This window comes from Prinia subflava, chromosome 1 (assembly GCF_021018805.1).
Source record: "Prinia subflava isolate CZ2003 ecotype Zambia chromosome 1, Cam_Psub_1.2, whole genome shotgun sequence".
In the NCBI taxonomy this organism is placed as follows: domain Eukaryota; kingdom Metazoa; phylum Chordata; class Aves; order Passeriformes; family Cisticolidae; genus Prinia; species Prinia subflava.
Genome location: NC_086247.1, coordinates 72833469 through 72890147, shown reverse-complemented (window position 1 = coordinate 72890147; position 56679 = coordinate 72833469). Strand labels below are relative to the sequence as shown.

General features: G+C 42.0%; 1 protein-coding gene across 1 annotated transcript; it reads right to left on the bottom strand.

The window, feature by feature from the left end:
• Nucleotides 1-12990: 12990 nt before the first annotated feature.
• Nucleotides 12991-55911, bottom strand: ANKRD33B (ankyrin repeat domain 33B). The gene is made up of 4 exons (XM_063420004.1): nt 55480-55911; nt 25696-25825; nt 19970-20110; nt 12991-13841 (listed from the first exon to the last, which is right to left on the bottom strand). Exons 1-4 carry the CDS (start codon nt 55909-55911, stop codon nt 12991-12993), a joined length of 1554 nt encoding a protein of 517 aa, XP_063276074.1.
• Nucleotides 55912-56679: the final 768 nt, after the last annotated feature.

Sequence of the window (56679 nt, the reverse complement as noted above, 5' to 3'; positions counted from 1 at the left end):
ACCTTGTCATGTTTCAGATGTGACTGAAACCACACCTTCAATGCCTTTCTGAGTAAAAATGCACCAAGTGTGCCACTGTTTGTGTCTCAAGGAAGAGAAGCATCACTTTTTTCTTTGTTTTATGCTTGCTTGTGAACCTAACTGAAAACTTCACTTGGTATTAAAAAAAATAAAAAGAGGAAGCCTTATTTCTAAGCCCTGTTTCTAAGATGAGATGTGCACCTCATCTTGAGCTATATTTAATTTTTCAAGTGATATCTCTAAGGAAGAGAAAGATCTTCTGCCTTTGTCTCTTGAAGACCAGCTGAGTAGAGCACATGCCAGTGGAATGTTGCACATTTGATTTTACCTTCTGGTGTATTTAAATCAGCAGTGAACAGGAGCTGTGATTAGAGAAGTAAAGCCTTAAATATTAAAAGTAGAACAGTAAATGGATCAGTACAGAAGTAGATCCAGTTGTGCTCTGTAAAGCTGTTGTTAAAAGACAATAAGAGAAAAAAAGCAGAGCTGTCATATTGTGTCAGAGCTGTATACTGGCCATTTCTTATGCTCCTCAGTGACCTCAGTTTCCCCTGCCTAATTACATACTGAGAGGACAATCCTTTGATTCATAAATCTACGTGTCCTTGAATCTTTTTGCATGGAAGAGGCCTTTGGATGAGGGAAATCTGCAAATGGAAATACATTTTAATAAATTCTGGTTCTTCTAACATACAAGGTTAAGCATAAAGAAATATATCTGTTCACTGTAAAATATGCAGCCCATATGTGGATATAGGATGTAGAACTAAGACATGCTCTAGTTGAACTGAAACCTAATTAATATTCATGTGTGTGTGTGTGTGTGTGTGTCCCTACAATGAGGGAACAGTCACTTTTAAAAACTAGGATGCAGGATTTTATTCATCCCAGAGGTGTTAAGCAATGGGAGATCAGATTCTTTGGAACATGCAGTTTGGGTGAACACCTTTAATACTGTTTTTGCAGGTAGCTAGTGTTAGATCTGAGTTGCTAATAAAGGAGACCCACATCAGAAGCTAATTCCTTACCTAATTCCTTCCCTCTGGACAAGACATAATGACTAGCAAATGCAAGAATTCTCCTTTTAGGGCCTGATTTATTACCCAGAACATAATAAACATTAGCCTGCTGCTGATGTGACAGTTGTGACAGCTGGAAGGGTTTGGAATGAAAGGCTGAAGCCTTAAATAAGCCTGTCAACTGAGCTTGTTATGAGGATCTTGGTTAAACACTCAGACTTTGCTTTTTGTGGCCCCAAAGAGGTCCTACAACATCCACACTGAAAACTTCACAGTATTAGAACTGTGCTTTGCATACTGATGGCTGGCTCACCACCAGCCAGCAGTGGCTAAGGTAAATACTTAGAGAAAGTACAGAGCTTGACCCGACTCTTTATCATGACCCATGATAGTCCACTCCCCTAGATTCATATGTTCCGTTTGTTTGTGCACCTGGTTTGGTTCCTGGCTGTCACAGTGTGCTGGGTATGTCACTCTGATGGCTGGTCCTTCACAACAGGAGTGACTTTGTTAGTGGGTGCAGGATAAAAGACAGAATCTTGAAAGGCAGAATATATGCTTTAAAAGGTATGGAAACTGTTACCAATGTCATTTAAACAGATCTCCACTGGGAGATTTAGGATTTCTACATGCGTAGGTTCCTTCATGGCAGGTTATTTTCCCATCCCATGCAGGCCAGCAGTCTTTTAGAGGATTTCTATTTTGTGTTTATAGTCCTATTAACTTCAGTGATACTCTCCAAGGAATTAAAGTAAATTCAGATTTATTTTGCAGGACTGGAGTCAAACCAGGTAGTTTACATGAGGTAGAGACCTCCAAATGTCCCTCTTTTCAAACACTGTAAGTAAGGTCTATCAACCTGAAAAGTGGTGGAGAAGACTTGTGGGCAGATCCTTTCCTTTGTGTGAGTTGTATTTGTGGAGTTCTGCAAAGGAATGCCAGTGTTACAGGGCTGTAACATCTTCAGTTCTGCAGCTTTGTCACTGCTAAGCCACTTTTTAAACATTAATTCACATGGGCTTTTACCTGACTCACAAATGTGTTATAAAGCTCTAGCCTCAGGGCATGAAATGTAATTTGTCATGCAAAATATGACCCTAGACTGTTGTTGTGTAGACCCCATTACTTCAAAAATAGGGGACTGGAATTCAACAGAGCTCCTTGGAAGAAGGAGAACCTGTCTGTGCAGTGCTCCTCGCTGGAACAGCAAGTTTAGAAGAAAACATTGTATGAGTGAGATTATGAGTTATTTTGAAAAATAGTCGAACAAAATGCTTCAGAGTAAATTAGCTTATGAGAAAAAAGGAGGGGAATCACTGTTGTAATACACAGGTGTACATGTACATCTGAACATACACGTGTACAATTCAGTATACATATATATTTCAGAAAATATTCTGATTTTAATAACTAAGGGGGAAAGATCTTAAATTTTCAGTTACTGGTATACAAGTGTGCCATCTGTTTCAGCAAAAGAAGCATAAGCCCAACCACAGCTCCTTTTTGAGGAATGATATAAACATGATATATAATGTGTATTTTACAAATTATATCCTTTGTTTATTTACAAAAGCAGTCCCAGGGTTACTGCTCTGCAGTTTCTCTTTTACCTATCTGTTGCTTTGCCTATAATCAAGCAGGATTGCAAAACAATTGGCAAGATGTCAGCTCAGCCTGCAGGTGTATTGAAATACTTTCAATAGTCAGAAACAAACAGAAACTTTACTCTTGATTTATTGTGCTTTATGTTCTGAAAACACAAATATTTCTGTGGCTGATATTATAGAGTGAAAAGATTAAAGCACAGCACTTGAGGAAGAAGAGCTTTACTAATTACCCTGAGAAACATTTCTAAATAGAGTTAGTGCCCAGTGCTAGTACTCTGAAAGGCGGCTGAGTAAAGATGGCACCTTCATATTCATTTTGAGCACTGCATTTTGATTGCTTAGCATTTGTACTTGAGATAAAATTTTAGGGCCAGTGTAAATGGAGAACATCATTTCCATAGCATTATAGTTCTAATAGGTAATACAAGCTACAAGGAATGAAGATGAGCCCTATTTATTTTTTCAGCCATATTGGCTGTCATTAATAACCATAGAGCTGAAGACTTTTTGCCTTTCATCAGCTGTGCAGCAAAAGCTCTTCTAGTGTAAAAGGAGAGGTGGACTTGTTTTTATTCTGCAAACTTAGCAGAAATGGTTCTTAAATGGAAACCTTCCATCCCTGTGTGCCTGAGTGCCCGAGAGGCAGCAGTGTGACACTCAGGCCTGTGTCCTCTGCTGCCATCTCACTGCCCAGGGCCGCCGCTCTCCAGGACAGGCTCTCACAGCCCGGCTCCTGCTGTGCCCTGCACAGCCACAGAGGAACCTGGATGTAGCCACTGGTGCTGGTTTGGAGAGGGCTAGACTGCTTGGAGGTGGGGACTTATTCAGGTGTGGGGAGGTGACCAAAAGCGGTGGCTGGAAGAGCATTCAGGGAGAGAACTCAGGCTGAACTCGTATCCTTTCCCTCCCTAAAAGGGCCAGTGGATGCCGAGCACCAGGTGAGCCTTTTCTGCAGATCCACTGAGGGATGGTTTAGCTGATGAACAGAATTTGGGGAAATTCATATTAATGAAAAACTGTGGTGTGAGGCTGCAGCAACTTTGCTGTTCTAACCTTGATATTTTGAGAGGGAAATGCTACAGCCTTTTTAGAAATGCACCTTGGAAATGTTGATGCCTTGGAGCATCAACAAAGCCTAAAAGGTGTTACTAAGTATTAGAAGGTGGTTTTAAGTGTTCTCAAGATACTTTTTTATTAGAGCTGAGTCTCCTGGTGTTGTTCTGTCCCAGTCAGTTCTCTGGATGATGCAGTAGTCTTAGGCAGAGGCCGGCATGGAAGACCAGACTGTGGTCTCTGTCCCTTCCTTGGTGAGGGTCTTTATACCCAAGTAGATGGGGATTGATGTACTCCTACGTTATTATGGAGGAGTTTGGAGGGCCACTGCCAGGGCCACTTCTCAGGACACTGCCTTGCACCATCCTGGGGGCCAGGCACCTCAGAGAGTACCAGCACATGAGGCATTCTGGTGACCAGAGGCATCCAGCCACCCTGAGAGTCTGCTAGTGAGCACCTGATGGAAGAGAGGGCAAAAAAGGGTGTTTTTTTCTGGACCACTGGGTATGTTTGAAGTTTGCAGCAGGCACAAAGTGTGTGGGGTTACCACACCACATGTGACTGCGTCTGCTGGTGATGCTTAACCTAAGAAAAGCACACCCTGAGCACCCAATACGCAGTGGTTACTGCGGTGCCCAGAGCATGGTGTTTATAATACGGGCTCAGATTCTGAGAGATTTGGATTTCTAGCCCATTTCAGTGGACGCTTTTGTTATCTTTCCTGGAAATTGATTGCTTACCAGTAAAATCCATGCACTTTGTTGTTACAATTTAATAGGGTTTGCCTGTGAAAACAGATGTGAAAAAGCCCTTAAATAGCTGCATGTCCTGCCAGCATCCCAGCATTCACTGCCTGGCTCAGGAGATATTTTCTCAAAGGGAAGATATGGCTAAAATTGAAATTAACAGGAACACTTTGCACGGAATCCTAGGAAAGTTATGAGTGGCTCCCAAAATATTTCACAAGTGTAGACCTTTCTGCAGGTGCAGACCTTGCTGCAGAGGTCTGTGTATAGCATGGTACTCTGAGAATTCCCACTTCCCTCCTGCCACTATGGCTTTCTTGACACTACTCTGAAAATTGAGCAGTGTAGCCTTCTCTGGCTTGAGGGAGAGACCTTCAACCCACGAGGATTTCTTCACTCTTCCATGTGTCTAGGAGTCCAAAGGCTGTTTTGGGTGAGTGTAAACCCACAATTCTATAGGAAGATTCATGTACATACATTAATGTGATTTTTAAATAACTGGGTAGGGGATGATCACTGTTAAGTTAGGTCATGGCTTTGTTTGACTTAGTGCTGCTGCTGCATTGCTGCTGCTGCCTCTCCCTCCTCTTTTTTCCTGCCCTGGGTTCTTCATTTAAATTCCTTCTAAGTGTCATTCTCATATGTGTCTTCTCAGCTGGAACAAGGTTTTCAGAAGAACCCAACTAATGGGAAATGGCAACACAGGTATTTAATGGCATTTAAACTGCATGAACCTGACTTTTGCTTTCATAACTTCATAAATCTCTTCAATAGCCCCCTGGAATCTTCAAAAGCTGGAACTCTTCAGAAAAGTAGGGCATGATGGTGGTATATGATGCAAAACTTTCTTAAGGCTTGCATTTCAGGCTAAGCCTTCCACACACTTTTTGCTATACAGTAAATACTCATTTACGTGGGGAAACCACCTGGTGAGAAAAACAGGTCAAGGTCACTGTAAGCTTCTTGTTACTCAGAGGGAAGTCTACTTTTTTAATGTGTTTTGAGGGAGGAGGCCTTTAATGCTGTATATCTGTACTGTAGGGAGTGCATGAGCACTCTTGCCTTTCTCTGTCTTCAGAAGCTGTGTGGGCTCAGCCACTCTGCAGCCATGAGCAGCAGATGATCTGTGCCCTGGATGTGTCCAGCCTCACCATCACCTGGCATCTGAAGACTGCCACTGGGATTGCCACAGGCTCCACTCTGGCCCCTGCTGTCCCAGGGGCTGCCTCTGCCATCTCTCAAGAACTTTGTGTGGTTTTCCAAGGCCAAGATATGACATGTTCCCTGTTTGCTTGACTGACATGATTTTCATTATGTGTTTTTTTCCCATCCATCCTTTTCTCTCATTACCTGATATCGAGGAGCTGACCTTATGAATTAGCTTGGGATTGAGGAAAATATTTCTCTTCAATTGAGGGGTAAACTGAGGCATGAAGGAGATAAGCAAGTCTGACTGGAACCAGCCCTGCACTTGATGCAATGTTTGCCAGCTCAGGAACAGCTGCATCTTTGATGCTTCTAGAAATGATGAGCTTGGCTTAACTTGTTTTCTTCCCGTGGTGTTTTCTTCAGCTATATCACTCTCTGCTGGTGGATTTCTTTCTCTCATTCCACCTCACATGCTTTTACTTTGGTCAGATCTGAGCTAACTGGTGTGCAATACTCAGCTCTTCACAGTGGCCTCGATTTATTGCCTTTCCAATTTAAGTAATTCTTGCCCTGAGGAAATGCCATTCAGTGCCCTGAAAGGAGTGACCCTATAACATATGTCCTGTGTCCTGGGACGATGGGCTTAGGAGAGAAAGAGCAAGAACCATAGTCTATCATATTTGTAGAATCTTTCTACCGTGTTCATAGCTTTTATGCTTTTTGTTTAATTTGACACATTCTGGAGCTGGGATTTTTTCTAGCGACTAAAAATACCTACAGTTCTGAATGTGATCTGCACCTGGCAATTGAAGAGCGTACCTGAAGATAAAGAAGGAGCAGAGGTCTCCAGACTAGCCCCAAGTTTGGAGTCTGGGAGGTGGGCTGTTTGTCTGCAGTGGTTAAATCCCACAGCTGCCTTCTGTGCAAACTGTGTTTGTAGGAGGCGGCCTTGGGAGACCTGCAGACAGGGAATTACTGTAATCCAGCCTGGATGTCACGAAAGCATGGATTAATATTTCATCTTCTGCCTCTGACTGTTGTCAGGCTCACTTTGTTCCTGAGCAGGGGCTGTGATCCTCAAAAGACAGTGTTGAATTAAAGATTAAGCCAGTGTTTTACTTGATGGAAAGAGCAGTTCTCTGTGGAGGATGGTGACAATGCAGCTCTTACCCAGCGCTGCTGCATGTGGGGGTTTAGATTTTCCCAAATCCAAAAGACAGAGCAAAGCTGCAGCGTGCTGCTGGGGATGGTGTGAAGGGTTAAGTCAAGTGAATATCAGCCTGATTAAAACCAACCCAAGAGAGTCTGTGCACATTAGTTCAGCTTAGCTTTTCAGTTAAAACAGCTCAATTGGGGTTTTTTTGGTGTTGTTTTTAAATACAGACCAGACCTTGCCATGGCATCTGGCTGCCTCTTCTTTGGCCAGCTGACACACAGCACTTTTTCCCTGGCTTTCTCTGAGCACAGTATCCTAGTCAGTCATGCAAATTCTGAGACAACTGAGAGTATTTGAGGCTCATAAGTGGGAAAATTGCTGGGCAAGGGATTACCCTGGAATGTGAAGGATGCAGTTTGAGTGTACAACCAGAAGCAGTGTCCATCGGTCAGGGACAGCCACTGTCACACAGCAGCACCTTGTGTGGCTCAGCCAGTGGTACCTGACAGCTTCTCTAGCAAAGAGCAGGTGCAGATTCTCATGAGGGCTGGAAACCCTTCAGAAGCCTGAAAAGGCTCTTGCAGAAGAGCTGGGAAACCACAGGCAGACACTGCTCATTGTGGCCGTGAACATAAAAGGAAGAATAATGCAGTCAATCATGTGAAGAATAAACCCCACATTTTTCAAAAGCCACGGGTGAGAAACTGATCATGTAACACACCCACAGAGTACATTTTTATGGTATTTCTGTTCACTAAAAATCTTTTTGAGACCAAAACAAGGAAAAATGAGTTTAATAAGGTGGTCTGTTCGGTTCTATTGCTCACCAAACAAAAGTTTTATTTCACTCATATGAATACACTTCAGGAGGTTGCAACTGCAGCTTTTTGAAAAAGATACCAGGTGATCAAAGACCACATTTCCCTTGCACAGAAGTTGGGTAAATGCTGCAGGATGACTATTCCCCTACACTTCCCTGGGAAACCAGCCAAGCTGATAATACAGCACATCTGCTTTCAGTACAACTATGTTTGTATCTTTTGAAGCCCTATTTCACCTTGGTTCGGAACAGAACTTTTGGTAGGGCTCTTATTTAAGTCCCCCATTTACTTGTTGATTTGTGTCCCATTAACACTCTGACACAAAAATGCAGAACACCCCCACAGCACTGGCTTCTGCAAAAAGCTGGCTTCAGTACAGTGGCAGCAAACACAAGGAAACCTTAACTCCCTGCTGCTGCATGTGGTGTGAAAGTAAATATTTTATCACCTTTGTCAGCAGAAAGCTGTGCACAGAGACTCAGGGAGCACCTTTGGTGGGTAACAGCGCTCTGAGCTGGCTTCAGTTACTATGGCACCAAGAGCAGAAATCCCACTGGCACACGCACACGGAGCAGGGATGTTCCAGCAGCTCCCGTGCCCCTTTCCTGACCCACATTTACAGGAGCTCACTGCTCCACCCGTGCCTTGTGAGAAACCACTGGATGCATCCAGAGCAGCACCTGCCAGCACAGATTTTGCACACCTGCCTCTGGAGTGTCTCTGTTCCTTTCCTATCTGTTTGGGAGGAAGGGCTTGGGCAAAGTAGCAAACTGTCCTTCACGTGGGAAGCTGCTACAATGGGTAGGGGGAAATGAGCCACCTGAACCCATTTTCCCAACCTCTTCTGTTTCCCTGAGAGACAACTGAAGCAGCAGCATTTGACCCACTAATTATCCACAAACCTATGTGCAGTTTTATAGATACAAAAGCATGCTGCAACCATTGTAAATTCAAATGTGCCAAGAGAAGTGCCAAATTTAAACCTGACTAGGCAAAATTAATGTGCATAATAACTTTAATTATCCAATGAAGTACAGTTTTCACACAATCCCCTGCCTCTTCCCGTGCAAGTGCTCCATAGTGTTCAGTGGAAAGGCAGCTGGTCTGTTTTCCCTTTGTAGCCTCCATAATATACCCCAAATGATTTGTTCCTCTTATAGAACAGTTATTTAATACTGGCTTTTTAAGAGACAGTCATCATTAACATGTATAAGTACTCCACATTATCACTAGGAGGTAAGAGGCTTTTTATATGTATATGTGTTAATAATATACGTTAAAATTTTAAAATTATCTATGCATATATATATATGTTTTATATATGTATCTCAATATTTCTTTGTATATGAATGATGTTTATGTGTGCCTGTGTTACCTGTAGGTAGGTTTTATAGGTTTGGTGAAGTGTAATACCATGTATAATTAAAATAACTTAATGATATAGGTATTTATATAGGTAGGGAACTGATTTGGAGCATGCAGTTTGCCAAGTCTGGGATATCCTTATTTAGCATATTTAGCATTATAAAGCACATCTTAGTCTCAGCATGGATTTGGCTGATATAATTTATACTTCCCAGTGGTCAGCAGCTCTACAGCCAAAGCAAAAAGAGTCCAGAGTTCACAAAGCTTATCCATAAATACTGTATTTAGTTGTACATAGGAATTCACCAAGCAAAAGACAATTCCTGTTCTCCAGAATGAGATGAGTTGGCCCTTCTCATTTTCCAGACTTCTTTTCTAATACTGGGACAGCCTGTGATACCTTTGGAGGTATCTATGAATACTTTTGGGGTGTTTTTTCCTTACTTGGATGATGCCCAGCACAGTGGCTGGTATTGGGTGATGGGGAAGATGGTGTCTTCTGGGGGAAAGGTTACTGGGAACCTCCCATGCTGAAGCTCTTCTTCACCAGAGATGAGAGCACAATATAATTTTAGAGAATGCTGGGAAGCAGTTGGACTTTTACCTTCCACTGTCACTGTTGTTAAACCCCTGTTGGTACAGCTTCTGCAGATCTAAGTCAGCCCGTGGGGCTGGGAGCTTCCTGGGAGCACCGTGGTGAGATGTTCCCAGGGTACGGAGACAAGGGATGGCTGTGATGGCAGGCACAGCCCCTGCTCCAGTTACAACTCTCCAGGACATTCTTCCCTGATGTGCCACGCTACAGCCTGGCACTGAAGGCAGGTAGACAACCTCCCTCTGCCCTAGGAATTAATTAATGTCCCTTTTCCCTCTGAGGAGCATCTTTCTGCAGCAACACCTTTGCCTTCCCTGTCTCCAGCTGCCAGGACATGCTGCCAAGGGTTTGCTTGCTCTTTTTTAGGAGGCAAACTGTGCTGCTTGAGTGACCAGGAGCAACCTGAAGTGCTGCCAGTATTGCCTGGGATTTCATAGTTATGGATCTCCTGGGAAAAAAAAATATCCACAACAAACCACAGATCAAACCACTCCATTTGTGCTGAAATCCAACAGAAATCAAATCCTCCTTGGCAGCAGCAGCTCAAGGGGGCAGTTGGCTGAAAGCAAGCCAGACATGCCTCCTCCTCCACAGGGGTGCATTTGCCACAGGTTTCAGGAAGGTTTTGTGGCAGCTTTGCCCACTGCAACCTTCAGATGTGAAAGATAAACAGCAAGTGAGGGGTGCAGCCTTTAGGGTGAGGACAGTGATGAGGAGGGGAAGATAGCTGGGGAACAGTGAGGCAGCAGGGGAGGAAGGCAACGAGGACACAGAGACCTGTGGCCTGCACTGCCAGAACTGGCAAGTGCAAAGCTTTATGCAGATGCCCCAAATGGAGTCACACTCTCTGCAAGTATGGGAGACCACCTGCTTGCAGCAGAGCAACATGGTCACAGGCCAGCAAAGCAATGACTTCTCTCTCCAGCAAGGTGACCAACTAAAACCTGATGGGAAACAAAAGTAAGAGTTTTCCTTAACTCCTAGGGAAAATTCGAAGGAGTGGAAGTTAACCCACAATCATTGCTTCCAGGGAAACCAAACTGCTTTCGGTGATGCTGATGAGTCCTTTGGTGAAAGGGAATGGGCTTTTAGATCCACTGGAAAGTGAAAGGCAGCATTCCCAAACCCCTATGAAGAATGAGGGTGCCAAATAAGTTTAACAGCTTATGCCTCTTTTAATGGAAATATCACATGTATGCACATCAACACAGTAAAGTACAAAGGATTAGAAAATAGGCTTAATTTCCAGCCCCTAATTCTAATATACCTTACGTTAATCCCTGAGAGCACCTGTCAATTGTCAGTCTCTTGCAGGTGGTCCTGAAAGTGCAAATTCAAGTGCTCAGCTGCAGCACAGGTTGCTTTTCAGAACCAAATCCGAGTGCTAAATCTTCAAAACCCTGGGTTGGCAGTAAACAAAAATTAACAGCTAAACCATTCAATCCAGTGTACCAATTCCAATTCTATCCTGATACCTTTGCCACAGACAGCCAAAAGGTTGTCTTCCTGCTTTCCAAAGAAATGAGTTCAGCTTGTATTGTGGTCACCCCAAAGCCATTACAAAACTGGTGCCTATGAATTGCACAGCACTGATGCACGTGCAGATTAAAATGCTCTTCACACTCCCAGGACTGGGCAGGTGTTTTGGCAGGTGCAAATTCTTCCAGCTCGGACCTAGGAGGCTGCCTAGCAATGCAGTCTGGCCAGATGTACAAAGAACAGGGTGCATGGAAAAATCCTTATTTCCCACATCTGTCCTAACCTCTGTCAGACCCCGCAGACAGGAAATGGCAGTGCTGATCTAGGTGCTCAATCAACTGAATTTATTTCTCCCATGACATGCACAGTTTCATTACAAATTCAGTGAGACTGGGACCAGCCTTTGTGCTGTGGGACTAAAGGATGGAAAAGTTTTCCCTCTCTTTAACTGAGGGGAGAAACTGGTGACAGCAGCAGCAGCTGGGGTCTGGCTGGCTCCAGTACATCAACACCTTCAGGAGGACACACTGCAGCACATTTCACATCAAATGTGTGCAAAGCCTGAGCAAAACCTTACCCTGAGCATGTGCTCTATGCTGATTGTATTGGACCTCTGCTTCTGTGAGTATGGTCTTCCTTCAGCAAGCAGCAGGTTTACAGCCCTTCCTTACCAGAATTTGCCAGGGCTTGTCTTGCTGTTCAGGCTGACTGCTGGTACAACCAGAGGAACCCTTAATGTGGAGCACAAAAACCTGCTGCAAAAACCCATGGGAACTACCACTTGGAGATGCACTTCCATAGCAGGGAGGGTTTTCTCCCAGAGTGGGGACAGAGGGGTGAGGTACTGCCCTCTTCGGGCACCCAGAGGTGTCGTACCAAAGCTTGCAGTGACATCTGGCCACATCAGTGGCTGAGCTGCCCGGTACTGTGACTCTGACTGGGGATTCACAGCCTGTAGCTGCACTGGACACCTTGGAATGTTGCTTGAACCTCTGAAAGCTGCATAATATTCTTGTCCTGGCTGTATTCTGAAGAGGCTCACAATACACCTGGTGAGTTTTTTAAAAAGAAACTTAAATATCAACCTAAAAAAATACCCACTGTGCTTCACCATCTCCCTTATTTCACAGTTAAAAGCAATGACAAAAATTTCCCTGAGACTAAAGAGGAGACAACAGATAAGGGATAAAGGGAGATCTAGTGGGGGAGGCAAATGTCAGGTGATGGTGGCAATCAAAAATTGTCTCATCTTCTGTGTTTCTTCAAAGAAATCAGTCCCTGCACCTGATTTTTACTTGCAGAAGATATGAGTACCTCAACTGCAGAGATATTTCCTATTAAGCCCTTTTTAGATTCAACAGAGCAAACAGTAGCATTAAGAACTGCATCCATACAGACTGTATAGACCTGTAGGGTTTAATACCTGTACTTAAAATCTGTTTACTAGAATAGAAATAAAGTGCTTAGTATAACAAAAACAACTGTAGACCTCAATTTTCACTGCCAACCAACACTGTGGTAAATTTTAAACTTTTAGTTATTACTATAAACCTTTGCAGTATGTCCACCTAAGGAAGGAAAGGGAGGAATGCCTAGTGTCAAAAACACAACTCCTTAATTTTGTCCATTACAAAATGAACAAATACAAAATACAATCCTTTCAAACACAGTTTTCAAGCTGTTTAACAGTCATTCACCAGGAGCTGGACAAACGGGAATCCACAAGAGGACTGCACCACTTAGAGCATCCCATCAACAGCAGACCAGTAAACCTAGTAAGTCTTCCAGCTTGAAACACCTTCCTGCTCCACCACCAGACAAGCTGTGGCACAGCCCTTGCTGTATTTCTGCTCCTTAGAGGCCATGGCTCAGTATTCCAGCTCCATGAGCGGTGGGCATGCACGAAGGCATTCCCTCTGCTACCTTGCTAGGATAACAAGACTGGCGGCTCAAGAACCTTCTCAGCAGCTGCCTTTAAATCAGGTCCTGCTCTGGCCAGGAGACACCTGCCTCGGCTTTTGAGCCTCTGCTGCTCTGTTCCTCTCCTGTTCCTCTGCCTTCCTCCGCTCCTCTTTCAGCTCCTTGTATTTCCATTTGGGAATCTGCAGGTAGGGGTCATCCTTGGCGCTGCTCCTCCTCCTGGCCTTTTCTGGCTGGAAGGTGGGTGGAGGAGCCTTGCTGACTCGGACTTTGGGGATGACGAATCCCGGCCGGACGCTGCTCCGCCGAAGCAGGTGGAGTGGCAGGAGGCTTGCCTTCCTGGTGGCCACCGTGCTCACTTGGGACATGGCAATGCTGACGGGCTGCAGGCTGGCCCGACGCTCCTTCTTCTTGGGGATTACAGTGACCTTGGAGTTCTGAAAGAGCTTCTCGTAGTTGCTAACGTGATCTTTGTCCTGAGACCGGATCTCCTCCGCTCTCTGCTTCCTAAGGATTTCCTGCACAGCCAGTCTGCGTTTCCCCACACAGGGTGGGCTGCCTGGGCACACAGTCCGGCACGCCAGAGCGATGAAGGGACTCCCCAAGCTTGTTGTCACCTTCACCATGTGGTCAAGGACACCGTCCTCTTCTGGGCCATAGAAAGACCGGAAGGAGACAGCCGCCCTTACGCACTCAGAAATCTTCTGCAAACAGCTTTTTGGCTCTGCAGCCTTGGCAAGGAGTTCCTTCATTTTTGGCCATTCTGGTTTATATTGATCAGAAAACTGTTCTGGGCATGGCCTGTCCATCAGCTTCTGCATGACGAAGGCAGACTCTGATCTTCCCGTGAAACAAGCCCATTCCCACGAAGTCAGTCCACGGCTTGGGTCAGTTGCGTGAACATTTGCCCCTCAAAAGAAGAAGAAAAACAATTAGTGTTAATTAATTAAACCACCCACATTCCTGTTGCTGTGATCAGAGGTGAGTCAGGCAGATCCCTGCAAGAAAATGTCACATGAAATAATATTTGTGTCAAAACAAACATGCAATAGGAATAGATCTGGTTCTTGACTTAACAAACTCCTTATTTATTTAAAACAAGGTAAAAGACACTAAGACTGCATATGTGAAATTCTCTTAAAATTACAAATAATGAAATAATGAATTTCACCTGCATTTAATCTTGACTGCCATTTTAATATCCGTTCACTTGAGCTCACAAGGAAAGAGTGACAGATATGGAAAGAAACAATTCTCTACACAGAAATCCTTTCCCACATAGAATAATAGACTTTGTGCTGGTCACTTCCATTTGGAAGAAAGGTCTTAGGCTAAGGATCATAAATTCCATGAAAAATATCCACTCACTGCTCACTAGGAGTAGCAACAGCAAATAAAATATAATTAATTTCTTTAAAAGCATTAAAAATGGGAAAAAGATAGAAAGTAAAAATGTAAAAATAGAGAAAACAACGAATGTGCAATTCATGCTCTCTTATGTCTGAAAGGACCTGGTAGAATTAGAAAGTGTTGAGAAGATGGTAACAAGGGTGATCAAATGTAAGGAAAGTTTTCATAAATGTCAAAGAGTAGATAATGGGTGAGATGGACCTTCAGTCTGAGCCCAGAGCAGCTGTTCTCGTGTACCTGAGATTACCAGCCTAAGGAAATGAAGTAATTGTTAGCCAAAACACTCTGTTATTGCCAAGTGGACCAGCCATGAGAGGCAGCTGGGATACATGCTACACAGCAGAGGCTTAGACACTGAAGTGTTGTGTCCTAGAAGGAAATTATTTCTAGTGGCCTGTCCTCCTCCCATTCCCAGTTTACAATCTTTATCTCTCCAATTCTGACATCTGTCCCCATCACCATTCTTTTTTTTTTTTTTTCATATATTTCTTCATCCTTTTCCATCTTTGGATTCCTTTTGATCTCTCCATCTTCCTATAAGTCCCCACTCATGGGCTTCTGCCCTTGTTCTTCACTCTTTTTTTTTCCAAACTGTTCTTCACTTTTTTGTCTTCACTATTCTCCTCCAGGGAACTTGGATGCTTGAAGAGAGGATACAGGAGTAACAGGAGAAGCAGGCATCCTAGTCTGTCCTCGGGTATCCTTTACAACTTCTCTAGTACTGTATCCACATTCCTTGGCAACCAGAAAATTGCAGGGAAGTCCTCCCATAATATTAGGGTGGGACAGTGTGCATTTGTTAATGAGGGTGGCATGTGCCCAGTCCTGCTCACAGAGAAGAGCTCTGTAAAGGACACTGGAAGCTCAATTCAAAGTGCACCTGTGGAAGAATTGCTGCAGAACAATGAGCAGCAGCAAGTGGTTTTGGAAGCTGAAGTTAGCAGGACACTGTTGCAGATACCCAACAGATTACAGCTGGTGGATGCTAAAGGATACAAAAGACCTGTCTAAAAGTGGCTTGATGGCACCAATTAAAAAGAATCTCAGAGACGTGTCAAGGACTTGGCAATTGGCACCATATCCTGTGCTTTGCATCCAACTGATCCTGGGCACACCACCTGGGTGTCTTGGTGTTACACAGTATATGGGTGTGAAGGTGAATGAATGAAATCAGTAGGAGAATGAGAATATACTCTCTGGCAGACAGGTTCTTAAGCTGAAAATCCTTTGGTTTATATTCTGCCTTTGAACTTTGACTGATCTCAGAGGGAGCTTTGCACACTGCAGTCTGCAGACTGTTCAGCAGATCTGCACCACGTTCCCTGGGACACACACTGGAACTTTGCCCAGCTGCCTTCAACACACTGAGCTCTGCAACATTCGGTCATGGTTTACTCATATCTCTGGTCCTGCAGATAATTTCTGGGTTTCTTCAAAGAGTTTAAAGCTGGTATACAAAGAATATTTGATTTATTGAAGAGCTTCTTTACCAGATGAAGGACCATTTTCAAACAGCCAATACAAAACTGACCCTCAAAGATCCTGTCACAGAAGTGACAGTCTGTCCCATTGCTTTGCAAGAAGAAGATGTCCAGAGATCTGAGGAAAAGACTAGAGGACACCATGATAATATTTTTTCCAGGTGGATTACCTTGGAGACAGCACTTCAAATTAGAATAAGGAGGACTTGATGTAAGGAAAAGCAACCACGAACCAGTTTGTGATGGGTTCAGTATAACGTTTCCCACAAAGGATGTTTTGTCATTACAGGAAAATAAAGGCAAAAAGAGAGCACAAGGACAGTGATAAAAACCTCCACTTTAAAAAATTAATTCCTAAGTCTCTGAGAAAATCCTTAAAGAGAGGATGCTGGAGACAGATCAAGAATGGATGTGGAAGGAGACACCCTAATCAAAATTGCTGATCACAGTTTAAGTGTAATTAAAGCGAAATTTGCAGAAAGGACCACTCAGAGAGAGAGAGCACCAGGGCACTGCAGGGAGTAAAGCATGGGCCCTGGATTGGGAGGGAGAAAGGAGCCAAAGAAGAGGAAGAGTCAATCAAAGAGCTGTGGGTTTGAAGAAAGGATAGCAAGATCTCAGAGGCAGAAGGGTTTGATGAACTTCATGACTGCAGAAATTACATATAAATCGGTGAGGGGAGGAAAAAAGACATACCAAGACATGCCCTCCTGCTTCATTAACCTGTTCTTGAACCTCCTTCCCCAAACTTCCTATCTTCAAATCTCTCTTGTCTCAGGCTAGCCTCTTTTCCTGGCCCCTCTTAACCCTTGTCTGAGCCTGAACTCCTTCCCAAAAGAGCTGACTGTGACTGTGGCAAATTACGTGGAAATTGTTTCCTTCATGTACACGTAACAGGCAAGGAATTAATGCAGGAAGAACAGCAGCTAAAGGAATAATTTTCAAATACAAAATTTAATTCTCAGCTTGTAAACAAACAAGAGCTATAGACAGCTGCTTGCCATTATCTTCAAGAAAAAGTCATTCCAGTTCTGATATGATGCAGCTGTGAGAATCTGGAGCAGAGTGGTTCAAAAAGAAGAGTGAGAAAGTGCTCACTGTGGGCTCCCCACCTTTGCTGGGGGCTGCACTCAGCTCTGGTCCTTGTCTGGGCTATGCCTGTGCCTGGCCATGTGCCCTGCTGGTCTGGACCTTGACCCACAGACTTCATTTCTTGTTTGACCTCAGACCTGCCTCGTCTCTATGAACCTGCCCTTGTCATGATGAACTTGCCTGGCAATCACTGCAGTGCTGCCTGATCCAGGTTATTGTCACCAGCTCTGTCACATTCCTTAAAGGAGCACCTTTGTTGATGAGGCTGATGCTGAGGCCTTGCTGTCACCCTTGGCTCATCTCCCTTTGAGGAGAAGCCCATTCTTGCTGACAGATGGGTCCCCAGGTGTTTTGGAAATTCTATCTCAGAAAACAATACTACTGAGTATTGAAATCCCAGCCTTTCAACAGAAATCGATGCTGACTTTGTGTCTTGTATCACAAAATCTGTTCTAAGGCATGATTTACCATAGTTTTATTGATTTTCTGCACAAATCAAGAGAAACATTCCTGAACAAACTTGTCATTCAGCAGAATGCCTTATCTGGAATATACATGACTAGTTGTGTCCCTTTGTAAATGTGATAGCAGTCTTATTGAACTAATTGTCATTTCAGTGTAACTATAGCCTACAAGTTTCCTTTCAGGAATGCTGCAGTTGCCACTTGCCTTGCTTTTCCTAGAAGATCATTTCCAGCACAATTCTTCCCTGAAGATCATTTCCAGCACAATTAATTTGAACACACACTCTCTTTTGAGATATAAGTATCCTATTTTAATAGGACTTTGTGTCCTTTTGAGATGCAGAACTGGCATCTTGAATTTAAAGGCAGGGGCTGAGGAGGCTCAGGCGCCTGCTACCAGCCCATTTTATGGGAGGTGTGTAAAGCCCAGTCTCCAGATCCAGGGCCACTCTGACAACGTTCCTAAAGCAGCCCTGAGTTTAGACTGGAGTTTTCAGCAGGGCCTGAGCCGTGAATAACCAGCAGCGTTTGCGGCTGGCTCTCCTGACCAGCGCTGGCAGCAGCGCGGTGCTGGCAGCGCAGCAGCCTGTGACAAACTGCCCGTGGGAGACCGGGCCCCTTCTCCCGCTGTGCACTCACACACGGCCAATTCACATGTTCCAAAGACACCCTCTGGAACAGCAACATCATGGCCAAGTGTCTCAGAGTGCCCTGATCTTGTAGTGATTGACCTTGGCCCCCCTCCACCAACTCGAATTTCAGGGAGAGCAGTCACACTGGCAATCCAGCTCCGACCATCTGTCACACATCACTGTTACCTCTTTCCCCATCTGACTGTGCTGAATCCATGCTCAGGCAGCTGGGAAGGTGAGTTATTTTGCTTTGCTGACCTGCTGCATTGCCATAAGAAGCTGACCATCAGCAGAGGACTTACCCAAGCCATTGAACAGATGCTGGGTTAAAAATCTGCTGGCTGTAAGTCTTTTCTAAACACACATAACTGCTCTGTAGCTATGCAAGTAGACCCACAGCTGATTATGGGTGTTTCCCCTCCATGTTGCCATGCATTTTAATATTTTAATATAGAATTTTGCTGTTTTAATTACAAAACTGATTTTTTCACCAAATCTTTTAATAACGTCTTTTACCTTCTTCAGCTTAGTCATACTTCATTATCAGCACCCACTAAGTGTCTCTTAAGTCCCAAACTCCTTCTAAATCCATTCTGAATGAACATTTCCCTCCTTCCCTCCCTCCATTTCACCAGACTGTGCAGTGCTAAAAAATACTTAGATATTAAAATGCAGGCAGTTTACCACACTTCCTTTGTGGCCCCTATTTTGAGCTGAAAATGTGAAGAGCTGCAAAGTACTCACTGAAACTGCCATTCAGAAAATCAAAGTATATTAACTCACCAAATCTTTAGTTGGTGGATGATCTTTGGTATCCTCACTATCTCTGATGCAAAAACAGGCTGATAAAACTTTCCATAGATAAATTCAAGATGGAAGCTAAAAAAGCCTATTTCTGGCTGTCTAAAGGTTTGTCCTCCCCAATATTCTCTTTTCTTATGAATCATGGAAACAAGAAGTGGCTATTCAGATGCCAGAGGCAGCAACCACAGCAGTGAACTTTGATAATGATACTCTAAGTATAAAAATCGGAATAGCAAGTTAACTGAGTTATTTACATAGCTGAAAGGTTGTGAAACAGCTTCTAGTGACCCAAACAGAAAGGACAAGCTTCCCTCAGATCTCTAGTGATAATAATAGGTCATGACACCATAAGGCAAATTTGACAAGTCAGAAAATCAGGGGATTGAAGTTTCCTTTAAAGTGATGATTTATAACACTCACTGGAAAATTCTGAACTAGCATCTGCATGAAGTATGTGTGAGTCCAGAAGGTGTGTCTGCTTCTAGCAGTGTTCAAGCTCTGACAGTAGTTTCATAATTTTTGTCATAAAAATTTAAAATTAATGATCCAATTCCCAAGCCTTTGTTCCAGAGTAAGAGGCCACAGAACCTAGCAGAAAATAACACACCAGTTACCACATCATGTTTTCTGTGTCATATCAATGTCTAGAAACTGCATGTTATGAAATGAAGGATAGTAATATCACTATTCTTGATAAAATCATGCAACTTAAGATACTCTGATTATGAGGGGTTAGGCTCTTGTGACAGCAAAATCACTGAAATGAAATCCTTATTCAAGATCTCTTTCAATGAAATGGACCTGTAGGACCCTTGATCTAGACAGTAACAACAGTCACACGCCATTTGTTATTATTTCCACAATATATAATTTGTGTCATATATTTGCAACTGAAAAACAAGAATACACACCAATATAAGCTAGTTATTTAATTACTATCTAACAGTTTATATACCAACTACTTCATGTAAAAAACCCCATGCAATATTGTGGCTGAAAGGTGCTGTATGTTGGGACTGCTCTTGTAGAGGCAGTTGCCTCTGTGATTTCCAGGGAAGGCCATACCACAGTTCTCAGAGCAAACCTCCCAAGAACCAGTTTTCTTCTTGGTAGTTGTTAGATGGTGACAAAGAAGAGGAAAAGCACTTTGCATACCTGCCATCATCAAGGCTTTCACACATTCCGTTCGGCCCTGCATCGCAGACTTCATCAGTGCTGTGAAGCCAAACGCATTCCTCTTCTCAATATCAAGCCCAGGAAAATAGTTCAACAGATAGTTTGTAATGGTTATGTGCCCTTTAAAGAAACAAAAAAGCAGAGAAAATGTGTCACACAATGCTGGTGCTGTCACAAGGATAAACCAAAAATTTACTCCTGCGGGTCTGATAACTGGAAAATGCAGATAATTAATAAGATTTCTTTTCTTTGTGTCCTCTTCCACTCATTGCAGTCACCAGCCTTAGGGTTAAGTGGCTCTGACTTGTGACCAGAATATTGGGATAGAAGGTGGAAAATCTGGGTTCCCACCTTCTCTCAAATTGCTCTCCTTTCTGAAAAGTCAGTTTAAGGTAAGAGAATAATTGAAGACCAGAAATGGTGACTCTGAGGCCATCCAGTTTCTTGACCCAGTGAGTAGCACTGCAGAGGGAATCCCTACAGCTTATGGAAGGAAGGCCCATCACCAGGAGCAATCACCTGATTGCAAAGGTTCAGCTTTCTCCCTCCTCTGGTAAATTTGAGCCTTACAATCATGGTGCTTCATTAAAATTGATGACTGTGTGTAGTTGTTCCAGCCAATAATGCTATCAAACCATGCCAGGCCTGATACAAGAGAAAGGAATATTTTGTGTAGGATCCCGCATTTTCTTTTTCCATCTGAGAGTGTAAAGCCATTTGCCTACTCTCCTGCAGTTGGAAAATGGGATTGATGTTGAGTTTTGGTAGTAAAATAAATTATTTAAGTTCTGTTTCCAAAAGCAACTCTTGTTGCCGTTCATGTGGCTTATCTGCCAGGATAACTGGTGTCTACAAGGCTCTACTGAGGATCTGAAAACATCTCTGGCTAAATGGTTGGAAGACCAATTAAGACATCAAATCTTTATAATTGGACTATCAGATGAATAGCTAGTGCCATTACGACTCATTCAAAACAGTTTTCCCTTCACTTGTCAATCATTTTATGATGCTTTGATGCTCTATAAAATAATGCCGTCTGTCAGGCAGCTGCAACAATCACAATTTAATTAGTAGGAGCTGTAAAAATATTCTCTCATCTCGCTTTGCAGACCAGATGACTATTCTGTAATGCATGCCATTCAAATTCATCTAGAAATGTTACTGAAGCAGATTATAATTCATACAGGACAATTTTAAAAGTCTATAGCGTCACATCTGGTGTGGATTTCATCAGGAGCCACTTTGTACCAATACAGTTCTCCATTCACTTTGAAAAGCAAGTTAAGAAAGTCTTTACCAATTAATTTGTTTTGCAGGTGTTACTCTTTCTCTCCTATAATTTTTTTGGCTCTGTTACCTTTCTGCATAGCTGGAGACTCTCATGAAACCTGAGTAGATGTAGGGGTAATGCAGATCAGATGAGCAACTCCCGAGCCAGAGAAAACCAAATAAAAAGCTCCCTGTACCTTGTGCAGTCTAATGAGAATGATATATGAAGATTCAGCAAACCACAACAAGCTGAACAGAGCAAAAGTGAATTGGGTTCAGAGCAGGATCAAGTGACCTGGTCCTGCTTACTCAATACCGAGGTATCAGCTTTACTGATGCTATGGCACAAAATCAATTCCTAGCAAGGAATCAGCTGCTACTGGGAGCATCTTTGTGCCCAAATGGTTTTTGAGGCTGTGCTCTGGTTCAGTGATGTAGAACATGTGTCTTCACATGAAGGTTTTGAAATCCTGCTTTTTGACCACAGGAACCAGAAACAGACTGACACAAGTAGAAATAATATGAAGGAAGATTTTTCAGCAGTTATTACATCACTGAAGATGTTCGTCCCTTTGCCAAAAGTATAATTAACAGTATGAGATTTTTGCAAATCTGGGGTGATCCTAAGAATTAATCCTGAAAGACCTTGCTTAACCAAAACTCTCCAGGGGGCCAGAAACGGCCTCAAATGAGACAGAAAAAAAAATATCAGCAGTAAAATAAGAAAGAAAATTAAGAAGTTTGTGATTCACAGAAGTTTTGTGTCTCAGGGATTCCTGGAAACCACTTCAGTTTTAATCTAGAGGATCTTCTGTCCTCTGAGGTTTGCTTCAGATTTCCAGTTCAAACAGATACCAAATTCAAAGCAAAAACTCAGAGCTGCCAAGTTTTAGTTCAAACCCTGTCATACGCTTTTGATTTAATGCCATGAAGTTTGCTGTGGTTCTCCTGTGTCTACGTGAACAAGCAGCCTGTACCTAAATTGTGAACTGGGTGAGTCTCCCATGATGTAAATTCTGCTATAAACAGAATGCAGCTCTAAAATAGATGAGCCTGGGCTCAGTCTGTTTGGTGATACTGAATCCAAAGCAGGTTCTTGCTGTTTGTAAGCCAGATCTACTTCCTACCAGAACTGGCATGCTAAGGGTTTACTTCTGCCTGCGAGCCATATTTAGAGATCAGCACAGATGTCTGTAATAGCTTAATTCACTTAATTGCTGCCACAAAGGAAAGGCCTATAATGATAACAACATTACCTAATAGTCTGTGTAACACAGGCAGAAGGATGAGCTGCATGGTAAGGAAGACCCTTTGTCAAATAACATTTCACTCCTGAATTGTACCTGCAAAACGCTTGTGTTTGGCCAGTGAGAAGTGAAGGCTTTCTCATGGATGGATGTAACCAAGGACACCCTGAATGCTCTATCCTCTGGGTGTTTTAGGTGTTTGTGTTCTCATGTCTTTCTTAATAAACAGAAACTGGGATAACTTCCAACTTTGTGTTCCCAGCCCTACACCTTGCCCCAAACTGGTGGCTGTAACATAAAACATCTATACTTTGTAAGTGTACTTACTTAACACTCCCTCTGAACCCCAGTGCATGCCATTTACTACACACTGGTGTAGTTATAGCTCCATCAGCAGCAGAATGGAGAAAAAAAAGTTATTTTCCTTCTTTTCCCCTTTTTTTTTCTTTAATAACTTTCTTTCCTCCCTTTCTTTCTGCTCGTTATTTCAATCACTTGTTTGTATCAATCTCCCTTTTTTTTCTGCACTGTCCTTGTAATGACATTTAATGATTTTGCTTCTGCATCCATAACATCACCACCCATTTTTGGGCACCACCTGCTGCAGACTGCAATGCACTTACAGTTCTGGAAGGCAAGCTCTCTTCAAAAAGGGATATGAGAATTAAGAAATATTGAGAAAGCGGGCAAATAAACCAATTTTCAAATGTGAAATCTGCACACAAAGCAGAGAACTTTGTGGTTATTTTTCTATAGTAATAAGCTTTTTAAGACAGTACTGCTTTTCAGTGATCCTTCCAACCTGTCTTTTTCTGGTCAACCCATGCAGAAAGCTTCAGCCTTAGATACTTTTGTTGGAGGATAAGAATCTCAAATTATCAAAAACAATACGAGGAACTGAATTCACTCATCTTCTGAGAATCTAGTTGCTCTTTAATTTAATCCTATTTAATTCAGAAGATGCTCATATTTTACCATCATATCTGGGCAGTCATGAAATGACGTAGGCAAGTGTGGATTTTAAACTCCTCAGCACAAGTGAAGAGACTCCTCTGTCATCTCTTTTGGTATCTATATCTCATAATACAGATGCAGACTGTGAAACACAAGGCACAATTCCTCAGGGCCACACCTTTTTTCCCATTCAGCTCCTCTCTGGAGCCTGGCTATACATGATGGCCCACCTGGCAGAGGATCATAACAAAAGGGGTAGCACTTTCTGAAACCTTCACATGCCACCTTATAAATACCCAAAATAGTGTGGATTTGCTATGAGACTTTCCACAGGAAAACCTATAGTTTTGGTATAAACAACAGTGATCTCAGAAAAATTTGTTTTGCAAAAATGTGATTACTTTCACAGCCTAAAGTTAACCCCTCTCCCAACAAATAAATTCTCCAGTAAAGGCAAGCTTGCATAAGCTTTGCTTTCAGGTCTTTATAATACACTGCTCAGTGTTACTGTTTAACAGCCAGCAATAATTGAGCAGCATCTATTGCACTGTAACTCCTCTGGTTGCAATGTTAGCCTCACACTAATCTCTATTAACACTGCAGCAGTATCTTGTGATAATTAATTAAATAACTGGTGTAAACTCTGTAGCTCAGGATTAGCATAGGCAGGGGAAAACACCCAAGTTGTTGGAGGTTTGTATAAGCTTCTGTTGACTACAGTCATTTTGGGATCAATAGCAAGTACTGGCAGAGAGTGTCAAGTCAATGTCAGTGCACTGGATTAATTCTGAGCTCATTATCATGAGTTATAAAGGTCAAGAAGGAGGCAGTGTTAAACCTTTTTTAGTCCAAATTTATATTTGGGCAGACAAATAAAAGTAGATTAGTGTTTTGGAGACCTTTCCACCTTCTTTGGAAAGCTACTGTACTCATGACTTTGCTATGAATGTGGTCACAGTTCTTTCTTCCAGTATTCAGGACCTATCTTGCAGGAACTTTGGCAGAGTTCACTTTTTGATCCAACTCAAAGCAACTTTAGGTGCTACCTGGAAATTTCCAGTGGAACTATTACTAAATTGACATGAAAACCAAGCTGCTCCAATCTTTAGAAGTGGCTTATACTGTCCACTGATATCCCCTGACGGAAATTTGTTCCCTTCAGGCAGCCAGTGTCTGGGAGTGAGGACTATGTCCCATGAACTCCCATCCCAGACTCTTCCATAGTCAGCAGACACGATAAAGACCAGCTATGCATTTCCTGGTAAAGTGACTGCTTTGGCAGAACGCACCTGAAGGATGCACAGGAAACCAGAGATGCAGAGCCAGGCAGCCCCTGGAACAGATTTCAGACTACAAAGTGATGGCATCCTTCCTTGGAGAATTTTTTTCTGATTTACATGCTTTAGCACTTTGTTAACACTTGTTAGAGAAAACTAAAGCTTCCCTTAAAGATTAAAGCACAGCCCTTCAGTTTTAACAGAAATAATCAAAGGATTGTTTTCTATCTGAACACTGGAAACAAGGAACTCTCCTGGGAGTTTCCCTTACATCTACGCGATCTGTTACACTTGTTCACTGAATATTACCATGCTGGGTGGGATAAAAGAAAACCTTGTGCTAAATCCTGCTCTCACTCCAGCCTGCATCAGGATTTTAGCATGGTTGATGCCGATATCAGCTGTTACAAAAGGATCATTGGCAAATACTAAATCCTGCTGAGTTTTTTTTTTGCTTTTTATCTATGGAGTGGATGAAGACTGTTTTAGCAGCTAAGGTATTTCTTAATGATGACATGTTCCTGCAGTCATCAATTACTAGAGACCCTCTGGGGTAGGTGCAGCAAGCATGGGAGAAAAGCACTAATGCAGCACATTACATGTCCACAGTGTTCAATTGTTGCTTGTCAGAGCAAACTTTGGAAAACCAGCTGAAAGGAACAAAGCACTCTAATACTGCACACTTGGGACAATATTTTCTTTATTTTTAAGTTAAAATAATTAATTGTATCTATTAAAAATGTATAGCTTTTGCTGCCCTAATCTACTGGGTAAATACTACTGTATATTAATTAGTTCAAAGAAAATCACGACAAACCTAGTTGGGAGTGGGCTTGGCCAGAATTATTTTACACAGAATAATTTCTTTCAGGGAAAAAAAAAATCCTAAAAAAAAAGTAGCCTAAACACACATTCCTCCCAAGACCCTGCATGTCAGAGGTGGTGCAGAGGGCCTTACCTGCCTGTGCAGCTGTAATCAGAGCCGTGTTCCCTTCGTTGTCCTGCCAGTTCACATCAAGGTGAGGGCATTGTGCTAAGGCTATTACAATATCCACATAACCTTGGTAACAGGCAACGATAAGACCATTCTGTAAGTAAAGTATAAAGGGAGAGTTAGGTTTGCCAGACTGAGAAAAGTTCGCTACAGAAGCTTACTAGACAGCTCTTTTGATTTCTTTTCCCCCAGACTGAAGAACTGAAAAGATACCAGCACAAATAGTGATCAGCTCCAGGCACAGTGTTCATATCCAAAACACTTCTTTTTATCTCTGCCCTTTGGCAAGTAATGTTTGATACTCCTCAGAAATACCGAAAAGAGTAGGTATTACATTATGCTACATGCAAAGTAACTGTTTATAAATGGCTTATGCTTATATGGCTATATACTCAATACCAAAATGAGAATAAATCTAATTTTATTATATAATAAAATGAACCCAGCAGGTAAGATGAATTGGACCTGCTCTGAATATTAATTCTCTGAAAAACGACTACTTGTTTGGTGAAGGGGAAGTGATAGGTAGGAGCTGTGTTCCTACTGCCTGTTGTTATCTTTAAATAACTCAAATTTCCCATTAGAACTATGCCTCCTTTTTTTATAATCATAAATAAAATTAAATTGCTTTTAGTGGTCCTGTTTAATGTGCTTTATGACAGCTGGAGACTGTAAAATTTCCAGGAGGAAGCCAAGCCAGGAGGAAAACCTTGTAACTAGGTTTGGTACCCAGGTAGTGTTTCACTCCACAGCAGCAAACCGACAGCTTCCCTAAAATACAGCAGAGTACCACTTGTCATTAATTAAATGGAAGCACAGCGCTTAATCCTGGCTGCTCTCTTGACCACTGGGATTAAAGCCATTATCTCCAGTCTCCAGGATTACTTGGGCAGCCCTTGCTCATCTGCTTGGGGCTGACGGGTGCAGAGGGGGGCAGCCGCAGATAAATCCGCGCTCCCTGCGCTGCCTCCTCGCCGCAGCGCCTCACTCAGAGTGCCTGAGCTCCGCCTGAGCATCTGACTGCCGAAAGGATGGGGCACAGACACAAATCTCAGACTGCCTGCCAACCCTGCCTGCCTGAAATGCACTCACAAGAAGGACTTGCAAGGAGAACCTGGTTATGAAAACAGAATGGCCCACCCAGGCTCCTCCATCATTTTTCTCCTGCCTACATATTCTCTCTATTTCTTTTCCCCATGGAAATTATCCCCGTAAGACAGAGATGTTCACCAGATGACAACTGTGGCTTCTGATTTATTGTCATCTTAACTAGCTGGTTACTTACTCAGTGTCCAGTTTCACTGTCATTCTGGATAGTTCTGTTGGCTGAGGTGGCAAACACCTTCACTGAGATACAGGAGTGGTACCTACTCTTTAGGCCATTCACAGGCTATATTGGTTATTTCTCAATTACATCTTTCAATAAAATAATTACTCTGCTTTCTTTCGTTCTCAATTCACTCTTGCCCTCAGCATGAAGCAACACCTACCACTGCTTTATAAAGAGCATCTTCATTTCCTTGTGAAGAACCTGTAATACTTCAAAGCCTTCTATTGAAATCTTACAGAGGATTCTGTCAAAAGTCATATATTTTCCTTTTTTTCTTCTTTTTTTTTCTATTTTTTGTTTTTTTACTTTCCATATGTACTTTCCTGGTGGGATTGTGCAGATTAATCCAAGTTTTACTGTAAAACTTTTCATTTTTAAGAAAAATGTGTCAATGTCCATTGTAAGGACTTGAGCAATATTTCAATTCTTTAATAATTTAATTTTTCACCCAATGATCAAGATATAGGTCTTTACAACTCCAAAAGCTGTGCAGATTTAGAGCACCATGCCATAATTCAGTAAAATGTTTGTTACTTATGATAGCAGAAAATTAAGTTTACAATTGTTTGGAGACCAAAAGCTTTTAACAATAAGAAGAGAGATTCTATTGCTCACTGCAAAAAAATGGCATTTTTGAAGATAGTTTCAAAAAGGCTTTAAGAATAACTAAAAGTAGCTATCATCTCTAATGAAAAAAATAAAAACCTGCCTCACCCAATATCTGAAGGATATTTTCACTGGATATTTTTTTTTCTAAAAATAGTTATCAGATGCCTAAAATAAGGTTTTTTTCTCTCTCTCTCTTTGTAAAAGAATAAAATTAAAATATTGCAAAAATATAGTAAAATATTGTAAAAAAATTAGTAATGAACATTAGTTTGGGGTGGTATTTTTTGTGGGTTTTTTGTTGTTGTTATTGTTATTGTTGGGGGTTTTTTGTTTGATTTGGTTTGGTTTGGGTTTTCTGCAAGAGGTTTTGGCATTACAGTATTGAGGGATTTTGTCCTACTTTTAGTGGGTACCTCCATCAGATAGGAGCTAATGCATCTAACACTGGCATTCTGATTTCAGCAGATATGAGACACAAATTATCTTCAAATCAATCAAACTCACTCACCATTCTGAGTTTAAAAACCAGAAGGATTACTTAGGTGTCAACATTTTCTGAAGTTTATTTTCCAAAGATGCTATCAAAGACTGCTTGCTTGAGGATAAAGAAAGGCAACAGAGAGCAGGGGCTTTCTGAGGGATTATATGATGCAGTAGCATGGAAAATCATCCTTGAAGAAGAGTTTTACAAATCTGTAGTGGGGCAGATAAGAGTGTGAGAACCCAATAATCAGTGGAGTGTAGGCCCAGCAGTCCCTGGTTGAGAAGTAAAACAAGCAATGGCATGAGGACATAAAAACAAGTCCTTCTGTAAAGCTGATGTGGTTTTTTTCACCCATTGCAGGTGTATGGAGAGGTGGGTGAGACAGACTGCTTGCTGAGGGACTGCTTTCCTTTGCATAACCCTTCCAAATGTGTCATATACTGAAATGGGGTGCAGGAGGCTGAAGCTTTACTATGAAAGTTGCAATAAGCTTCTGGATTTGATGGTTATTTCCCAAACCCTCATGCAATGATACAATGATAATTTGTGTTATCAGGTTGCTTTGATTTTTCCTTTTTTTTCTCCTCTGTATCCATTTCTGACCCTGTGTATATTCTGCTTGCTGAAAGCTAGTACAAACAGATCAGCCAGCATGAGCAATCAGTCAGTATCAAAATGAGTTATTAGTCTGGAATCTTTAAGTTCATATACCAATAAATACTATCATATATTAAAAACCCCTTCAACAGTCTCAATTAATAAGTGATACAAGATCACCTCCTGCAAATTGCCTTTTGAAGCAATCAATAAAGCAGTAGCCTGTATCACAGCAGCCTACAGAAAAATACAGCTGTGCACTTAATGTCTTTTCAAAATGTAAAAATAAATGAGTTTGAGTTAGAAAATACTGAACCTGAACAATCTGGTTATCCTGAAAAGAGAGAAGACATTAATATTCCACCAAAGGCATCCATTATTCTACTCCTTATATGAAAGGCCACAGTGCAATTATGAAATGGTCAGTGTATATAGGAAAAAAAGTAAATTTTTAAATTGAAACCTACCATTACTTTTATCAGCAAGATCAATTCTCAGAAGTATTCACTACTTATGAAGGCTTTAGGAGAACGGAAGATTGATAATTCTTAAAAGTATGCCCTCTGCCTCAAAGGACTTTTCTCCTTCAATAGCATCCTTTCCCCTCTCTTCCCTTCCATATGTCCTCAAATACCACTTATTTTAAACAGTAATAAAAAACTAGTGCCATTAATATATAGCAATAAACTTCAATTGTTTGACAGTGCAACTGTACATATGTCACAGCATGCAAGCAAAGTACCCCTGCTTTTCAAGTCATCTGACTTGCTCTCCCCCAGTCAGTGGCCAGGGTTGCTGCCTATCATTCCCCCAGACCAATGAAACAGATCCTCTGTGCAAAAGAGATGTAAAATATGAAACAAGGTTTGCAACAGGTCTTATTTCATTTTTCAGATACCGCACGCAGGCTCTGTGTGACAAACAGGAAAGCGTGAGTCATCCATCACACCAACTACATTAACATTTACTGTCATTTTTCCACAGAAGGGGAGGTTGAAAGTCAGCTCAGTAATGGGTTTTTTTCCAAGTAGAAGCCACAATCCTTCCAGGTGTTGGGGGCTCTATCTTTCTTCTGTGGAATATTTGGCATTTCACGGAGCTTTCCCACAGTTTTTCTGTAGTATATGATATATCTGATATTCTGTGTAACCAGCACAGTTTTGAAAGATCCCCCTTTGTTTTGAAGTGACAGCAAAATTAATAATATTTAGACTATATGACATAACAGTCTCAGATAAACTACTTGTTTTCCATATATTCTAAATAAAGTATAACTACTTTTGTTATTTTCTTCTCACAGTACACAAATTACCATAGCAGGCATGGGACTACCTGAAGATAATCAGAGGTTGCAACACCTTCCTCAAGCAGTGAATCTTTTGATTCTGTTTAAAACGTTAGTTCTCCATGTGCCTTTGATTTCATGCAAGACTGGAATAGTGCTGCCACTATGAAAATAAACTCTGTTTTGCTCAGCTGTGTTGGCTAATGACATAATAACATGACTGATTAAGTGAGGTAATGGGTATCTCAGGAGACAATTTTATAAATCAGATATTATGACAAAATTACTGATTTAAGGCTATTTGTACGCTAGATCATTACAGATAATAGAGATCACAAGAAATACTCAAGGATCAATATTGAACTCGAGCTGAATAACAAGCAAATCACATACAGGATGCAATTAATTTAGCTCTTTAAAACTTATCTTCAGGCAACTTATTTTCCACCAAGATGCTGAGAATGAAAACGGCTTATAGTTTTTTGCCAATTACCCCAGAGAAAAGTGAGTCTGGCAAAAGGCTAATTTGGCATTACCCATTGCTCTCCACAAGCACTGTGATAAACAGCTGTCCAGTTTGCTTTGCATGCATCTGTGATGACAATTCTGCAAGGTTAGTTTACTAGCAGTGATTAAAACCACATGTAATTGAATTAAACGAGATAATGATTCATTGTAATCCATAATCACATGCAAGGACAACAATGAAAATTAAGTCTAAGTTAAAAACATGTTATGAAAAAATATCAGAAGTAGTAGAAATGAAAGAATAAAAAAAAAGGAATAAAAAGTTGTGTTGAAGAAGCATTTTCTTGTTGAGTCATTAAAAAATAATTCATATGTTTAATATTTTGTCTTATACAAAACTCTCACTATAACAGAATTATATATAAAACTATAATTCTCATACAAAGCAAAAAAAAAAAAAAATTAAAATCGGGTCAAGTATTTCAAAGTAAATCTCCCAAAGTCATTTGAGGGTAATTACGATAATTCTGATGTCCACTAAAAGCTCTGCAACTGTGTTAAACTTCACCCTAACAGAGATTCTGAATTTATGTTTTATTAAAAAAAAGCAAAATGTAGCACTGACCACCATGGTCTGCTATATATTAATTTTTGTATCACACACTAAACCTTCCAGTATAAAAATAGCAATTGGAGAAACTTTCAAAAGTGGCTTGAACTCGTCTTATATTTGGTTTAGGTTGGTTATTTCAACAGCAACAGAGATAAGGTAATTATTCAGGTCATCAGACCCGTGAGAAGCAGTGCTTATGTGCTACAGGAATCCATCAAGCACATAAGCCCTCATATTATCTGCAGAAAATAATTTAGGCTGACCTTTTAAAGAAAGGGCTGCAACAGCTTAGTCACATGTGCATTTGTATTGGGAAAGTGACAAAAGAAAGAACTGGAAATTTAAATAAATTTTGTCCAACCGTTGCTTGATCAAAACCCCACCTGCCTGGAGGGGGCAAGGGGGGAGAGGCTAATTTTGCCAGGGAAAATCATCAGAGAAATACAAAAGGACATCCAAGCAGGGATGGAGCATCAGCATGCAAAACTCTCTGCCTGCTCTGCAGAGGAACAGAGTAGCCCAAAGCCCAACCCTGTATCCAAAATCAAGCTCAAATGGCACTGCCCCTGTCTCAATACTGAAGGCACAAAACTGCCACCTTTGCTTTGCAGCATTATGAGCATTTATAGATCCATTTCCCAGTATGGACAGCACTCCACTACACAAAAACACAGTCTAGTCCGTGGACACATAGATGATGACCCATCACTTCTCCACTCCAATTTTTGGGATATGTTCAGCTTCACTATTTCATAAACACCTCTTCAATCAGTCAGGTCACATGTCTTTAAGTAAAGGTGTATGTATCATCTCTGCAGAAATCCTTACTTAATCTATTCTAATCCAAATCCCCATGATCACCTCTAAAAATAGTCCCAGGAAAGTTCATTTTACTACGCCTGCAAAAGCTTGCATTACACAACGAAGAGAGCCCGTGCCACTTGTGTAATAAAGCAGGCAACAGGAAAAGGTTGTAAAAATAGTGGGACTTTCCTTATTTACTAGCATGTGTGTCATCTGAATTGGTTTCAGCATCACTGGTGATATAAGCAGCTGGCAGAAACCTCGGAAGTAACTGCTAAGAGCCATAAGGGACTTACAGGGCAATTAAATACGTGCTGTGTAGTCAGAGATGTTCCAGTGGGTAGGATGTATAAGAAATATGTGGCAATTCTGAGAGATAATTATGAGCTATTAACCCTTCTCTATTTTTGTTAATAATATCAAGATACATAGTAAAAGCAAATAATTCAGTAGGAAATCTAAACCCCATGAGCTGCTGGGGACTTAAGGGTTGTGCACTGTTCTATGGGAGGCTGGAACATGTGCCCAGCTCCTGCGTTGCCCCACATATCCTAACACCAGCCATCCAGCTGCCTTTTGGCACAGCACCAAGGTCCAGGGGAGAGGACAGCTGAAGAAAGGATCTTCAGCCCATGGGAGGCCTGATGGGAGCAGAACTGGAGCATTACACTAGTGATCCTTTTTTTCTCCTCACTCCTGCAGGGAGTTCTCATCTTCCCATGAGGCAGAGTCCAGGTAAGACAGCACCTGGGTGCTTGGGAGCCCTGCACCTCATCCTGCACCCCAGGGATGCTCCAGGAGCAGTGGAGGGCGACTTCTCTCTGACACTTCTCTACCTGCTCCATCTGCCACCACCTCTCACCCCAGATCACGCCAAGTCCAAAGGCCTGGAGGGCTGATGAAGCACAGGAGGCATTTTTGGGCTGTACAACCTGACCAGCAGCCGGTGATGGCCGGCACCCCCTGTCCCCATCACCAGAGCAAGGGGCTGCTTTGTTCCTGTATGGCATCCCCCTGACAATCATTTCCATGGCAGAAGTAGGCCAGAAGCAGAGGCACTCAGGATTACATCTAACAATGGGAACAGCCCTGCAGAAAAAGTATGAGCCAAGGGATGCTGCTCTGACTGAGTGACAAGAGGTCTGGGCTGCATTGCCAGCTGTTTTCCTCTGACTTATGCTGACACTTGATGACACTTCTTGGAACAGCAGCAACTGGATCTACGTTATCACATGAAAAATCTTTTACTGTTCTTTCCTCTCAGAACCTCAGCTGGAACTGAACATATGAACAAGATCCAGCTGCAGCCAAAACTAGCTTGGGCATATTTTAATGTTGAGGTGCTTGAGTTAGGAAGTTTAATGTTATTCTATTGACACATGCTAAATAAACCCGCACAACTGCTCAAGATGTTAGCAGAGATACAAATTCATGCTCAATATCAATTTCGTTAAAATACTGTATTATTTTTTCAGTGACAGCTGGTAAAGGATTAGGAATCTACTCATCAATCTGAAGTTTCAGCAGGAGAAGAAGTTCCTTTGCTAATCACAGCCTACTGACGTGCAACACAGCAATATACAGAATCAAGAAGTTTATATGGGAAGAGAGGAAACTGGGATCATTTTCCTACAGAGTGATATTTGATATATGCAATCAGTGCAAAATAAAGCTTTGGAATGTATGCAAGACCTCTGGTGGCAGCAGAACTAAACAAGGCATAATTTTAGAGAAGGACTAAGTAAGGAAACTTTAGGGAAACACTACTTAATACAAATAACATATCCTTCAAATGAATTGACAGGTCATACAGTGGAGCTTACCAGCACTATACATAAGATAAAAGGAAGTTGTATCAGGATTCAATAACATGGCAGAATAGCCCAGAATTCCATTTTTGAGAAAGGGTTCTATGTTCTGTTTGTGAGGTGCCTGGCTGCAAAGAACAGAAAGTAGTGTGGGAAAATGGTAGGGGAAGCAACACAAATTTTGTCAGATGGAATTTCGTATTTTCATTTTATTTAGACTGTCACGTTGGATACAACTAATAAATAGTGATATCCCTAATAAATAATGCAGCCTTTACTAATCCTAGCTTACCTGTTTGTACTACACATATGTAATCAGTGTTAGGTCTGTCAAATGTTAGTGCTAAGACTTCGTAGTGTTGGTGGTAGTAACGCATGATCCATAGCAGACAGGTTTGTACAGTCCTCTTTGTTATGCCTGGTTTGGCAACAGTGCTAAACACAGGACATTCTGTTTCTAAAAAATGCAAGAGGTCTGGTTTCAGAAAAAAAATGTAAATTATGTACTGTGAGGGCAGTGGGGTACTGGAGCAGGCTGCCCAGGGAAGCTATGGATCCCCATCCCTGGCAGTGCTCAAGGCCAGGTTGGACAGGCCTGGAGCAAACTGGTCTAGTGGGAGGTGTCCCTGCCCATGGCAGAGGGGTTGGAACCAGATGATCTTTAAGGCCTCTTTGAACCCAAACCATTCTGTGATTCTGTGTGCTGGACTTTAATGAGGGCATCCTGACATAAAACCTGAAAGCATTTCTACCACAAATCCCTTGTCTTTACTTCAACATGCTTGGAACATTAGCAACCCAGTCCATTAACTGCAGAGGGCTGGGGAGGCAATGTGACAGACTCCTGCCAGCATCAGGGTCCTGCTACAGTAAGTGGTGAGTGGATTTTAAGTTCATTTCTTTTTCTTAACTGGCTTGATATGCAATGTTTGCAAAAGCTTCCAATGGCTGGAAAGCATTTTGTGAACAAGGATAATGTGTTTCTGGGTGCTTAAATGAACAGTATGTTGCTGTGCTTTGCTTGGAACAGCTGTTTCCAGCTATCGATAGATTCAAAGCAGAAAAGTGCTGACTGCTTCCTCCTGAGGACACCTGAGGCTGGGATCACCTGCTGCTTTGGCTGTTTGCTGCACAAAGCTGCAGTGGGTTTGACCATCACTGGAAAAGAGATTGTTTGTAAAGAAGCTCAAACTGTACCTTTTGTGGATGTAACTGTATGTAAAACATTTTGAAAAGTCTCTCAATTGCCAAATTACTTCAAAATCCAATGTCGAAATTGTAGTCTTCCCACAAACTCTGTCACTGAAGCATTTTGTTTATTCTATTTTCAGAAAGACAAACCTCCTAAAAGGTAAATAAAATGATAGTCAAAGCTGGCTCATCTAACAGCATAGCCAAACCTGGTGTGACTTGTATGCAGTGTGATCTCTCAACACAGAAGACCTCTGGGAACATTCAGAAACAGGTTTAGACATGAACTCCAAGTCCTGTGCCTGACAAACTCTACTGTTAACTTCTCTCCTTGTGTTTAAATATACATATACCTTCATACACACTTAGGATGAAAAGGAGAGGTTGCATCATTTAAAAAGCATTTTGTAGGGCATTCAGAGGCCATGTGAAATGCATTTTGTGCACTGACATATCTGTCAAAAAGAGCTTCCTTTGGCTTTAAACATATGATTCAACTCCTCTCTGTGTTTAATAGATGCATTTTCCTTTTTGTTGTGTTCTGTCAGATGCAGGCAGATTGTAGTTGAGATCTGTTGCAAGAAGCTTAATAGAGTGTTTGAATGCATAGTTTGTTTCTTTTTTTCAGGAGACCTCTCCAAAAGTAGTGACTCTCAAAATCTTCGTAAAGATAGATTTCAATTTGACACTGAGCAAAAGATGAATGTACAACCCTTTCTGCCGTCAGGATCTATCACTGTATCAAATCTGTCTCTTCTGTAAAAAACATTTTAAAGCCACCAGAGCATTTTCACTGTGAAAGTCTCGGAAATGACCAGTGATGAGCTTGCAAGCACCCTCTTGTGGCAGCACGGTACTGTAGTTTTGTTTAGGAAAGACCTTCCCAAGAAATTTCCCAAGTTTTCCTCCGACTTCTGTAAATTCATTTTGCTACTGAACTTCTGAGCCTTTTGGTTGTGAAATCACACCAGACCCAAATCTCATAATGAAAGAGTCCAGGAACAGGTCTGTCTGTTAGTGGCTAATCTGCCACTGGGGGAAAAAACAAACCCCAAACCCCAACCAACTAAAAAGCCCCCAAAAAGCCCAAAACTTTAAACCTAAAAGCTCTTTTTCCTCAGAAGAAAATCATGTTGATGAAGTAAAATACCCATCAGGGTGAAATCTCTTCCTTGCAGAGGTCTTATTCCCACCAAGAAGAGCAATTGCACTCCCTTCTTGTGACTCCAGAGAGCAGCACTGACCACACGCTACACACGGTGCTGCAGAATGAGGTGGAACTAGATGAGATTTAAACTCCCTTCCAACCCAACCCATTGTGTGACTCTAAGATTCAATAATACCACACACAATAGTGCCAGCCTATTTCCTCACCCTTTGTTCTAAAGAAGCTGTAAGAGCACTGGAAGCCCAGTCTCCAGGTTAGAGTGCCACTTGACAAAGAATTTCATAATGGCATTAGTGGAGACGTGACTCCCTCGTGTCTTCTTCCCAACCAATCCTGTGCTCCACCTCTTGAACCTCACTGCTTCCTTTTCCCTACCACTTCCAATAATAACCCTCCCTCTTGATCTTGGATCTTCTAATAATGAGCTTATTGATCCTGAAATTGACCCAAATGGGGCAGGAAAAAGTGGTAAACTTTCTTCCCCAGTGAAAAAAAAAAAAAAAGGAAAGGAAAAGGACCGGCTGCCCTTGCACTGCAGAAGGGCACCTGTGTCTCAGATGAGAGTATTAGTATTTCCCCTACAGGATTCACCTTACATACTTCAGTCTAGGTGTGCTATCACACAGCAACAGTCAAAACCCTCTTTTCAAAGAAGAGGACAACCTCTTCTTTGAAAAAGGGGTAACAACAAGGGGTAACAACAACCTTGTTGTTCATTGCAATGCAAGGCAAATACCAATGTTCAGAAAGAAATGTACATTGAAATATTACTAGTAGATATGAAAGGGATCCTCCACCTGGACCAGGCATTACCATTTTGCTTTTATCAAGCAAAGATCCCAACGATGGGATCTCATTATCTTGCTTCTTCAGTTTATCATCAGCTACTGCAAGTGACAGTGGTTCTTTGGATGTCAAATCTCCAGGTTCTTGAAAGCCCTTATTATTATGCTTTCACCCAAAGAACGAGATTCCTTCATCTAGATTATGCTTCTGGTTTTACCTGTTTTCCACTCATTTATGCCCCTTCTTGTTCTGTCCATAACCCCAAGAAAGCAAAAGATTTTTTTTGTGCATAAACATTAAAAAAGTCTCCTGCTTTTTACTAGAAAACAAGTGTTTTTGAGCAATAGATGCATCTGTGGTGAATGGATGAGACTGTTTTTCACTCAGAGATCTAAAGTGGATTTTTGTATGTGTGGATTAGTGTCAACTCTTGTGATCCTAAAAGGTTGCAATCCTGTAATCCTACAGCTCTGTGGAGTGCAGCTGCTGTGGAATATCACAGATGACCATGTTGGAGGCAAAAAAAAAATTATTTTTATAGGTATTATGCCTAGGATTCAGGCCTGTGAAACTCGGAGGAAAATACTACAGCTCCTGACTTCATAGGAAGTTTTTCACTCTTTCCCACCTATGCATGGCTTATTACTAGTGCTCCACAAATTGCGCTAAAAAGTGAATCTCCATAAAAAGAAGAAAAAAAAAAAAGGGGAGGGAGAGAGAAGAGGCAGTAATGCACTATTTTTTTTAACAGAATCTTGGAAAATTCAGTTTCTGAATCCTGGAGATTTTCAGTTGTGGGTGAAAGGCCTACCTTCAAACAAAATATGCAATTTTGCCGTAATGCACCGTTCATGAGCACTATAAATTTTATTCTCACCATTTTAATCTTTTATAGCTGTTAGAACCACTGGTGACTGTGATCGCATTTTAAACTACAGCAGAACACATGACCTGTGTTTCAGTAAGACCTCAATTTTTTATGTAAATGTGCTTTGGTCAAGGGCAAACTGGGTTTTGTGTTCTTGTGACTTGCACCTACAACATCGACTCTGTACTGTTCATGGCTGATTAGAGAGCAAGGACTCCTACTATAAAACCCATCAACCTACAATTCTGTCTATTTAAGCAATAAAGTAACTGATAGGCTGCACACAGCCACTGGAGAGGAAATCCACCGTGCCTCAGGCTTCTCATTAAGGAACGGTTCCTTCCTGAAGGTTTAACATCACCCTGTGAAAAATACATCTATTTTAAGAAAAGGCAGAGTTACAGTTTTGAAAGACCAAAGACTAGCACTTGGCTAAACCAAGAACACTGCAGCTACTGGCTTGCAAGTCCTAGTGAATAGCCTCACATTAATTTAGTGCTGCATTTAGGGAACAGACTTATCCACCTTATTAATCTGAAAGAGGCTCAGCCTGGCATTTTTTGTTTGATAAAACACACACTGTGACATAGAATCAATCTGTCCAGAGGGACATTTTTTTCCTCTAGTAGCTCATGAGATCTTTATACTCAACTTTTTAAAAATACTGAATAATGCGGTTCAAAAGCAGGGTTGGAGTTTGCTGTTGGTTTGTTGGGGTTTTTTTTAAGTGTGCATTCCCATTTTTAATGTCCCTTTTATTATCTCCGTTGGCTAGATAAGGATTCACTGTAGCTGTAACAGGTATCAGGGTGTGAGCAGACAGTTCGAGAAAGGCAAAGCTCATGTTTGGAATGCCCAGGCAGGACACAGTAGCATTGCCATCTTACCTGTCCCAGGTTACCTACAGTATTACAACTTGAGTTTGATAAGCAAATGCAGCACACACTGGTATTGCATGTTCTTGCCTGGTGACAAGAGCAGAGTGTGTTTTTCCTCTTCTATGGAGTCTGTGACCACCCTATTTATCTCAGCTGATAGTCTGGCTCTACGCAATAAAAGGCAGGAAAGCATCTTCTGCCTCCGTGCTTGGACCTAAAAAACTAATCCTCTAATGAATACACCCCATTCACCTAATAAGGAAACATAGGGAGCAACTGAACATTTGCACACTATTGAATCTGAAGAAGACAGAATTAAATATCTGAGAAAAAAAGAGGGAGAAGCAATTTCACATTTATATTCAAAGAGCTGGAATTTTTGGAGATTGCTTGCCTTTGTTAAAACAGCTAAATCATTAACACAATATATATACACTTTATAAACCAGTTTCAGTCAAACAATCCAGAAACAGTTCTCCTACTTCATAAAATTGGAGAATATTTAGATAAACTGTAAAACAGATATTATTAAGATAGGAGTCTAGGAATTCATATAAACATAATTCATATTGGTTTTTTGTTTTTTTTTTTTTTTTTTTTTAAATTTAGGGACCTATGAGAGAAATGGTAGACATTTAGAGCACAGCTTTCTCAAAAAAAAAAAAAAAAAAAAAAAAAAAAAAAAAAAAAAAGCTTTTGCTGAAAAGAAGCACTCTACAAAAAAACCAGCATATATCAAATAAATTTGATGGAGGTTTCTCAGAGCTTGACACAGTGAGCTTGACACATCTCTGTGTGCCACAGCAGCTGAATTACAAGAATCTTTGGGTATGTCAAGATTTTGCTTGACTGCAGGGTGGCTTTTTTTTTTGATAGCAGCTCACTAATGAGAGCAGTATCTGAACACACTGTGGGGCCTTTGAATGATGCTGCAGGCCCCTGGAGGGGAAAAAAAAGTGGGCTTATAGGAAATGTTCAGTATACAGGTGGAAACAAAGTCAGAGTCACACAAAATATGCTGTTTTGGAAGGGTCCCATCAGGAGCATCAATTCCAACTCCTGGCCCTACACAGAACACCCCAAGAATCACACCTTGTGTCTGAGAGCATTGTCCAAATGCTTCTTGAACTCTGTCAAGGCTTGGTGCTGTGACCACTTCCCTGGGAAGGTTCCAGTGCCCATCCACCCTCTAGGTGAAAAACCCTTTTCTAATATCGAGCCTAACCCTCCCCTGACACAGCTTCAGGCCATTCTCTGTGTCCTGTCACTGTCACCACAGAGCAGATATCAGTGCCTGCCCTCCTCTTCCCCTCACAAGGAAGCTGTAACTGCAGTGATTAAGAGACTTGTTCAATGAAATAGTAGAGAGGTGACTTATAAACACAATTTTCATCATTTTTGTGGTGCTCAAATCCAAAGCAATGGAATTTTCTAAGAGGCGAGAAGTGCTCTTCTTTTGAAGAGATACTGCAAAGAAGATTCCATTATTATTTGTGTAATTTTTTACATTTGATAATGATGAAGAGCATGATAGAGGAGGAAACTCTTCCACCATTAGAGAAGCATGGAGTGGTTAACAGTAAATAGAAATAATGATAATACAAAGCTGGGATGAAGATGTATTTCTGTATTTAAAATGAAGATAGTAAATGTTTGTGTAATTAACTATTCTATTATAAATTTGGTATTCTCTTATTAGCGATGTATGCCAACATACATTTTCAGCTGTGCAACATAATTGCATACATTACACTAAACAAATCCCACTATGTATCTTACTCCATAAAGAATAACAATATTTTTTCTAATATTAGTCCTTGCCCATTTGGCAGTCACTCACAAGCCATCCTCAAGAATAAATCATGCATTTTTAGAGGAGATAAAGGCAAAACCAGAAGATTGGCTTCTCTTGATTTGATTGATGATTAAATATATTCAACCACAATTAAAATGCTAAATGGTAAATATTTTGCCATTTTAATGATTTTTTTTTGGCACTTCTTTCCATTTCATCACAACTGAGTATGTGGAGCACTAGCTGCTCTCCTTTAGCAGCAGACCTTTAAGGAGCATCCTTAAATCCATCTCTGTGTGGTCTGAGGACAGCAAATCTCAGCAGCATTAAACCTCCCAGCTCCATACAGAGCTCCCCATGGAGCCTCGGCTTGCCAGCCTGTTTGCTTAGACTGAGCCCTCTAGCAGAGCAGCTCAGCCACAGGAGCTGGTGAAGCAAACCAGCAGCACAGTCTACTGCCAAATCTTTCTCTTCTCTTGCCCTGGCCATGGACACAAGGCTCAGCAGCAACAAAGCCTCTCCTTCGTTACCACCAAATCTAAAAAGGTGCAATTTCTTCAGCCCTAACCTCTAGCAACAGAGGCACTGAGAGTTACACCTTCTGTTCTTCACTTTTTTAATTCCTCTAATATGCATTTTATTATCCAGTGCTAAATGTCTCATTTCCTAGGTCTGACCCCCACCTTGTTCTTCAGAAAAAAAAAAAAAAAAAAAAAAAAAAATTCAATTCTGAGACGGGGAAAGATGATATTCTGTGTAGACTTCAAAGGCTCTGAGGCCTTTATTCCACAGAGAACGTTCCACTTGCTACAGAAGCCTACCAAACTCTGCCCAGCTCTACCAAATGAGAGCCAAAAACCCTTTCCATGCCTTGGTTAGAGGATAGGGGTCAGATGAAATTTCATCAGCTGCAAAAAGGCAATGACTCATACAGGAGCAGTAAACTGAAGGACATGAGTACCTTAATGACCTCAAGAACTCCTTTACAGGTTATGATCCTTTCTATTTTTGATTCAGGAGTGTCATGTCTCCCATCCACCCTTAAAAAAAGTGTGTTCTAACCTATCCCACACAGCTGGATGGTAGAAAGCACAGGGAAGAAATATCAAGGTCTTGCCTCCACTGGAAGACTAACAACTTATAATTGCCTTCTTTTTTTAAATTCATGTGCAAGGAAAGTTTGTACAGATTGACAGATTTGAAAATTGTTGATTTTACAGCATTTTATTTTCTGTATATCTTCATTCATATTACATTTTTGTGGCATGAATAACCTCATCAATATGTGTCTTTCTGCATCATATGTCTCTGGCCTAGATATTTGCTTAAGGAGAAATACCTCAGGTTAACTTAGACTGAAGATCTTTTCATAGACTATATAATCAATTTTCTAACTAATTCCTGGTTTCCCCTGTCACTACTGCTGAAGTTTTCATCCCTTGTTCAAAATGCCTTGATCTGGAGGTTGGCTGGGAAGTTGTCAGTTTCCGCTGGCTTTTTCTTTTTGTTCAATAGGAATTAAGGTCACTTAGGTTTGTGTAGAAAAGCTGCAGTGTAGTAAAAGCAACAGGAAGGTTTGCTAAGTTCTTCCTTTGCTCACATCAATGAGAAAGGGAAATTTTTATGAAAAAAGAAAAGAAATGGAATTCAAAAAATACGAATAAATGTGGTCTCCTTCCAATTAACTGTTCATCTTTCTCATGATTTCAGAAGATATTGTTTGGGGTTTGTTTTGTTTTCTCTTCTTTGAGTGGAAACTGACACACTTAGAGGGTTTATAATTACTAACCAAATGCTGCAATTTCTCATCCTAGATTTTCCTAGAACTTTATAGCTCTATTAGCTAAAAAGACCACAAAGTAGCAGTGGAAGAATGGTAATACTTTTCTCCCTCAGTAGTGCCTAGAAGCCACCTAGAAGCAGTAGCAGAATATTTTTGAATGTTTTTCCTCAGTGTTTGGAGTTATTTTTCTATTTCTCTGACACAAAATGAGAGAATGATACTTAGTAATATGGAAATCTTTTAAAGAGCAGATCTGGTCTTTTCATTTCTACCTGAAAATTATGGGCAGGCTGTTTCCTGCTACCTTCAGAGTCTGACTCCTTCAATCTATCTCTGGAAAGAAACAAACAGTAGGACACATCCAAAATGAAGGCTCGTTGCAATTAACTGATTCTAATTAACATTGGTATCAAAAACCTACAGTTAAAAATCACCTTCTTCCCCTTAATATCTGTAAATATCACAAGGGACTTTTGAATTTACTGTAGAATTTCTGTAGCCTGGTGATACTAATCGATATTGCTTTGTAGCAATAATCCTAAAAGCTCAGCCAATACAGGCAGACTTCAACATCATGTGTTTTGGAACATTACTGGTTGCAGTACCACCAATGATGAGGTAGAATCTTTCCAGATGCACTCCCCTAGGACTTAAAATCCAAAAAGAAATAGCAGGAGACAGCTCTGGGAAGAGAAGCAAGTTTGTGAAAGCCATGCTGACAATATTTGAATGTTTTTGTTGGGGGTTACATCACATGAACAGTGCTCACTCACCCTTTCCCCTGTGACTGATAAGCTGCCAAACTGTACAGGCTTTGCTCTAATTCTTAGTTCCTTTATGACATACACTAACAATTTAGTAATAAATCACAACTGATGCAGCCACTGTACTAGAAATAGAAATGACATGAGAAAGAGGAAAATACAGTATTTTTAGGCAAGTATTCAAAATCTAAACAGGGTAACTAAGTACTATTTTAAAAACCTCCTCCCTAGAGGAATGTGTTTTGTGGATGGCAGGGAGTAAACAGAAAAAAAAGGCCAATATACACATTAAACTCTGCAATTACAGTTACTATTTTACATTACAGAAAAAAACAGTACTGACTTTAAAAAAAATTCTCAAAACTATTATTTTTATAAATTAAAAAACCCACAAATTTAGATATATTTGACCTAAATTTTCAAGCTTTGCAGACTGACAGATAAATGACAGTAGCCTAGCTTACCAGGGATATTCATTACAAGACTGTGAACTGTGCTCCTCTGCACACCCAGCCTGGGAGGTGTTCAAACAGAATGTCTGTGCTTCCCTCTAAGCAGTCCAGCCTGAACCCACCAGCCCTCAGCTGGCTCTGCTGGGGAGGTGTACCTCACTAACATGTGCACAATAGGCAAACAAAGTGGATTTTGCACATAAGTAGTTAGCATCTGTGAATGTGGCCTTGTGAGCAGCCACAGCAGGGTGTGATCCCCTGCTGCAGCAGACACAGCAGCTGGGACCTGAGCTGGCAGCAGCAGAGTGAGAGTGTCCCTGTGGGGTCAGTGCCTGTGTCCGGGACACCCTGCTCCTGCACTGCCATGGCCTGCCCTGGAGCCACTCTTTCTTGCCACTGGCACTAAAGGAACCCCTGCAATTTCCGAAACCCTTCCTCTCTGTGACATCTTCACCCATATCACACGTATTTATGACGTTTCAGTGTTGGACTATTTCACCCCATGGTCACTGTCTTAGTGCAGTTACCTGCTGCAGGAGGGTAACTCCTACTGATGTGCATCAGGTACTGAAGCTGCAAAGAGAGATCACAGCACTTTTTGCTGACATCTGATAGCTGGGGGTTTTCATAATTTTAACAGCAGCAGCAAAGAGAGTGCTGGGCCTGAGATATGAGAAGCACTGGGAAACAGCATCACCTTACTCAAAACCTCCTGGTTATGGGGTTTTTTGTCCTCATTTGACTTCACATCCTAAGAAGATGGTGAGTGCATTTGTGAGCAGTGAACATTGCCATAGCTGTATACCTGAACACCTCAGCCCTGCCTGCACCCATCTCTGAATGGAGCCTCTGCTCATAAATCAGCTGTGCCGACTGTAATAAGCATAAACTAGGTCAAGCTAAAAATGCCCACAGAAAAAAAAATACTTGCAATAGCAAGTAAAACACATTTCATAATCTCTTGCCTTTGAAGAAAATAATTTGGGTGATTAATTTCAAGAGAAAGGTTGACATTTATTTACCATCTCTTTTTCTGTTTTCTTTCCTTTTTTGTTTGTTTGTTTGTTTGTGGTTTTTTTGGTTTTGTTTTGTTTGGGCTGCTGATATTGGAATCATAGAATCAATAAAGCTGGAAAAGACCTCCAAGGTCATCAAATCCAGCCTTCAATGGAATATCACATGTTCACAAAGTCACATTGTGAAGTGCCACACCTACTCATTATTCAACATTTCCAGACATGGTGACTACACCGCTTCCCTGAACAACCTTTTCCAACACTCAGTCACAGAATTACACAGAATCACACAGAGTAAGATGAGTTAGAAGGGACCCATCAGAATCATTGAGTCCAACTCCTGGCCCTACACAGGACACCCCAAGAATCACACCTTGTGAATGATCACAGCATTGTCCAAATGCTTCTTGAACTCTCTCAGGCTGTGCTGTGACCACTTCCCTGAGGAGCCAGTTCTATTGCCCAACAACCTTCTGGGTGAAAAATCCTTTTCTAATATCCAACCTAACCCTCCCCTGACTCAGCTTCAGGTCATTCTCTGTGTCCTGCCACTGGTCACCACAGAGCAGAGATCAGTGTCTGCCCCTCCTCCTTCTCTCACAAAGAAGTTGTAACTGCAGTGAGGTCTCCCCTCAGCTTCCCCTTCTCCAGGCTGAAAAATCCAAGTGACTTCTGCAGATCCTCACACAGATTCCCCTTTTAACCACTGTTTCAGTGAAGAAATTTTTTTTAGTACCCAACCTGAACCTCCCTTGGCACCACGTGAGCCCATTTCTCCTTGTCCTATCACTTGTTATTTGGGAGAAAGAAGATGACTCCCACCTTACCACAATCTTCCTTTCCATTTAGAAACTTAATGCTTCTAAAATGTTGAACTTGAGTATTAAATATTTCAATATTTGCTTCATGTATCCACAAATATGTAAAGGATCTTACACACTTCATGGGAACTTTTATGGAGATATGTATTGTAAATGCACCGAGACACCTGACTTCAACAAACACACTATTTTAATTCAAGTAAGGAACTAAAAATTTAGCATGTATCTAGTACTCATTGCCAGTTCCTATTCCACAGGCAGTTCTGCTCATGTGTATCTCCACACGTGAGGCATCCTCGCTGCATCCTCGCAAGAGGAAGAATTTTCTGCACTGTAAAATTCCTGCAGACCATACAGCACCAGTGCAGTAAAACAAAAGAAAGCCACAAATGGGTGCAGGGAAAGTTCAGTCCCATTCCACATGAATGTCAGCAGGACTCAGCACAGCTTGGTCTCTGTGCCACTGACTGGTGATGGGAGGAGGTTAATGGGGGACCCCAGAACCCCCTGAGCCCCTGCACAACCCCCTGCCTGCAGGCTGTGGGGCACTCTCTGCCCAGGAGATTGCACCTGTCCCTGGGGTACAAGAAAGAGGCTTTCAGTCCCTTCCCAGAGACCTTGAAATTGTTTTCCTTCCCTGTCAGCCATGAATGGTTTCACTCCCCCCTCAAACCACTGGCCAGGCTGTTCCTCCAGGAGCACTGTGTGTTGTATTCCAGGCTGGCAGCTCTGCATGAAAGCTCTGCTGAAGCAGTGTGGCACAGCAGTGTCTCTGATACAGTCCTGCTGCCCAGTTTTCCCTGCAGACAGGACTCACCTGACTCAGTGGTGAGCCTGCAAAGTGCCTGCAGGATAACAGGGAAAATAGCATTTTTCTTCCCAGACAGGTTTCCTCTGGCTGGCACTGTTCCATGCTTCCAGGCATTTACTGTGTAGTACCACTTGTCTCAGCGTAACCAGAAAACTCCTCTACTATGTTTATATTTTTTACTAGCTGAGAAGGGCTCTGTAAGTCTAAACACTTATATTTCATTAGTATTTGTGGTATTTCGTTTTACAGAACTGGCCAATATGTGTTATCCTACACTCTTTGTCTAACACACTATTGCTACTTCATTCTTTGTATAGAAAATCTGTAGAAAACTCTGTAGAAAGAAAAATATTTTAAATTAACTCCTTTGTGGAGCTGAGCTCTGACTCTGCCTCCTCTTGGATCCTTTATCAAACTCATATGATACTTGCAGATACACAGAAGTACCACACCACCTTTCAAATAAAGTCTTCCTTTTCCTTTCATCCACACTTAAAGACACTTTTATGAATACATGGATACCCTTCCTGTGTTTCTCAATCAATTGCTAAACAGGTGAGCTGAGCTTTCTACTATTAGCTCCAAATAGCAAGACATCTAGGTTTTGTAAAGAAAAAAAAAAAAAAAAAAAAAGATTAAAAAAAGAAGCCAAATACTGCCTGAAAGGCTCCTTTTATGAACAGATTGAATATGTTCCATTATCTGCCACTTTTGAACTTCAGAAGACTAATAACAATGGATTCTGCATAAGCCTCCCTGCTATAGTAATAGAAACAAAACTTCAAAACTTCTCCACGAGCGCAGTTCTGAGCTCTGGTGGCTGCTGGCAGCAGCTCCTGTCGCCAGCAGTTGGTCTGTCCACACACAAGCTGTCACAAAGATGAGGCCTCATGTACTAAGAGGCAAAAAACAAAAAAAAAAGATCCCCAACCCTCATATGTGAGAGGATATTGCAGGATCAGGCTGGGAACGTTACACATCCGAAATGTGTGAACCAACAAAAGCCCAACCGTGAGTCATTCCCGTTTTGCATCATCTTGCTTTCAAATCGCTCCCCATGGAATTTAACAGACATAATAGAATATAATGGAATTGAAGAATGGGAACTATTTCCACATACTGGGTTTTTCCCACAGTGGATACAATTTGAATTGCTAATTCACTGCCAGATGTGCAACCACAGACTCTGTGACAACAAGCCTCTTCCTACAGTACTTGATTATTTCTCATTGTGATTCCCTGAGTATGTTACAGGATTATATCTAGCCCAGGTTGGAGGGTTCCCATTTTTTGTGTTTAATTACAGAACACTCAGAAATGGGTAAATTCAAACCTATATGACATAATATTTTAAATGATTTAGAAGGGTAACCTTCTGAGAGAAACTTCATTTATAAAAACATTAAAGGTGAACCCTTGTCTCAAATAAGGTCTGTGGGAATTTTTCATTGCTTTCACATTCTTTTCTATTTGAAAAATCTACCAACAGTTTTTAGCAACTCTGCCATTAGTTTTTAGTGCAATTCTACCTCAATACCAAAAGATAAACCTAATTCCACAGTGTAATGACAGATGATTCAGAAAGAACATGCAGGAAAATTCTTAGCAGGCAATATAGCACTTAAATAAATTGCTAACCCCCCCTCCACCCCCAACCTCAGCCAAAACAAAATAACTTGTCCAAAAAAGTACAAGAACTGGAAAAGGTAAGGAAATTAATGACCAGAATTCCAATTTGGGAAAAACTGCAGCATCTTATGATTTACGTTATCCTACTTGAAAGCTATCTTACCATATCTGAAATAAGCACACAGCACGTGCAAATAGATATTTTACCAATTTTAGTACCAGGATAGTTAATGATTTCCAAAAGAAATGATGCTAGTTTGGGTGTTTGAATTCAAAAGCTAAAAATTCATTAATGAATTAGGAGAACAGCTTGAGGTTCAGAGAAAATCCAGGCCAAGCACTGGCTGCGTGGTCACATGTGGTCAACACCAGAGATGCTAACCCTGCATAGGGTAGACACGAGCTGAGCTGCACATGTGCTCCAGTTCCAGAAATGGTTTCCTTTGGCAATGCACACACACCCCATGCTTATCTAGCAGGATTTTCTATAAGTAAAAGGCTGCATACACCTTTCAAGTTTATCTTTATTTCTAATTTAACAGTGAATTTTAGTTGGTGACCACATATTGCTTCTCTTTAGAAGAGAAAAATGTGTTGTAATGAAATGTAATTTTATGTAAACTTGATGTACATTCAGCTCATCTGGTGGGAAGCAACCAACACCTGTAAAGTCATACAAGAGTTACTACTCATTCTCCTCTGTGAAGATGAAGTACTACCAACATACAGAAGCATTATAGTAAAACACCAGATTTTTGCTGGTCTCTGTCACACAGTGATATTTTCCAAAATGGATAATGGAGCTTTGGGGTTTTTTATCATTCTGCCTATTTCTTCTTGAGTAGCAGAACAGATTTTTAACATAACAGCTCCTGCTGAAATGTCTGGATAGATCCAAATAGATGTTTTGATTGCTTGTACTCCTTGTTCAACGTTCTTTTTATCTTCAACTTACTGTCATGGGTTATATTCCCAAGCATAAACACAAGACCATGTGACTAAAATTAAGATGATGGCAAGAGGTTTCTGTGCCACATACAAAAGTGAACATTAATGCCTCTTTCAAAACCCTTTTTGAAATGCCCCTGAAACCTAGAAACAAGTGAGACTGAGTGGAAGACCATCAAGTCTCACACCTCTGAAAAGGGAACTCCCTGATGAGAGGCTGCCATCCCTGTCTCTGCCTCTCGATCTGTCAGCGCTGACTCGGGAGCGTCCAAGAGCCCCAGCCCAGATCACCACTTCCAGCACCAGCAGGGCCAAAGGACATGAGAGTTTAGGCCTTGGTGACACTGCAAGATGTGGCACTGGAGCCATGCTGTCCACCACAGCTGGCACTTGAACTCACGGCTCCTGTGGTTCTTCTTGGCAGGCAGTGTTGAACCTGATGCCTGAGAGAGGAACATTTCTTCTTTCTTCCTCAGAGCCCTTGCCTTGAGATCTAAAGCCTTGATAAGACAGGGTACATTTGTTGCTTTACTGGCACCTAACTTGGGGCTGAAGAATTTGGGAATATTGAGGCTTTTGTACCACTTGCTTTCCCAGCATACCTGAAGACCAGTACCTTCAATATAAGCTGCTCAAAGTCAGCAGGAACCCATATTTGCAGAGCAATCAGATGTTTTGTAGCAGTGCTCTCTCTTTCAACTTCCTATGATTCCTCAATAAATTTTCCCTGAGGAATCTTAGGAAGCTTTACAAAAGGAAATTAGTGCCAATATTCCTTCTTGAGTAATTTCTCCATGAGAACACAAATTTCCTAATGGGTCAAAAGCATTAACAGTGTCACTTTGTGCACTGTGAGATAAAGCTCAAATATTCTCCTAGGAACAGGCAGTAAGGCATCCTGAAGTCCCATGTGTTATGGATGTGTTGTATTACAAACACATTATATACCTGTCATAGTTACTGAAGACAATTTTCCCAGACAACCAGTCTTGTTAGGCTGCCAGTAGATTTTAAATGCAACTATAATTTTTAACATCTGGAGTCAACCTGTGCTCAGATGGGTAACCAGGACCATCCCTGCATCTCTGAGGAGCCCTGCAAGCCACACACGTGATTCAAGTCGCTAACATGAAACCTTGCTTAAAGTAGAACTGAAGACTGAGGTGACCTTTACTCCTGTGCTACTGTCAGACTAAAAACACCCCTCCTGTTCCACGTACTTTGCCTTAAGCAATTTGTCAAAATGCTTCAAGGAAACTACTCTTCATCTGGTTTCTCTGGAAGATGAAACTAGCACGTGAAACTAGATTAAAGTTGTACAACTTTCTCACGTGCGCTTCAAACCTGTATTTGTCCATTCCAGTTGGACCTACAGTCTGTTAGCTAATGCTGCTTTTGACACTAAGTACAAATTATGTCATACTACCTGTCAGCTCCGTGGAGGACACAGTCTGCTCTGGCCATGCATTTCCAGCAGTGCTAAAGACCTACATTCCCATTCTTTATGTCCACACACCCTCATGGTCTTCTATGGAGTAATTGTTCTCTTTAATCCATAGAAATTATGTTCTGTGCACATGCTTTTTCTTCAGTAAAGTTATTTTAAAGGATATCTTTTTGTGCCGGGTTTACAAAGGCATTAGTCACCTAACACTGCAGATGAATACAGATGAGCAGGCAGACAGCTAACCTGCCTGCCCACGCTCTTCTGATAATGCCTCTGAGTGCCTACCTGTATCAGTCTGGTTCATGCTCTGGTTAGCTCACCAAATTCCCTCTTAGTCAGCTCACTTCATATTTTCCATGCTCTATCTATTCCTTTCTGATGGCTAGCCTTGAGCTGTAATTCCCGTATTTGAAGAATTCCCACTTTTTTGACATCTGCAATTCTTTACTTTTCTCACTTCCTTTTAAAGCACAAACATGTCTATATAGGGATATTTTACTGCATTTGAGTATTTCTGTACTTTTTATAGGATTTAAATCATATTACTTTTGTTGTTTTGTTGTCTTTGTAAAAGTATTTTCACCCCCAAAAAAATTCCTTTCATGGTTTAGTTGTCATGATGTTAAGTTTCAATACAACTGTTTCCATGAGAATGTTTTATATAAGGTAATATGAAGGAACTGAAGCTGTCTATGAAAATAATAATAAAAAATATTCTGAACACTGTTGCAGATTATGTTCTTCAAATCCATTTTCTGACATGGGTTAACTTAAGCTGTGTGCCACGAAAAGCAATATGTGACAGGGAGAACTTTGTGCCTTACCAGAAAATGTTGGACTCCTGATTTTTTATTTTTACAAGCTAACAGACTGAAGATTAAAAAAAAAAAAAAAAAAAAAAAAAAAAAAAGTTAATGGATTGTTATATAAGCTGTGGCACTTTTTTGATACATGACATTTTACAAAAGCATCATCTAACATCCAACACAAAGTTCCCTCACCTAGAAAGTGGGAATCAACACTGGCTCCCTGTCCTTTACAACAAGTTGCAATTCCAGAAGCCCAGCCCTTTGGCAAAGACAAACTGAGGTGTCAGCTCCATGGAGGATTCACTGTGCATTGTTCTGTGAAAAACTCTGTAGGGGGGTGCTCCCTAAATTGTGTGAGTTGGCTGAAGCAGGTCCCTGTGGCAATGCAGAGCCTGAGGAGCAGCCAGCAGCACAGGGCAAGGAAAGCCACACGACAGGTCCAATGTCTTGGATACTGTCACGGACTCGGTGAGGAAACCAGGGGAGTGATGCCAGTCCAGAACACTCGCTCACGCCGTGCAGCCCACAAACAAGCCTAGGCTGCACTCAGAGGAACATTCCCACAGTTAAGTCCATAGATGTCTGCGGAACTGGACAAAAGACTTGCAGAGCAATGACAAAAAAATAAGAAAAGATGAAAAAGACATCTGAAAAAGATGACAACAGAATAGTCTCACTAATATGAGATACACCACATATAAGATCAGCACAAAACCTTTCTGTGGATTAGCTGTAGTGATTATTTTCAATCTGGTAAGCGAATGTTCTTTATCTTCTTTTCTCTCTCCCCCATCGCTTCATGCTTTCTCTATTGTCATGGCAAATTTCTAAATTTGCTTGCATTCTGCAGTTAGGTAACACCAGATTTTGAAACTCTGTCTTTCTGAGTATATATATAATCCTGGTCACCAGGCAAAATTTGATATTAAGTAATGTTAAAATGATGAGATAAAAATATCTGAAATTCTAGAAATTTGGTTAGTGAGGAAGGACAACCAGTCCCCATGCAACAAAGTGAAAAGTAGCACCATTAGCTAGATGATACTCTGGTCTCAGTCAGGTCAGGAAATTTCACCAGAGCAACAATTTTATTTTCCCATGTCTATTTTCAAATTCCTCTTTACTGTTAGGGTGAATACACAAACACTGACAAATGAGAGGTCACCATGCACGATGTACAGTTGGTGTATTACATGTTGTTATAGTTATTTTCCAAATATTTCAGCGTTAGTTTGGGCAAGAGCAGAAATGAGCAGCACCAGTGGAGTCTTTTAGGATTCCATGGACAGACAGCAGTGCAAGTGAAGATGAGGGGCTCAGCCATTTGGGGATCCTCTGCAGTCAGTAATATGTAAACTGTTGTTGTCTTGACAATAATGAAAACAAGACAGAGAAGATACAGATCTTCAGGCTACACGTGATGACTAATAAATCAGATGCTGTAGAGTCTGGCTTACTGCAGGAAGGTGAATTTAATGAAAACTTGTGCCTGGCAGGAGGTTCTGCAGCTCATGAAGAGACTATGGGGAAAATCCACTTCTGAAGAAATGACACAAAAAGCCACTATCCAGGCTTGGCAAATTGACTCAAAAGAGATGATTGATGTATTTTGGCACAAAGGGTGGAGGAAAATAAGAGTACCTAGCATTTTCTAAAGAATTGCTTCTACATCTTAGATTTGTACATTTATCCTTTAGGGACAAGGTATAACTAGTTAAAAACAAAGCAGGCTCATTGTGCCCAGTCTAGGGCATTTGGAAGTTTCTTCATGTTACATTGTGTGATCTGAGTTTATTTATTTTCAGAATCAAAATACAATGTTGTCTTACTACAATAACTTGTACTTGTTTTGTCTGTTTTGAAGAAAACTCGATTTTCAAATTGTGAAAATGAAACTGCACTGTACCTACATACCTGAGGTTATCAGATCAGAATGGTGAAAATAGTTAATATCCTCAGCTGAACAGCCCTCCCTTCATCACCCCACTTCTCAAAAAGTAAGTTATTCTTCATTCTCTGCCCTGTCTCATGGAAAAGAAATTAAAACTTAGAAGAAACAAAAGTGCAGTTTATTTGTTCACAGTGTGGGGGAAAAGAAAAAAAAAAGAAAAAAAGTAAAAAAAAAAAAAAAAAGGTTAAAAAAAAACCCTACAAAAAAAATAGAGCTTTCCAACAAACGTATACAAGATAACATTGTATACAAACATTACCGTGCCAAAAGAAGATGTGGAAAGCCAACAGTAGTTTTTGTTTCAGTATCTAAAAAAGTTCATGGGCACAACAGGTACGTGTAGCTGGTTCTGTTACTTTGTTGCAGCAAAATTGTCTTGTTCGTGGATAATGTCCAGTGACTTGAAAATCAAATTCATGAGCAAAAAGAAAAATATCCACAGAAAGGACAATAAAAAGCCTGAGCAAAACTTCCATTTTGTTAGGTAAAGTTCTGTTAAAAAGGTGGTTTTCTTTGCAAAATAATGAGAATTTGGCTCAACATCCCTGAGCAGGAGTCACACCTGAAGTTTCGGCTTCCTAGTCAAAAGATTTCTCCCCCCAGTTCACATCTGTCTGGAAAAGACCGACTGTCCTGCTCTGTACTGCTGTGATTGGGGCACTTCTGTGAGGGAGGCAGAGAGAAAGTGAACTCGTGTGTCTACTGCATCATTCCTGTAGCTTCACTAGTTGCTGAATTCTAGAACTTTTTAACTTTGTTTTCATAAAAAAGTGAAGAAAACAGAATTTTATGCCAATTTTTAATTTCTGGTCAAATGGAGTATTTGCCTAAGTAGACGTTATTTTTGTTTTGCTTTGTTGTTTTTCAGGTTTTTAAGGTATGAACAAAGAAAATAAACTTTTGGATTCAGACTAAAATTTTGCCTCTTTTCTCTGCAGCTGGAGAAATAAAGAGCAATTTGCTTTTTGGGAAGGGGGATGGTGAAGGGAGAGCTGTCCAAACAGGTGGATTCACTGCTTTCACAACCCTGATCTGACCACCTTTGCCAAAAGAGCAGCTGCAGATGAGGGCTGATGCTTGTGCTGAACTTTGTCACATCCATTGACTGAGGTCTGCAGGACCCCAGCCCTGCAGCTTCTTGCCCTCTGTTAGGGGGGAAGGCCACCTTTTCAGAAGGGACAGCTCTGAGGCACGGGGCCCTTTATGCCACATGTGTGGAGGGGCCAAACCTCCCAATCATCACACACTTGAGACACGCTGAGTCAATGGACCTCAGCAGAGGCTGGAACCCAAACCCCGCACAGTGTCAGGGATGGGGTCAGGCTGCAGCCCAAGCACAGCACTAATATACGGGATAGGTGTGCCTGCAGGATCCTCAAAATATCCTGTAATGTACAATTGGACCTCACATGTTACCAGCTAAAGTATAACCACACCACATCCAGGCCTGGGCAGAAGAGCTGATGTAAATCTTTTCTGTCCTGTGTTGCTCACTCCCACCCTCACACCATAGGTTGCTTCTTCCTCAGATGTGTTAATACAACCTTTAATCTGTATTAAAATCAATCCTTTGGAGAAGATATAAAGATATTTTTCAGAAAAATCCTGGAAGTACATACATCTAAGACACAAGAAAAGCCCCTCTCCAGACAGAACCAAACACAAATTATGGCATTCTTTTCTATGCAAAGACACTTATGTTGCCAGAATGTGTAAGTTATTCACCCAATTAAAATAACACAGGTTTCCCTTCAAAACTCTGCTGTCACAGAATGGTCATAGAACTGTTTTTGCAGATTGTTAATGCAAAATAACTTCTTAGGTTTGAAGCAAATTACAGTAATATGGGTAATCAATATTGCTGTTCAAATGTCCCAGTAATGCATTAACCAGAAAATCTTTCCCAAGTTTTCACCTTCTGATTTTGAGAAGTACACTTCTGTCTCTGCAATTAACTGAGCAACAGGAAAAAACTGAACCCCAAAACTTCTACTGATACAAACCCTAGAAATAGATTATCAGCAACTTTGTTGATAATCTATTTCTAGGGTTCTATTTTTTTCTTGTATAAACACAAGGAGAACTCTGAAAAATGCTGATTTCAGCACAGGAATACCCTGAGCCCTGCTTGGCAATCTAGGAACGAGAAACAAGCTTACGTTTTAGGGAGAGCTAAAGAAAAAATAATTTAAAAAATAAACAAACCTATAAACTTTTACCAGCAGTTCAAAATTTCAAGGTGAACATCATAAAGTATTGCATGGGGATGAACAGCTCAGAAAAGAGGAAGGTTTTTTGATGCTGAACACAAACCATTACCAGCCATGGCCCTCTCGGTCCCCAATAAACAGAGGGAAAACAAGACCAATTCAAAACTGATCGCGGGAAAACCGGAATCTCAACCTCTGTCTCATCCCATAAACCGGACCCTTAGCGCAAGGTGGAAAGTCAGGGCTGGCAAGGCGTAGAGTCACGCCCTTCTCTGCTCCCCGCTGCCGGGGTCCCGTCCCCACGGGGCCCGGGAGGGCTCTCCCAGCACCCGCACGGCGCTGCCGGCCCCGCTCCGGGCGCGGGGGAGGCGGCGGCAGCCGAGCGGCGCTGCCGGGGCTGCCGGGGCGGCGGGGGATGCTCACCCTGCGGTTGCGGTCGGCCTCCCGCACCTCCTCCTCCTGGGGGCCCTGGCGGATGAGCGCCTTCAGCACGATGCTGTTGTTGGTGCAGCAGGCTCGGAAGAGGCTGAGCGCCTCGGGGCTGTCGCGCTCGTCCCCCTCCAGGGACCACAGGTCCTCGTCGTCGTCGTCCAGCCCCCCCGGAGGGTAGAAGGAGTCGTCCGAGGCGATGCTGCAGGTGTCGGGCAGCTCGGAGAAGTCCTCGTACTCCTCGCAATCCTCCTCCTCCTCCTCCTTCTCCTCCTTCTCTTCGTCCGGCTCCTCGGCGGCAGCCTCCGCCGCCCCCTGCTCGGGGCTGCTCTCTGCCTCGGCGCCGGGCATCTCCTTGGCGGCGGCGGGCGCGGGGCAGACGCGCTCCCCGGGCAGCTGCTCGCCGTGCCCCGACAGCAGCACCATGCCGGCCCCGCCGGGCCCCGCGGGGCGCTGGGGCCGAGGGCGCGGCCCCGCCGGCAGCTCCGCGCCTCCGCCGCGCCCTCCCGCAGGGGTCAGCGCCCTGCCGCGGGCCGCCCCCCGGGCCGGGGCATGCGGGGAGGGTCCGCGGGCCGGTCACCGCCGCCGGCCCGGCCCGGGGGAGCCGCAGCGGCCGCGGGGAGCGCGGAGAGGCTGCGGGCGGGCAGGGCGGCTCTGGGGAGCGCGGGCAGCTGTGGAAGTCGCGGCCCGTAATCCGCTCAGCATCGCTGTGAGGAGATTGGGGCTCGCGTTGGGCGGCGGGGCGCGGTGCCGGGGCGGCGTGCGGGGGGAGCGGGCGGCGGCCGCGGCTGCTCCCTGCGGGCACCGAGCCGCAGGTGCGGGAGCGCCGCGCCCCGAGCAGCCCCGGCTCCTCCGCAGCGCTGCCCGGGGCTCCCGGCGCGGAGGGCCCGAGGGAGCCCACCCGCGGGGCAGAGGCGGGACCCCCGGCTGCCACGCGTGCTTCAGCACCGACTGCGTGTCCCGAGAGCCGCGACTGCCGCGAAACTTTTCAGGAATACAACCAGCCTGTGCGGAATTCGTCTTTTGAAATAAATACTGAAACTAAGGGGAATGAGTGCACAGAATTTCCGTGCTTCGAATCGGAGATTTAAAAGCGAGTAATTCATTCAATCAGCCCTGACGCTCCACCAGCTGTAGAGATATCAGGCACGTACTTTTTATGGAAGGCATTAGGAGATTAAGTTGAGAGGAATA

Coding starts and splice junctions, on each gene's coding strand:
- ANKRD33B (XM_063420004.1), bottom strand. CDS start 55,911: ATGGTGCTGCTGTCGGGGCACGGCGAGCAGCTGCCCGGGGAGCGCGTC. Junction 20,111..25,695: donor GATTACAGCTGCACAGGCAG/GTAAGGCCCTCT, acceptor GTTTCTTTAAAG/GGCACATAACCATTACAAAC. Junction 13,842..19,969: donor GAAAGCCTTGATGATGGCAG/GTATGCAAAGTG, acceptor TCTTCTTTTGAG/GGGCAAATGTTCACGCAACT.